Consider the following 72,089-nt stretch of genomic DNA (forward strand, 5'->3'; position numbering starts at 1 on the left):
GGCTTGACAAGAATAAAAAAACATCTCACAACCTCACACAATTCATAAATTTTTGGACCTTTGTAGTTGCAATTAGCCAAATAAAAAATGTATTTAATCATTATAGATTCCTCTGATATGAATTTGAGAGTTTTCTTCAAACCCTAGAATGAAACAAGTATTGAACTTTTATTAGGTTTATGATTTATGAAATTAATTTTTTTGTTGAAATTGTTAGTTGTTTTTTTTATGAAATTAGTAATACTTTTGCTTGAAAGTTGAAATTAGTGGTGAAATTGACTTGAAATTTGACATGTTAGTGTAAAATTGAGTATTTTTTAAGATACCACCAAACTCTAATGAATCAAGTGCTTAAGGATCATCCAAAAGATAATACTCCAACTCCAATCAAGCATTCCTTTCGGTTTCTAATGTAAATCAACAAAGTTCACAATCAATAAGTCCACAACCTACAACTACTCCAATTACAAATGTTGATTTGAAGAATCTTCCAAAAGACTCGAACGATAGACCAAGCCTTACAACTTATAATCCAAATCCAAGAGATGAATAAGAAGGGCATATTTGCTTCAAGAACCTTGTCAACTAAAAGGTCATACATTTCTATAAAAGAAAATAGGTAATAAAGAAAGACGTTTTGTTGTTGAAACACCTAGTTTTGTGATGTATCTTATTTCAGAATAACAATTTTCAGTTGGATCAAGTGAAGTCTCGGGTCCTTAGAGTTGAAGTTTGGACCTTACAGGAGTAAGGTTTATTGGACTAAGGAGTTGAATCTTGGACTGAAAGTCACTTTGGGTTTAATTAGATTTAGGCCTTGTTGGACGAGGTCTAACGCGACATGGTGAGCATGACATCGCGACGTAGTTTCGGTTTCAATCTAAGCCCATATTTATAGACTTTCTTCCATATTTAAAGGCTTGAACTCCGAAATTAGGTCATTTTTGCCAGCATCCATCTCAACAAGGGCCTTTTGGGAGCAAACCCTAGCCTCTATGTTATTATTTTCTAGTTCTTCAAGTGTTGGTGTATTAAAAGCTCTCAAGTGTTCAAGATTGGTGATTTGCTTTCTTCATCAACTCATGAGATATCTTTATTCCTTGTGGTTCTACATTATAAGTCTTAGACCTCTATTATGTTCAATTGGTGCATAGATTTAATATTTTCTTGACTTTTGGTCATCTTTAGGTCTTTTGGACCTTAAGTTCTTAGAGTTGAGCAACTCCAGAACTTTAGTTGGCATTGATGATGTCTCTGGACCTTAAGAAGAAAGGAAAATGTGTTTGTTGCATTCTTTTTTCAACCATGCTAGGAATTATGGATTTTGATGGAGTAAATCTTGTTAGGGTTTTAGATTTGGTTAGATCCACCCCTTTAAATGGATAAAGTTGGAAACTTTATCCATCAAGTCATTGAGAATAATAAAAGATGAAGTTATGAGCCTTGATTTGCAAGGGTTAAGTGCTTAATAAGTTAGTGTTTTATCAGGGAAACTGCGACACGACCAAGTGCTTGGTGCGATGCAGTGGTAAAAAGAGCCTTGCGATTGTTTTGTCATGACGTGTCTGTAACACCCTGTTTCGAGTCATTTCATAATTTGGGGTCGTGATATGAAGATCACGTATCATAAGGATTTGGGCTTTGGGGTGAGAGGATTAGACCCATTTGGATGTGGGTAATGTAGATTGTGTGATCCAAGAGTTCGGTTTGTGCATTGGAGTCAAATGGTAAAATAGGAAAAGTGGTGTTTCAAAATTCTTTTATGAATTAAGGATTTTACTCTGATGTGTTTTAAGTCAAAAATATTTAGATAGGGTTGTAGAGATCCTTAATACCTTTCTGTGGATATAAAGATCATCGAAAACAGAGTTGGAACGAAGATGTTATGACCGTTATAAGTTAGGAAGGTTTTAGACTTAGTTTAGTACGTTGGGCGTACAGGAAGTACACCGGGCGTACTGGGCATCCCTAGTACGCTGGGCTTACCAGGAGTACGCTGGGCATACGTGATCATAACCCAAATCCTCTTTTCGTGGTTTGAGCCGTATTTATGCCCCTTAACTTCCCCAAACCCATTCCATTCTCAACCTCCACCTCTCCAACACCCTTCCTTGAAACCTAACCCTAGTTTGAGCATTGTGAGCAAAAGAAGATGTTCTTGAGTGCCTTTGATTGTTCATGGTGCGTCTTATATAAGAAGGAGCTCATTAGAGAAGTGTTGGTTGCATTGGATCTTGTAGATCCAAACTTTGTTCACCTTGATCTTTTATCTATAGGTGACCAGTAGAGCTGATATTTGGAGCAGTGTCCTGTTCATTGATCTTTCAGATTGAGAGGTGATTCTCCTCACTATACTAAGGGGTCGAAGGCACCAATTCCGGCCCATAGGATTATGTTATGTAGAAAAACCAGGTGGTGGCACCTGGAAATTGCATGAAAGACCTGGATACGGCTCCCGAAAAATTATATGCAAGACCATGGTTTGAACCTTGGCAATTATATGTAGTATGCTAGTTGTCTTTGTGATACTTGCATGTAAGACCAATAGGTTTTTCCTAAAAGGTATTGCAATGGTCTTTGTTCATTCTATCATTCTAGTATGTCCTGTATGTATATCAGGAAAGTGTGATTAAGTTGCATTTATCACATGTAGTCGTTGTGATAAGACCTACACATCCAATTTTCTCATGTAAAGCTTTGAGGGGTGGAGAGTTTTGTTATATGCACGAATTGAGTGCACGTCTTCGATAAGTTTCGGAAATAGTAGATAAAGTAGTAAGAAAGATTTTATGGTAGTTATTGGCGGTGCTTAGTTGCACTTGGGTTAATAAGACATATTATATATGTAAGTCCCTAAAATGCCTGTGTATCAATCAGATCCGTTTGATGGTGCGGAATCCCATCAAACAGATGATGTCAGATAAAATAGAAGAGAAGGAGAAGAAAAATAATATGAATCTTGTTTTGATTGATTAGAATGAAGTTCCTTTACAAGATTCACACAGTTACACACATACGCTCCTTTCTCTCTCTCTCTGTCTCTGGCCGTAAAATCTTCTCACGTTTATCAATATCTACTCCTCAACCCTAACACCTATATATATACTAGAGAACATGGGCTAACTGAACATGGGCCGTAAATGGGTTTACGGTTGTAAACCTGTTTACGGCAGTAAACACAGCCGTAAACACGTATACGACCGTAAACACCTAGCTGTTTACGGTCCAAGACACAAAAATACATTTTTCTAGAAAAGTAAAGTATAAACCATATTTTTGACCCAACAATCTCCCCCCTTGGTTTATAGCTTTCTTTTCTTAAATGACCCAACAAGCTCCCCCTAAAAAGTAGTTGGCTTTTCTTGTTAATCTTTATTGTGAGATTTGCTTCAGCATTTATCTTCAAATTCTTCACAACTTCAAGATGTGCTTGATGAATCTTTAGTGAATCACTTCATCTTGAGCACTTGAGATTTTCTTCAAGATTTGAATCTTAACGCACATTGGGTGAGGAGGCTTCTTGTACTGATTCTTGAAAGATGGCGCTTTCAGCTTGAGAATCTTCAGAGAGAACATCAGAGAGAACAAATCTTCTGGATCACTTTAGCAGGTACAATGATAGCAGCAGACTGATTGAGGAGGCTTCAATGCAATCCGTCACATAATCTTCAATTTCTGCTTAACCTTGCTTCTGGGGTTGAAGGATTGAATGTTGAAAGAATAATCTTCATTTCTTGCTCCTTCGAATGAGAATTCTTCGATGCTCACGGACGAAGCCTTGGCTCAGAAATCTTCGACACAAACTCCATGAGTTTCATCTTCACCTGAAATCACTTTTCAAGACAAAACAAAACTAAAAGAAAATTTAAAGCAGAAACAAAACAAAAATAACACTATTTTTGGATTTTTAATTTTATGATTTTTCTTTGATTTTTGTTTTTTGATTTTTTTTAAAAATTTAATTCTCCCTTAATATTTAAATTAGATGAACACTATGAACAAACAAAAAAAATAGCTAACTTTAAGAGTGATTTAGGATCAAAGTTTTTAGACAACCTTTATCCGTTTATCAGTACCTCTCCTTTCATGAATAAATCTGGTCAATCGCCGGTATTGTGGTCCACTTAAACACGAGAGATTGTGAAAAATTAGGACATACTATAAGTGACAAGACAATGTGATCCTAAGTTCCTAGGTAATATTCCTTAAGGACCATTCAGCTGATGACGGCCAAAGATATTGTTGTCCACCTAAATTGAGCAGCGAGATCTACAGACAACCTAGTGATTGTTCACTTTTAAATGTACTAGAACGTGTTTCCCGCTTCCTGATATGCTCCAGCCATCAAGGACTTCCAGAATAATCCTTACACCGAGTGAGCAGACAATTATTAAGAGAGAAGATAGATTTAGAATGCATATGTTGTACATCCAGGTCGGATCGCTTCCAATCACGCAAAGGATGAAACATATGACTAACTGAAGTTTTAGAGGGATTGAGAAGAGAATGGTGCATATATTGTGTACCAGGTCGGATTTTGAGTCACGCAAAGGAGACAGTATATGGCTAACAGATGGAAAGAATTGCATAGATAGAAGATGCAGAGAAATAGAGTTGCATATGTTACAGTCCAGGTTGGATCTCCCAATCACGCAGAGGAGGCAACATATGACTAACAGACAGAAAGAAAGAAAATAACCTTCTACAGACCTAATTTATCGGATTTCCCCAGTCACCCCATCCAACCGGAATTAAGGATAGAATCCGCACATCGAGGAAAAGTGAATCCACAGTTCTAGATACGGGTTATTTAGTGTGACCGGTGGATTCTCATGTATATATCGCTGCTCAACCTATCCAAGCGTTGTATTGTCAGGCTAAACGGATCTAACTAGATCAATGTTTGTCAAGTCCTTGAATTTCTTAAGTTTTAACTCCTCCTAGTCAAGTCCATTTAAAATCTTTCGTGCCTACCAGCGCATCGAACACAGAGCTTAGACAATTCAGATCCAGTCCCTTACACAGATTCATATTGCCTGTTATCACATGATTATATCACTTCCCAAAACATCTCCTGCAAGCACAATCCATTAACACCATATTTTGATTTTCTGATTTTATAATGTTTTTGGATTTTATTTATTTTATTTATTTTTTATTTTATAATTTTTTTTAAATTAAAATTTTCTAATTTATGTTTTGTTTTTATTTGTCCCCCTAAATTTGTGCATAGGAGAGAAACAAAAGTAAATGCGCAAATTTAAACTATCCTAAAACAAAAATTAGTCTTTAAAGCGAATCAACTTAAGAAAAACTTAGGAGTATAGAGAAGAAAATTCAAACCGTAAGTCACCGATTGAATTTGCATCCAGAAGGTCTGAGAACATCACGCGTAATCTCAGAACAGATCCGAAAATTGTTCATATCATTAAGCACTAACCCCATTTGTGATCTCTTCCTTTCTTCCTTTCCCGCAAAAGGACACATACTCTCAAGCAAGTGTAACACCGAAAAATTTTAAATTTATTTTGTTCATTTTTATTTCATAAAAATGCACATTATTCTATATAAACACTTTTTATTTAAAAATCACCAACAAGGTTTTCAGAACATTATGAAATTCCAGGATCTGTATTCATCACTCTTTTCTCTTGTGTGTGTACAATCGAGCCGCCGCCTTCCTGCGATTCTAAAGAACCTGAAACACATAACACATAACACAGTAAGCACGAAGCTTAGTGAGTTCCCCAAAATACCACATACAACACATACGCCACTCAAGGCTACAATATGACCCTCCGGTCGGTGTGTCTCAGCAGAATCCTCCAGTTCCGTATCGCTGGACCCTCCGGTCCGGTCTGTATCGTTGGACCCTCCGGTCCGGTCTATATCGTTGGACCCTCCGGTCTGGTCTATAAACTCCGCATGGCATAAATCACAAAGACATGATGCATAGCATATCAAGTATAACATAATACTCAATGTAAGCACATAAGACCCTCTGGTCACACATAACCACCACTCAAGGTAACGTATAGTGAGAAGACTCACCTCGGGTAATTCTCGAAAATCTCGTTCTCGAAATACCGATCTAGCCGCTGCCTAATCACATAAATAAATAACTCTAAATCAGCAGTGGCTCTCAAAGGCTAGACAAGTCTCGTACGATGCTTCCCAGAAGGGTAAAAGACCATTCTACCCCTCTCCTGGCCCAATAGTCCACTGGTTGACTAAACCCTAAAAGTCAACGGAAGTCAACGGTCCAACTTTGACCAGACTCGTCGAGTCGGGCAATGACTCGGCGAGTCCACACACATAATCAGATTCCTCACAAGGTCTCACTCGACTCACTGAGTCACCCACCCAGCTCGTCGGGTCTCTACTGATCACGAAACTCGGGTAAACTCGATCCGACTCGTCGAGTCCTCCTATGGACTCGGCAAGTCTCCTCCATGACCAAACTCATCTTACCTTCTGAGGTCAGATCTGCTTCACCAACTTGTAGATCTATCCTTCTAGCACCCACAAATCACGTAAAGGTCCAAACTTTACGTCCATGCATCATGATTAGAGCCATAAATGAAGAAATAGCCATCTAAATGGAAACCTAGGCTCAAACTCTCCATGTGATTGCATAAAGCTGAACATAAGGGACTCTCTGGACCTCCCATGGTCCAGATCTAAGGCTTATTCCACAATGGGACCTCAAACATTCCATAAACCTCTAAAGAGAATGGTTAAGAAACCCTAGATTCATGAAATCAACATCAAACATGAGAAATGGTCTAATTTGTTACCTCAAAGTGAAGCTACATGCTTCATAACCTCAGTACATCAACCTCCTCTGGACCCTCTTGCTAGAATCTCATCTTCTCTTTAGAAATGACACACCAAAATGCTCAAGATGGCCTTCTTTACTCTCTAAGCTCTGATGGATGATTTAGGGTTTCTCCAGGGTAAGGATAGCCGCAATTGAAGACCCTAAGGCTCTTTAAATAGGTTCCAAACCCGGACAATTAGGGTTTTCCTCCACAACGCCGACTCGGCGAGTCCAATGCTCGACTTGTCGAGTCCTTTCATTTAAACACGTCTCCTGATCGCGCCCCTACTCGACGAGTTAATCCACCAACTCGCCGAGTCCCTTCGATGAAATCAAAATATATAAGTAATCATACCCAAGAATCTGGATGTTACGATTCTCCCCCACTTGAATTAGATTTCGTCCTCGAAATCGCTCCTTGACCCCACATAATTAGAATCCAATAACCTGTAAGATACCACCGAAAGATCTTATACCACACCAATATCACTAAAGAGGACACCTCCCGTACGAATTATCCTCATGCTACCTTCTACCAGAATCATCAACTCTGACAACTCACTGTTCCTCTGATTCTTCATAACGAAAACCATCGATCGGCTATCGATCATCCATACCACTCGCACCATGTGCTCCTCATCCCGCTCAAAGGAGTGAATGGATCACGCTACACAGGGAACCCATCCCCTGCACTATCATCGAAATCTCGTCTGAACAAAGACTCTCAAAACCTTGCCTTTGGACTCAGGGAAATGTTTATGTTTAATCAGAATCATCTATTGACGTATAGCAATCTCAAGCCTCAACTTCCTGCCAGATCTCCCTTTCCAACCCTGAGCACCAGGTTACCCACGACTTTCACTATTGAACCTCCCAAGAAGATCCATGCATGACCCACCACTTCCTTCTCACAACAAGTGTTTCAACCTATGGTGACACACAAGTCACCAATTCTCGCTATCCCCAGCGAACACTAAAATCCACACTCGAATGTCAGCTCACTCCTGACACTTGACATCTAAGGCTCAAGAATTTCGTGCAACTCACTGCATTATCCCATCCAAACACTGAACCTCTGGTCTCAATTCCAGATGGCAACTAACTTTTCAGAAAAGTACTCATTCTCTGAATCTGAAACCTCATATCACCTTCCCGGCGCACTACTAAAATCAAACTCATCTCAAGAGTTTGATCAATCCCTGGGTTGGACCACTTGCCCCAAGAACCACTCATTTCGAGACTGATGACTCACAACCCACATTTAACTCACTCATCTACAACAACCATGATTCCATCCAATATAACCACTCCAGACAAATGAGATAACCACAATCTTGTCACTGATTTAACCATCAGGCTCCCATATCTCATATATTTGGGCTACCCAAGCCAAACAACCTTTCCGCGTTATGCTCTGATCATAGAATAGTTTATCCCAACATTCTCTTACTGACTAGAGAGTACTACCACCCTCGCAGTATCTCAACCCTTCCTTGATTAGTGCATTCTACGGCTCCCCGTGGCATCACTACAACCTCTCTCTAATCCGTGAGTACTACGACTCCCCGTAGCATCACCCCAACCTCTCTAATCCGTGAATACTACGGCTCCCCGTAGCATCACTACAACCTATCTCCGATTCGTGAGTACTACAGCTCCCCGTAGCATCACCCCAACCTCCTTAATCCATGAATACTATGGCTCCCCGTAGCATCACTACAACCTATCTCCGATCCGTGAGTACTACAGCTCCCCGTAGCATCACCCCAACCTCTTTGATCCGTGAATACTACGGCTCCCCGTAGCATCACTACAACCTATCTCCGATCCGTGAGTACTACATCTCCCCGTATCATCACCCCAACCTCTGCTCTAAGCCACTAAATTGCAGCTCCCCGCAGTCTTACCGCACCAGCCCTTACATCTTCATAATCTCATTTTCATGTAGATGTCACACCGCGATCATGAACTCATGCCCAGCGGACCGGCCATGCGTAGGTGTATACACCTACTCAAGCTATGCACTGCTATTTCTGACAACATCCGAACACACCTTTCCCTGCTGCAAACCACCTTCCCGAATAATCTCACCTGATGTCATTTGGCCATAGGGTTCTCACCGGAACCGTACTCACTTGATACCCACTATCTGCCTCCGACTCACAATTCCAAAATAATCCGAACTTAATGACAGCATATTCCAATACTTCAGAATACCATCACAACATCCCACGATGCCTTATCTCAAGCACTGATCTCACACTCACAACATCATACACAGATACTGCCTCCCTTCATTAGAATCTCGAAATCGATCTTCATCTTGCAACACTTGCAACCTCGAAGTATTCCCTTTCCAAATTGAGTACATGACATTGCCATTAACCCATAACTCGACTACAAGGACCCTGAAATTCACCCATTGCCGATCGGTACTCATACCATCTTACTTATACCGTCTCCGAAATTAACAAACAGACCAATTGTTGCTTTCCTGGTAAGGAGATCACATTCTGAACATATACTTGTCAACCTTTGCTGCTGCTCTCTGAACTCAAGGACTTAACTGTCTCGTCTTGTTTTACACACTGAAATTTTGACCCAAACAACCTCTCTGACCAACGGTCACCTGCCATAGAATCAATCATTCCTTCCTGATCATGCATGACAAGCATCATCTCACTTGCACCTCGCCCTATCCACCAATTTAGCTCTGAACCCATGAATCTGCCACATAATCACTATAACCAGTCCTCTAACTGCCTCTGTACAATTCTCAAATGCCTTCAGCAATTACCTGGTTCTCCCCCACTTAGGGTTCGAACCATCACCAATTGGCGCACTTTCAATCCATCCACAGACTGCTTCCATTAATAACATCGCATCTATTCTTTGATTGAGCTACACAACGCTTGATGATCTCCCCGATTAGAAACCTAGCAATACCAAATACTCCGAATCACAGACGAAGCCCTCATAACTTCTCCTCAAGACTTCCTTTAATCATTCAGGACCTCATATTGCCCCATAACTGGACATCCCAACTGCCCCGATTCACCCAAGACTCTCTGTTTCCACCATTGGCTCTATGGTATAAGAAATACTTCACCACAGACAAACCGCTCAAACACCTTGAAAAGATCACCACCAGTACTACCCCACGGCCTCCAATTTCTGGAACCAGAAACTCGATAGCTCATTCCCCTTCTCAAGAACGGAAACCACGTAACTCTCGCCATAGAAGGTGATGGGTCATCCATCAGCCGATGGCTTGACTCGAAACCCGCTTCTTCAACAACATCATCCCACTTAACCTTAAGTCGTGCAGTTTCCACTGGCACCTCACAAATAAAACCTCTTAAAACGAATCCCATTTCTCTTTCAAGCATACTCCCTCGAACTCATTCAAATTGGCCCTCAAGCCGCATACTCTCTCATACCTGATCTCGGTATAATCAACATAATGGCATAACTGGTAGGACCAGTAACACTAATCATCGCAGCCATGGTACTCGAACCATGTTGCTATCTCTCTGCCTGCTATAAATCATGGTTATCGAACCATGTTATCTTTTCTCAATCCGCTACAAATCATGGTACTCGAACCATGACATCACTTCCCAACCTGCTTCCAAGCATGGTACTCAAACCATACAATACCCTCTTATCTGTCACTGATCATGGTACTCAAACCATACAATCCCCTCTCATCTACCACTAATCATGGTACTCAAACCATACGATCCCTCTCATCTGCTACTGATCATGGTACTCCAACCATACGATCTCTCTCTCATCTGCCACTGATCATGGTACTCAAACCATACGATCCCTCTCACCTGCTACTGATCATGGTACTCCAACCATACGATCTCTCTCTCATCTACCACTGATCATGGTACTCAAACCATACAATCCCTCTCACCTGCTGCTTAGAATCCCAGGAACTTTCCATGTATCGAGTATGGGTCCTCTGCTTTCAGTAGTACGGGCCCATACTACCTGCCACATCTACCCATACTTTCCACATAAATCATCCCAGGTCTCCTAAGTAGCTGCTCAACCTCCTCACTTACAAATTCCACCCTGCTGGCCGCTCTTCCTGCGAATATCTCCATTATCCGCCTACTTATCTAACAAAGATCACTTCCCAGGCTCTTCCTAGGTTCCCACACCTTCCTGCCATCAGCTGTTGAAGAACTCCTAGTGATGCTAGCCGTCTACCTCCTGAATATCGTCATATTAACTTAGTAGCCGACTCCCATCACCGAGAATTCCACAAAGCACGAAGCAAGCAGCATTCGGGCATCGAATAGTCCCTTATCAACACATATCACCACTCTCGGTTACAACCCCGCTTGCTACACTCATAATTAAAGACGTCACCGAGATCAAGCAACTCCACCCCTCGTGGGTATCCGACTACCTTCTCAGAAGGCTCCTCAAATGCTCATCTAGGTATCTCTCCTAGATTACTCCTCTGCTTAAATCCTTCTCTAAATAGGATTCCTGCTGGATACTCATAATCCGCACATACACAAAAGCAACACAGATAACAGTAACTCTTAGGCTAAGGCATAACAAATCAGGCCACTCTAGTGCTAAAATATGAAATACCTAGCCTACTCTCTAGCATATATAACATTTCACATATTACTCATAACACACAATGTAAGGGTATTTTTGGGAAATCACCGTTCGGGCGCTGGCTGATTGTACACACTGCTCGTTGTCTCTTTCCCTTATAAATTCTCTTACTCATTTTTTTAGAAAACCCATTTCTTTTGAAAACCTTTTTCTCAATCCTCAGATTGAGTCCAAAAATACCCGAAGGTGTATCCGAATCCCTCAAACCAAGGCTCTGATACCAACTTGTAACACCGAAAAATTTTAAATTTATTTTATTCATTTTTATTTCATAAAAATGCACATTATTCTATATAAACATTTTTTATTTAAAAATCATCAACAAGGTTTTCATAACATTATGAAATTCTAGGATCTGTATTCATCACTCTTTTCTCTTGTGTGTGTACAATCGAGCCGCCGCCTTCCCGCGATTCTGAAGAACCTGAAACACATAACACAGTAAGCACGAAGCTTAGTGAGTTTGTGACAACCGTCAATTTCCGGTCAATTCAAAGTCAACTGAAGTCAACAAGTTAAACCGTTCGACTCAATTTGCCCGTATGTACTAGTGTTTACGCTATGTAATTTCTAAACAACTCGCTATTCTAATGAGAGATCATAAATCGAAAAGTGCGTACATCTAGATCTCCTTAACCTAAGACTGTGGTACGTGGCGAGCCAAACCGATAAATCAATGTTGCATACTCATCGGGAGTGTGTAAGATCCTTAAACAAGGCTTAACAGGGTTTACGAACCTTGCATTGCGAAGCCGAACACTCAAAAAGGTCACAAATGAAACCTCTCTCAATCATTTTCACTCTATCTCTCTCTATTTTGAAATCTCTCCCAAATCTCTCTAAGTATGTGAAATCTCTCCCAAATATCTCTTTGTATGAGAAATCTCTCCATGAATGTCAAATCTCTCCCAAATCTCTCTAAGTATGTGAAATCTCTCCCAAATATCTCTTTGTATGAGAAATCTCTCCAAGAATGTCAAATCTCTCCCAAATCTCTCTAAGTATGTGAAATCTCTCCCAAATATCTCTTTGTATGAGAAATCTCTCCAAGAATGTCAAATCTCTCCCAAATCTCTCTAAGTATGTGAAATCTCTCCCAAATATCTCTTTGTATGAGAAATCTCTCCAAGAATGTCAAATCTCTCCCAAATCTCTCCAAGTATGTGAAATCTCTCCTAAATATCTCTCTGAATGCCAAATCTCTCAAAGTATATCAAATCTCTCCCAAATATGACAAATCTCTCCCAAATCTCTCTCAAAATCTCTCTCAACTTTCTATAATCACTCGGGGCATCCCAACCCTCGAATTTGGCGAAAACAACCCAAAAACGGAAGTCTACGCGAAAAACGGACTTAAGGAGCCGAAACTCCTCTTAGGAACCGAAACCCCTCTCAAGGAACCGAAACCCTTTCAGGAATCGAAACCTCAGCAGCCGAGACCGAGACCCTGAGAACCGAGACCTCCCGCGAGCCGATCCCTCCTGAGCCGAACCCGAAGGCTGCTCTCAGGCCGAACCTCGCTCAAGCCACCGAGACCGAGCCTCGCTCTCGGTTCCTTCTTCTGCACTTTCGGTCTTCCCTTCTACTCTCGGTCCCTTCCCCTCCTCTCGGTCCTTTTCTACTTGTCTCGGTTCCAAGCATCAGAGGCCGAACCTCCGGCCAAACTTCGGATTTTTGACGTTTTTCACCCATTTTCAATATTTTTAACATTTTAAGCTCGTTTTTCGAGATTTTAACGCGGGATTTTCACCCAAAATCATATTTTAACATAATGAACCCTAAATATTCATAATTTAATCATATTTTCATGAAGATCCTTATTTAAATAATAAAATATAGTGGGTGAATAATTAAGATGAAGTGTTGACTTTGCTTTACCTTATGACACAAGCAACCACCCCCACACCCACTCTATGACCAGCCACACCTCCCCACCTTACCTAGGTCACTTCAATGTCCTTTCCACTCAATTATCATCTTTCCCCACGTTCTTAGAGTTGGAACAACCCATCCTCTCTCCTCACTTCTCTCATTTGCTCTCATTTCACCAAGGATCCAACTCCACTTTTCTCTCAAACTTTCTCTATTAAATTCGAGATTCAAGGCTGATTATCAAGCTTTCTCACACTCTTGGTAAGTATAATTCATCATCTCCATGATTATTACACTTTCCTCATTCTCAAATCAATGATTCCTTACACAAACATCATCACATTCTTGTTAGATCTTCGAATCTACAAGTGATTCTTCAAGAGTTCTTGAGTTGAACACTTCTCTTCATCAACAATCATCTACTGAAATCACTCAAGGTGAGTTCATACCCTTATATTTTCATGTTTTATCAAGTTTTTAGGGGGGAGGGGGGGAATACAAGTTAAAACACCAAGAACATAACTAAACTTTTCTAACAGCCTTCATCAGAAAAGTTCAACTCCATTCACGGACTGTTTTGGACAACTTAAACATTTTTGTTTTCAAACCTGCTTTAGGTGTAAGTATTTCCAATTCTTAGCTTTAAAATGACTACTTGCACATCTCCATACAATTTTTCTACAATTTATGGCGATTTTTACAAAACTGCCTATCATTTCAAACACCAATCCGGACCAGTCTGTGATTATGGACTTTTTCACCCAAGTTGGAGGTCATTAAAAATCATGATAAAAATTATGAGTAAACTAGACACATTTTGGGAACTCTCAAAATTTACGGATTTAGTTTTTGACTTCGTATGATTTTTCTATGACTTTTCTAAAACAGCGCAGAAAGGCTAAATTTAGTTAACAGCATATAAATTTCATAAGACTTTGTATTATGTTGAGCAAAGTGTATAACAATGAGTTCTAAATATTGAATGTGTTTCCTTGTTAGTTTATCATCATAAACCGAAACTTAGTCATTCATGATAAGATTATTCATTCATTTAGAACACGTATATTAAGCTATAATAAGCATAGTTTTTGGATTCATAACACTAATGCATTTTCATAAAAGAGTTCTTATACATTACAAACGTTTTGGATAAACTATAATAGGTATAGTTTATCATTCTTCACATAACACACTCGTACAAAAAGGGTACATTCATACAAAAAGGATCTAAACTTACGCACACTACACGTAAACTTGTTAACTCAGATTGTGAGACTTTCTCTCCCTATACGTCCGAGTACGGGATCCAAATTCCTGTAAGTTATAACCAAAATCTCTTGTAGGGAGAGCGTGATAATTGTGTATAGATCTATATTGGGGTTGACATCCCACACCTCGCTGCTAGCTACAGCCAGACCGGCAGGTCTTCGGGTGACAAGAGTCATAGGATCAGGGCGTCTAAAAGACGTTGTGCAGGTTACCTCTAGTCATAGTATGGTTATAGCGACTCACATAGCGAGCTAAAAATACATAAAGTTTACGGGATTTTTATAAAACAAAAGGGGTTTTATGTCGATTTAAAATCACTTTTTATATCAATAATTACAAATATTGTTGTGTATTTTCAGCCTTGGTATTTAAGACTACACACCATTCATTACGGGAGTTTTCTCAAATCACAAAGGGTTTTACGCCAATTTGAAACCACTTTTATATCTTTAAGTATGGCAAATACTTGTTATCTCTTGGTCTTGGGATTTAGGACTACATATACATAATAAAGAAAATATTAGATTTTCTGGATACATACTCTATCGCTTTTACAAGGAAAACGGTTTACTTCTCTAACAAAATCTCTTATGAACTCACCAAACTTTGTGTTGACACTTTTTCAAAACTACTTGTATTCTCAGGAATTCAGTGAAACAGGAAATCAACCACGTTTTGAGGATGGGACGATAAATCGTCAAACAGTTCATTTTGTATCATAATGTAATTGATTGGAATCATGTAAACATATACTTTGGTGTAACTTTTTCAATTATATTTATGATGGTTGTATTTAATTTGAGCACTATTATACTCGTTGTTGTGATACTCTACATGAAGTCCTCCACCCTCGGACGTTTCCGCCATCCTTGGTATGGGGGTGTGACAGATTGGTATCAGAGCATTGTTTATAGTGAACCCAGTATATCGAACCACATAAGATATACAAACTATAAATGCATTGGGACTAAAGGCTCTAATTTAAAGTTTTTAAAACAACTATACTTTTAGAAATAAATAGTTTCTTATTAAAAGTATACATGCATGCATACATACTAAGGTCAACATCATTCTAGAACAAAACAAAAGTAATGATTGTTGGATATCACATGTAAGCTCGGGGATGTATGATCAGTCTTGGGAGTGGCATAGCCTGATCAACTATGCTGGTCCGAGGAGTGATTAGCACATGCCCAAGAATGGTTGTGATATGGCAACAAGTCTAAATACTTACCAACACTACCACAATGAGAACATTAGAACAGAACATGAGTTTAAAATACTATAGGAGTATTTTGTAATATCATAACTTATATGAAAACTAAACAGATCCTTAATAATAGGTCTATAGTCCTTAAGTGGATACCCTAAGGTATTATATAACTTAGAAATCATAGACTTAGAATTTGTGGTCACTGCCTTACTTCCTTTTCCTTGTTTGGATGTGGATCTAGGGTAGGATCACTTATTCGAAGGTCTATCATATCTTGTTATATGTAATTAGTATGCAGTATATCATTATAGAAGTAACTAATAAAGATCACCCCTATAAGTAATTAATTATAGAGTTACCGGACGACCCCTACTTTCCCAATCCGAACCCGAGAAATGGTGAATGGTTATGAGGAGAATCAGAAGCGGAACCGGAGGTAATCAATCCTCCATGCATATCAAGGGTTTCCGCAAACCGTTTCGACTACATCAAACCTGTGCCCCGTTGGGCAATCGTGATCGAGGGTTGAATGTCGATAGCAATGACAACAACCACCATGTGGAGACCAACGAGGGTGCTATGACCTCAACCATGGGGGACCGACTGACAGAGCCCTCCCGGCGAAGACCCGGCAGATCGCGAGCATCGGGGATTAAAGCAGGTAGACTACAACCTGAGTTCGGAAACTGCGCGCTACTACAGGCCCTACTGTCTCACGTACCCGAGACTCGGAAAGAGACTACTATTTCGGAGACCAACTCTCTGTTTAGGACCTTACCGCCACTCAGTCAGAGGCAAGAGAGTAACGGGGTAGACACACAACATTCAAAGAGAGGAGGATTGCAGCCAAGCATCGATTGACAGAGCTGCAAGGTGCATCGACTTTGCCTCAGGCATCGCAAGGGACAGATCGTCGTAAGTAGAGTTCATACCGCTCACAAGACCTTGTAAATTAGGTTCGTGAGTATGCGTTGGTGCTACTCTATTCTAGGCGTAAGCATGACACTGTGATTTAAGCGGTCATACTAAACGAGGGATCTAGTTGCTATCAAAACTTTTCCATGCACGGATGTGAGGTAAACCTACATCTAGGTCAAAAATTTTCGCTGAAACCAAAATTACTAGAATCATATTAACAAGAATGGAATAGGATATACCTAACATACTCGAAGGTCTATTTAGTTTTAGTTATATAACTAAGCATACTTCAATTGGTCATAATAAGGACCTAGCTTGGGTCAAGTATAAGGGTCCACTTGGATACAGAACTACTGAAATACATGAGTATACCATATAAAGAATCTCGCTATGAATTGTTTTTAGAACACCCTTAACGACCGAATTGCGTTACAAATCGATATAAGATAAACTTAGTTAGAAACTCGCGACGTATAGCCATTCTAAAAACTCATTATCATCTCACCCTTAAACATTTTGTTGAGAAGTTCCTTCTTCATAGATCTATGGGTGCGATCATATCAGCACTAATGCACCGGATCCCATCAGAACTCCTCAGCTAAGTGGAGTTGGACAAGCATGAACCCAAGATGAGTAAAGCTTAAAACATCTGTATGAACCCTACTTCTACCCCCTACCATAACTCCGTCTCGGGAACGTTAGCAGAAACACTAAGAATAGTACATCAATGTGCCTAAATTTATATATATGAATATAAATCGTAAGAATGCACTTGAGATAATTATCCCCACTAACGAAGTCGTTTTTCATCGTGGAACAAAGCTATGTCTTCACCAAGGGGAAATCAACCAACTAGAAAGGCGCCAACCCTACAAATAGATTCTACTACTTTTCAGGCTGCAGTCACGGCAGCCGTGGCAGTCGTCATGGCGCAGTTCAATGCTAACAACGCCAGCAGAAATGGAAGCGGTACTGACAATACAGATTGTGGTAACAATCAGGAACACCAACGGGTGTCTGCCAACGAAAATACCTCTGGCCACAAACCTACGAACAAGAAGAGAAAGTTTTGGAACATGAAAGAGCGCCACCAATCTCAAAGATCCACTAAAAGACAACAACCTATGGCCACCCCTACCATTACAACAGCAGTCACGACACATGCCTCGACACTAGCCACGGGGTCTGCCACCCAAACGTCGGCCAGACCATATAAGGGATCACTCCCGAAGTGTAACAAGTGTAACTACCATCACACAGGAGCTTGCTGAATTTTACAATGTAATAACTACAACAGGAAAGGATATACCTTCCGTTTCTATAAGGCCCCAACCCAGCATCTCCCTTCAATCACCAGCACCAGGGCAGACCCAATATGCTACTTATGCGGTGAAATGGGACACTTCAAGAGAGAGTGTCCAACCGAGAAGAATGACGGAGGAGCCAGAGGAGTGTAACAAACGAACCAGCAAGGGTAACAAGGAACCATATTAGGACTTTTGTAATGTTACCAACGACAAAAACGTTTAAGTACCATATGTTTGTAATGAATTTGGTATGCTTGCTAAAATCACAGTCTTTCTAAAAAAATAGTTAAAATACTTTATCGTTCAAATCAAACCAAAGACACTCGTATATGACTTTAGGATCATTACCTGTAAGTTGTGATGACTTTGTGCATACTTCGGGGTTAATTCTAATCAAAATACTAAAGACATAAAGCGAATAATTCCGTTTTGACATCCTGTTCCATGTCTAGAAGTGGGATTAAGGTAGAGCCACCCACTCGACGATTTCACCAACATCAACTTACATACGACGTTCATATACCGCTCGATCATAGGGAAACCTATCAGGGATCATGATATCAAGTATCATTACTGGCTATCGAAACACACCCACCACCAGTGCTAGACACTGTGTTATGAATCATCTACAATAATAATAACATCAAACAAAACGGAACACCCTGAAAAGAGACACCAGATGCTCTATCACTCTAATGAGCACTTCATACGAATACAACTTAACACATGTTGTACCTAAAGAGATACTGTTGTCACCATTTAATTTCAATTGGTATACCTCTCATCTTTCCAATTTAACGACTACGAAATGACCCTTCACCTAACCCACTGAATATCGGAACCTTTGTCTCCCATAAAGGCGTTCAGCAAGGACCTCCGAGTCATCCCTCGATGTGAAACCCCCCAAAACACGCACCAGGGGAGTGTTATACTTCCAGAAACCTTATCACAAGTATTTTCAGGAGATCTTCGGGAATGTCACGCATAACAGACAAGGTTCAAGCGCAGAAGATTGGGACGGATACGGTTAGTCTACCACTACTACGTGTATACGCGAGGATAATGTATAATTAAGATTCTACGAACATTGGATGTGTGCTTCTGCCCTAATTCCTATTCCATGTCTGATTGTGGAATTGGGGCAGAGTCACCCATCCAACTGTCTTGCCAATCTTAAGCACATACGACCTATATGCGCAAGTTAATGATAGATGGACCAGGTACGAGCCCTGCCATGAGCTTCGGGCCAAGGTTGCCCAGGAGGACGAGTGAATGTCCTACCATCCGAAAAGGTCTAGTCGCGAAAACCAAACCCACATGCTTCCTACCGAGCTACAAGAACGGTCAGGTCAACCCTGTCGAACTACTCAGCAATGAAATTAAGGAACCAAGCTTCTCACCTTGGAGAGCTCCGGTCTTATTCTTCAAATAGAAAGGCAAATTTCTCATAGTTCCATCGACCTCAGAGGCCCCGACAATATCTCCAGTAGAAACCTTTACTATCTACCTTGCATAGACGAATAGGCCGACTAACCGCAAGGAACGACGTACCCTTCAGGAATTGGACTTGAGGTCTGAATATCACCAGTCGCGAGTATTGGAGAAGGATGTCCGAGGACAATCCTCCAAATTCGATGCGGACGCTGCAACTCCGTAGTGATACCCCTCGAATAGGACCAACCCGCTCGCAGTATTCATAAGATATGGTCGTAGCCTGTAGTTATAATCAGAGTCTCCTGGAGGGAGAGCGAGAGTTTGTGTATAGATCTATACGGGGTGACCCCCCATGCCTTAGTTGTTCGCTACAGCTAGACTAGGCCAGTCTAGGGCGACAAAACCTTGATAAAAAACCGGCGTTTGAAAAAATGTCAAGACAGACAATTTAGTCATTATCATGCATCTTAACATTTCGGAGATCAAACCCTTCGATCGTGCCGATACAAAACAATTTATACGATAATGCAAGAATTATAACACTTTTATAAATCAGAAATATTGGATTTTTTGGGGAAACACTATTAATCATTACCTTTTTCTCATAACATATATAATACAAGGAATTTGGATCTTTCATTTATACATAATTTTACAATGAAAATCACACATACATTCATACTTAATCATTACATCCTTTCAGAAAATTTTACATAAAATATTAGATTTTTTTGGGTTACGCGCCCAATACAAAGTTTTTCAATCAAACATGCTTATGAACTCACCAACATTATATATGTTGACCGTTTTCAAAACAACGTGTATTCTCAGGTAATTGATAGGATGAAGAACCGTCAGGAGTATTTTGGGATTTCTTTTATGCAAATGTCTATTATCAAACAATTTATGCTTTCGACTTTGAATTGTAAAATAATGTACTTGATGTGAACAGTGTCAGTTGTAATATGTAATGTTGGTGACGATTGTGTTATGTTTAATGTATATTCATTGTGATGATATTTCAATTTATAGTCACACGAGCCCTCAAACGTTTCCGCCGTCTGGTTCGGAGGTGTGACAAGTATGAACCCCTCCTTAAGTGTATAACCCCATTGCAAGCTTGGTTTTGTCATTATAAGACTTTAGAGCCTTGTATGCACGTAAAGTTTGCAAATTTACGTGATAAACATGCCATGGGAAGTTGGATCTACAATATGGAACCTTAAGATGGCTTAATAAGCATCTGTTTGGATATGGACTGAAGGGACTCGGCGAGTTGGATGGTCAACTCGGCTAGTCTGATGAAGATTGTCGTGGACTTGGAGAGTCAGTAGGGTGACTCGGCGAGTCAGCTAGGGTTTTACCGACATCGTACACGCATGAACTCGCAAGTTGCAGGGAAAACTCGACGATTCAGTGGGGGGATTTCACGACTACTCGAGTTCTGGAAGGACTCGACGAGTCGGTGACTGCACTCGACGAGTCCGGTCAACATGGATTGTTGACCTTGACCATTGTCTTTGACTTTGACCAGGGGTTGACTAGTCTGCTTCTGGGGGCATTTTGGGAAAATCGGAAACTTATGAATATGGTTCTATGGTGAATATAGGTGGTGAAGTTTGTGGCGGTGATTCGAGAGTTTGAGCTAATCCTTTCGAGTCGACAGTAGAGAGGTGAGTTATCCTCACTATATCAACAAGGTCTAAGGTACCAAGACCGACCCCTTACGGATTTGTATCCGGATTATGGCATGATATGTTTGTTGATTACATCCTGGTAGTAAGGATGGTGACATGCTTATGCTTAGTGACCTGGTTAGGTTAGTGTCCTGGTTATAGGATGATGCTATGTTAGTGACCGGTTAGGTCTGTATATCGGTTAGTGGGATGTTGCTACGTTTAGTGATCTGTTAGATCGGTTTGACTGTTATATGATATGATCTAGCATATGATATTTATGTGCATATGTTTGTTGGATTGGGGGTTGGGTTGAGGCAGTCCTGCTTTGTGTTGTAGGCCAACATACCCGGTGAGCGGTCCGGATAGGCTGTAGGCCCTGTGTGGCGGTCCAGTCATGCCGAAGGCTCGAGAGCGGTCCAGATAGGCTGTAGGCCCTGCGAGGTGGTCCAGTCAGGCTGAAGGCTCATTATGCATGCTGTTTTGTCATCAAAAGTGATATCAAAGATTTCTTTAATTACATGACTTCTACAATTCAAAACTCTATATGCTTTAGACTTTGCTGAGTAACCTAGAAATATGGCTTTGTCTGCTTTTAGTTGAAACTTGGTGAGTTGATCATGCTTCTTCTTGATAAAACTGTAACACTCGTAAAATTCAAGCCAATTTAAAACTTTTTAAAACATTTAAAACCATTAAGTTATTACAATTTACTTTCTAAATAGTTTAAACATCAGAGTATCCCTAGAATCAATCATGAAAATGTAAGAAGGTGCACGATCACGCCTTCGCCTTCTTGCGATCATCAGAATACCTGAAACAACAATCGATAAATGTAAGCTCGAAGGCTTAGTGAGTTTCCCCAAAATACCAACACCATACAAACATAACCATATCATATAACCAATACAGAACAACATGCATAATGAGTCATCAGCCTGATTGGACCGCCTCACAGGCCTTCAGTCTATCTAGACTGCTCTCTGAGCCTTCGAGACGTCTGGACCGCCACGCAGGGCCTACAACCTATCCGGACCGCTCGCCTAGTATGTTGGCCTACAACACAAAGCAGGACCGCCTCAACCCAACCCCCAATCAAACAAACATGTGCACATAAATATCATACACTAGTTCATTTCATATAACAGTCAAACCGATCTAACAATCACCAATCATCGCAACATCCCAATAACCGGGATACATACCTAACCGGTCACTAACATAGTATCATCCTATAACCAAGACAATCATGTGCACATAGACATCATATAACACTATGTATATATATAACAGTCAAACCGATATAACAAATCACAGAGCATAGCAACAATCCTATAACCAGGATATCGACCTAACAGGTCACTAACATAGCATCGTCCTATATATGAGGATACCGACCCAACCGGGTCACTAAAGCATAGCATATCACCATCCTAACTACTAGGATGTAAATCAGTAAGCATAACATGCAATAATTCGAAAACAATCCATAAAGGGCCGACCTTGGTGCCTTAGACCTTGTTGATATAGTGAGGAGAACTCACCTGACACTGCTGAAGTCCCGCAGGTACACTCCAGCTGCTGATTGACAGATTTCCGAACTACCAACATCAAACAATACCCAATTAATAATTGGGTTCCAAGCCTAAAGTCCAACTCACACTCCAAAAGCCCAAAAGTCAAGTAATGGGCCAAGGCCCAACATATGGCCCAATTTCACATAATCTTACAGACCCAGTTATGGCCCATCTATGGCCCAATTTTCCAAATTGGGCCCAAGACTCTCACATGGGCCTTGTCTTAAACCTCATATGATTATTTAGTCCATTTGTTTATTCTTAGAAAGCCCATTAATAGTCCAATCGCCAAAGCCTGATAGAAAGGCCCAACACAAAGTCCAAGTGAAATTAAGGTTTCATATAAAATAACAATTAGGGTTAAGTGTTTCTCACTTAACCCATTAAAGACTTAATCCATTAAGTCCCTCACTTTACTAAACAAATCATATGGTGTGATTGGGCTTAATGCACGATTCCATTCCAATGGCCCAAATGTGGTTCCCAATAAGTCCAAGCCCATAATCCCAAAATTAGGGTTTTCACATGAAATGATGATTAAGGTTAAATGTTTCTTACTTAACCCATTAAGGACTTAATCCATTAAGTCCATTATTGCCTTAAGCTAGTTTTTCAATGATTATTAATTATTATCTTAGGTTTAATAATTAATTTCTCGTGTGTGTCCCAAACTATTTCTGCAATTAGGGTTTTTCAAACCCTAATTAGGGTTATCTAACCCAATACTAGCCCATTAGTCCATTGGTTGGGCTTTTAGGTCACATTGGGCCTTATTGGCCCATTAGGGTTTCTTTGGTCCCACATTGTCCAAACATCCCTTAAACGATGTCCGAACACAATCAAAGCACACGGCGGTCAGTGGCGGCAGGAGGCGGCAACCACCACCCTACGGTGGTGGTGACAGATTTTCTTTTCCATTATTCCATTTTGTTACAATTTACAACACCATCCAATTAACACACACACACACTCACACATACTAATAAACATACACACAAACATAGCCAGCTAATGGCGGCAGGCGGCTCACCACCTCACGGTGGTGGTGGTGGCCCAATAGAGATTCCGGCTAAGATAGCCACCCACACACGAAATTAACACCCTAAAGTAGCAGTGTACGCACATTCCTTCCCGGAAATAGACCCAACACCCACCTGAGGTGGGCAGCGACGGCAGCAGGAACATGAAAAGCGGGCAGCGGCGGTGGCCCTTGGCGGCATAACTCTCCCACGTCGGCGCACGCTTCGAACGATAGCTACAACGGCAGAGGAACGGACCCGACGGTGGTCCTCGTCTTCATCAGCAGCATCTGCGGCGGCAGGTGGAGGCTCCAATCATCTCTCCCGATCGTCCCCGACGTCCAGCAGTGGCAGTGGCAGTGGCTAATCGCGAGTGACAACAACGCCTACCATCGGTGTTATCGGTGGCATCTCCGAGGCGAAACAACATCAGCAGCGGAGAGATGCCCATTCGTGAGCTCATTGACGATCTGAGCGGCGATAGCAACTCCGTACGTGGGTTTTCCGGGTGGTCCTCGACGCCAACAACAGGTTGTTCACGGCGGTTGTGACTCGATGGCAGTGGGGGTGTTGCAGCATCGGAGATCGGAGGAATAAGAGGTGGTGGCGGCTGGAAGGAGTTGAATTGAAGTTGGCGGCTGCAAAACCCAATTAGGGTTAGGGTTTAATGGGTGACGGGTTTATATACCCTGATCCCATAAACTTCATTCCATAATAACACTTCTAGTACCTCCCCATCCCTATTCTCTCAATTTAAGTACTAAAATTACCATTTGGCCCTTGACTCCAGAATCCTTTTCAATATAAGTCCAAAAACTCCAAAACAACCCCTCCTCTACAAACTATTCTCAATTAAGATCCATAAATTACCATTTCTACCCTGGCTTCAAGAATCCTTCTCAGAATAAGTCCGATATTTACTCTTTAACCCTCGGAAATCAAAAGTATCCCATTTGGCACCCCGAAACCAACACTTTAATAATTATTATTCGATTTTAGGCTCAAATAATATAAAATAATGATAACAATTACTTCTCGGGGTTCCTGATTTATTATTTAATTAATCTCTTCAAAATGGGATGTTACAAAAACATCTACATCCAAAAACATGTAGGAACGAGATACATGCCTTACGACCATTCATTGCTTTATACATTGTCATGTTGAGACGACAATTGATAATGCTTCGATTTTGAGTGAAGCAAGTAGTCGAGGCAGCTTCGGTTCAAAGATAAAGATGAAGGTTTTCAAAGTTCAACATCGATCGAGCGGCTTCAACGAAAGTTCGGTTTCTTCTTTTAACTACACTGTTTTGCTGAGGAGTGTAGGGAGTAGATAAATTATGATCAATGCCTTTGTCCAAGATAAATTTCTCAATGGTGGAATTTGTGAATTCGGAGCCATTGTCACTTCAGATTCTTTGAACATGAAGCTTAACAAGAACTTCTATTCCTTTAATGAAAGTAATGAGTTCAGAGGTCGTTTTAAACTTAAGCCATAGGAAGAAGACCCAAGTAAACCTTATGTAGTCATCTACAATCACAAGAATATAGTTTTTGTGAAGTAAACTTTCCATAGTTGATGGTCCACATAGACCGATATGAAGAAGTTTTAGAGGTTCCGAAATCGATTTTTCAATAATCATAGGGTGACCTTTCTTGGATTGCTTCCTACATTTACGCGTAGCACAAAGATGATCGTTTTCAAATTTGAGAAGTGGAAGACCACAAACCATTTCATCAGAAACCAAATTATTCATGTTTCGGAAGTTGAGATAAGCGAGCCTCCGATGCCATAACCAACTTACATCAGGAATGACCTTTGAAAGAAGACAAAGTTGAGGCTTTCCGATGATCATATTTATGTCGAGATGATACATAATCTTGATTCAATTTGATTTGATGAGAAATTCTTTTCGGTCTTCTGTCATAACGTAGCTATGCTTTTTACAGAATTCAACTCGGTGGTTTGCATCGGTGAGTTGAGCGACGCTAATCATATTCTAATTGAGATCAGACACATACACCACATTGGAGACAGAAAAATTGCCATTGGTTAAGACGCCATAACCTCGAATTTGTGAACTTGAATTGTTGCCATAAGTTACGTAACCAACGTTAGGAGCGAGCTTCAGATCACACAAAAAGTCTTTTTGCCGAGTCATGTGAATAGAATAAGCACTATCACTATACCAGATTGTACCTTGTTCTTAAGCACAAAATGCCTGCAAAGTTTTGGAGTTTTTAGGATCCGAGTTAGATTTGGGGACTTTAGCATGGGCTTTGGACTTGGTTTGTGATTTCTAATCAATTGGCATGTCAAAAGACGTTTTCCGAGAGTCTTTTGGAAAGAAGCAAAATGACAGGGTCTTTACATTGATCAAAAAATCGTATTCAACAATTGATTGTTTGGGCACTGCTTTTCTCGGAGGGGAAAATATTCGAGGAGTTGTAGGAAGGTTTGTTTTCATAGGAGTTTCAATAGATTTTCTAGATTTAATTTTCGATTCAAATTTTTGGTTTGAAGAATTAGATGGCTTATGATAAACAGTGTTCTAAACAACTCTTTCTTTGTTTACATCATTCGTAGGCACATTTGAATTCGGAAAACGTGTTGGTTTGAAAATTATATCATCCGAGGTAGCAATAAACATAGAAGAGGAAACTGTCCTAGGAGAGCCAGTTTTCTTTGATGAGTTCTCAACAGCAACATTTTTCACAAAATTATTGATAGGCGTGTCTTTGACAACTGAACAAGCAAGATTGGAGTGCCTCTTAAGAATCTTAATAGTTGTGAAGGTGTTCTGAGTCCTGGTAGTTGGACAAACTGTTTGAGGCACTTTCTCTTCAGATTTTCCAAGAAACCTAGAGCATTTCCTAGACCTGGTTTCTTTCTCAAGGGCTTTCCTAGATTCGGTCTTTGGATGAACAATATCTTTCTTATTCAGCCAGGGTTTCTTCCGAGAGTTAGATGATGACTTGGAAGACTATCCAATATAAGGGTTGTTGAAGCAAGGCTTGAGTGGCACTAGAGTTGATTTTGCAACCACATTGGAGTTGGAAACATATGAGCCAGACGGATACCATCATCACTCTTAAGTTCTACTTAACTATCAAATTACAACCAAGACAAATTGAATTGGTCTGAGTCATGTCCATTTATCTGGGGAATGATTTCCTCAACAACACAATTATTTGGAGGACCGGAGTTTGGAATGGCAACTCCAGTACTACCAATGTTGATGATAGGTTCTGAAGATTGATTCTGGTTTAGGGATATCAGAGGCGAAAAATGTGTGGAATCAGGACATTTAATAGTGATAGGTGTGAACTCGGGAATTAGTGATTGAAATTTGTCTTATGTCTCATGAAGGGACGACAATGGTGTGAAAGGAGTATCCGAATATGTCTGATTCTGAACATCTCCCATGAACGTTAGGTTTTGCGGTTCCTTCAGGGGACGAACAACTGGTTTTGGAAACTCACTTCCAAGACCGGGTGCTTTGGACCCTGGATGACGAAAGTTGTGATTCATTCTTTCATTTGATTCAAGAACATTAATTGAGTTGTGTAAAGCATCGATTTTAGCATTCAGACGTTTATTATTAGTAACCAAAATGTTTCTTTTACTAAGTGTAATTACACATTTGTTTTTCAAGATAACACACTCATCCTTAGACATTACAATTTCTCTTTCTAACGACTCTATCTTAAGCTTGCGGTCTTCAAAACGTGATCTAAGTCTAGTCAACTCACTCTCCAACTTCTCACTAGTTAGCCTTAATCGTACTCTCCTGGGCCTCCCAGCTGTTCTTACGGGAATAGCCGTTATGTTAGGGTGAAACCTAATGCTTCTTGTACTTGTTGACATGACGGTTAACCTATTACATTTAAAAATGGATCATAAGTCAGTTGCTTTATTATACATTAATTTCAATATCATGTTATGTGATTTTTGTGTATTTTCCATTACAACTCTTGCTTGAATCACAAAATTTCCCCACATAAAAAAATATACTTTGCAAGCATTCGTTTAATACCAACATAATACATAATAGGCTTCATTATATCTTACATACGACGATTACATCCTTACTATATTTTTTTTCTAGGTTTTTGGGAAATTACGATTCTATCAACTATTACATAAATGACTAAAATGCCCAAAATTTGCGAGGAGTTACATACTCCTCCTATAAGATCTATTCCTAAAATCCTTATCACATATAACAGTAGCTGTATAACTTCCATAATTACTCCTAGATGTTCTTTTACCATTACATCAGACGTACTATACTATATACCCGTCCGTCACATTCACTGTTTGACTTTTTCCATTCATCCAAATTGCAAGTAAGTGTTCAATCCCATTGTGATCTCAACAAGTTGTATCCCGATTGCATCCAATATTCGGTTACTAGCCATAATTTCCCTTTCACTGGCTCCCACCCTGATAAGAGTCGCTTGAGTTTGAAGATCGACTTCCATCATGTGGGTATTCGGTTTCATCCTAGCAACAATCTTTGTGTCAAGTAACCCTCGCATATCCATCAATATATTTTGATGTTGGTTTAGTTGGGTCTCCAATCTTCCTGCCCTCCACGCTACGTGTGTAGTGTTGTTTCTCCCTCTTTGATTTCTTTTGCCTCCATCCCTTCTTGCTTCTCCGGTTTCAGTGTTCAGTCGAATAACAGAGCCAAAGATCCAGCTTAATCATCGGGCGGAGGATGCACTCCTGAGCTCTGCCCGTCCTCGTATCGGGTGGCGATTCTCCCACCCGAGATCCTACCCTCGGCAAATGCAACAATCCATTTAGGATCTCTCAAACTACTCCTCATGCTCTCAAATAGTCCATGACCGTGCTTCTGAATTCCCTTATGGCTAAGAGTGGTTTTACTGGCTGTTTGGTGGCTTTTCCTATTCTTCCTCAGGATACTCCCATAAGGACTCGGAGGTGTAGGTCTGGGAGGAGGTACCACCTCGACTTCCATAGGTTCACTGTCTTTTGCGGTCTCATTGTCTTCATCAGAATCAGATTTTTCCTTTTCCGCTTCCATTTCTTCACCTCTGACGAGTCTTCTATAGGTTCGTCTTCCTTTGAGGAGTCTTCCGTTGCGATTACTTGATTCCTCGTTTCTTAGTCGTGATAGTAGGGATCTCCGGCTAGATAAGGGGGCAAGCATGGGACTCCTTCCTTGTTTCTCCAAGTACCCATATATATAAAGAAAAGTTTAATCTTATTTTTCTTATGAAAAAATACATTTGTTTAAGAAATATTCACATATTTTACTTTATTTTACTTTAGATAAGGGGGCAAGCATGGGACTCCTTCCTTGTTTCTCCAAGTACCCATATATATATATATATATATATATATATATATATATATATATATATATATATATATATATATATAAAGAAAATTTTAATCTTATTTTTCTTATGAAAAAATACATTTGTTTAAGAAATATTCACATATTTTACTTTATGACCCTTAATTCTCAGAAATTTTAATGTATCAACTACTATACTTAAGTTAAATGGTGCATACAATCGGTCCATAATAAACTTAGGTGTGCAAGCTAGGTTAAGTTGTGGCATGACGTATATACTATAAAACTTTAGTTAAGTACTTGATCTAAAATTTTTGAGACTCAAGTTCATTTTATCAATTGCTATGCTTTGAGGTTAAGTAGTATTATTTCCTTACTTTACTTTGACATGTATTATTTCTTAATTTTATCCGTTGTGTATTTACCGATTTAGAGGACTAAACCATAGTCACATAGTTCGTGGTACGGTCCGGTACAATTACAGCAACATGTTTCATTTCGGGTACGAGGGGGTAGGTTCATTTCGGTACGTGTCCGGTACGGCGTACCATTGGTCCCGATACGGTGTACCTGTTTTTAGAACACATATTTAGCAACATATTTCATTTAGAAGTACAATTACAGCAACATGTTTCATTTAGAAATACAATTCCAACAATATATTTCATTTAGAAACAGAATTTCAGCAATGTATTTTAATAAACTCAATTCCAGCAACACTTTTCATGATTCCATAATTCAAAATACCAAAATACACATTGTAAAGATTACATGCTGGAAATTAAAACAAATTACATGTTGGAAATAAAAAGTTCAAAACAGCAACAGTTTTGTAATAACTCAAAAACCCAAACAGGAAGGGTAAAGCAACAAAAACCGAAATGTAACATGTCAATCAACCCGCTGCTTTTTTCCTTGTCCATTCTCCAAATCCTCTTCATCTAAGCACTCCCAAACCATGTCATCTAATCGTGAACTCGAGCCTTCAATGTAAGTGCTTTCGGGATTGATGTCCCACTTTTTGTTTGGGCCGGATTTGTATGATTCGTGGAAACGAGATAGGAGTCGAATATTTGAGTGAATGTAAACACATTTATCGGCTCTTTTTTCATTCAACCGGTTTCTTTTCACATTATGAATATAAGAATAAGTACTCCAATTCCTTTCCGCGGAAGAGCTACTAATAGGTTGTGAAAGTACCTTCTTTGCCAACAAGGCTAAATCCGGGGTTTCGGCTCCATAGGTTGACCACCAATCTATTGGATCCATTGTCAAAGCATCCGTTTGTGTTTCTGCCATAGAGTAGATACCTTTCTTCATATGAAATGTTACGAATTGCTCTCGTAACAATCGTCCCTCCTCTTCATTTTCAGAAAATCTATTGAAGGATTCCATGACACCTTGCATAACCTCTTTGTCAAGATTTGGTGGTTTCCTTTGCATACCACCAGGTGCCATTTTTTGAAGATATCGCCTATCATAAAAGTGTGGGTTTAATGCAAACCCCAAACAATGTAGTGGATACTCATCTTCTCCCACCTAGTTAAAATTATCTTCTCCACTTGTTCATAATAGCTAGCATAAGTACTTTTCTGCATTATGTCTTTGATTTCCCCCATCATGTTATCCATCCTCTCATAAATCTCACCCATTTTAGGGCCTTCACCATCACAAAACTTTATAAGAAGAAAGATGGGTTTAGTGATAGCCAAAATGCTTTCAACATCATCCCAAAACGAATCATCTTTAATTGTATCGCATACGTTTGCCCCATTAATTCTCGTATTTTCATCCCCACATTTAACCCAATCTCTCCAAGAATTAAGGACTATAGTTGTGGCAAGAGCCTCCCTACACTCCATAATTCTTTTTAAAAGAATATAGTGTGAAGCAAACCGAGTTCTAGCCACCTTTAGTAAATCTAGTTTTGAATTTTCACGAAACATCGACAAGGCATGAGTGTGGTTAATAAAGTATTTCACAATTGCTTTTCCTCTCTTATAGGTATCACTCATCCAATAAAATTCTTGTGCCATACCTTTAAAAATCAAGTTTAAACTATGAACACAACAAGGTGACCAAAAGATATGTTTGAATACCTTTTCGATCTCGCGTCCGGCAGCTTTGCAATTAGCCGCGTTGTCCGTCACCACTTGTAAGACATTACTTGGACCAACAACTTCAATTGCTCCTCTTAGAAACTTGGAAATCGCCACTCCCGTTTTCTCAACCCCCGAATAATCTTCCGCATACATAAACACCGCACCACGAGCATTGACGGCAACAACATTGAGAAGTGGCTTGTGTTTGACATTAGACCATCCATCCGAAATAATCGAAACACCTTGAGTGTACCAAGTGTCTTTTACCAGTATTAGTTCTTTATCAATATCTCTCACACACTCATCTAGCAAGACGGTTCTTGCTTTTTCACTAGATGGAGGTTTATATCCATCTGGTGACTTCTTGATGGCTTGTATCATCTCAATGAATTGAGGATTCCGCAAGACATTGAATGGGATACCATTAGCACACAAGCCTCTCATGATTTTGATGTCCACTATATTCCGCTCCATGACACCAAAAGCTTCCTCAAGTCGTCTTTTTGATGCTGAATTTTTTGAAATGATTGAATTTTTTAAAGTTCTTGATACACCTCCGCTCTCGGCTTCTTTCACCTTGTTCGAAATTCGTTGTAGCTTGGAAGGATCTTTAATCATAGCTGGACATCTTCTAATTTCTGCCGTCTTCCCAACTTGAGCACCAAAGAAATGTGTATGAATCCTAGTGTATGAACTTGTATATTTCACTTTGCAATGGTTACAAATCCATTGCTTTGATCCTCCAGCATTCTTACTAGTACCTGAACCAACCATAGTCACTTCTTCTAAAAAAGGTTTGCCAGCTTCTTTATCACTTTTTTTGCTTCCTAATGCGCCTACTGTCTCACCAATGTCACCAAAATTTTCCAGTGGTTCTGTTTCACTATCTGATACATGAATACTAGCATTGCCATTGCCAAAAGCCATTCTAATAACTAATAGAATAACAGTAGAAGAGAAGAGAAGAAAAGCAGAAATTTGGCAAGTGTATTAATGGAAGTCGATGAATCAAATCAATTTAATGTTACAGTGGAACATCTAATTGAAGAAGATGAAGTTTATTGTCACAGGGGCCTGATTTAATAAGCAAACATGGTACCTGGTATCGAGGAATCAAACCAATCACCGAAGCGTTTTTTTTTCCTGAGTCGATACTTTTTGGAATCGTCATCACAGTTCCCGCTCAATCCCCCAATCGCCCAATCGCTGACCCAATCGACCTAATTTCCGACCCAATCGACCAAATCGCCGACCCAATCGACGAATTGTTGCAATCCAATTCATCAGAAACGCGTCCCCAGCATCGTACCAATTGATTGCTCGGATCATCAATGAGCCGTACCTGAGACCGTTTCGCATGGCGTTCGGATCGACATTGTACCCCGTTTGGGTACGAAACGTTCAAAACGTGGTACGTGACCACATGAGCGACTCCTGTGACTATGGACTAAACCTTTATCAGAGAAGTCTTTCCTAGGCTATAGTTATATATCTTAAGAGAAATACCAATGGTGGCAGGAGAAATCAAAGAGGGAGAAAACAACACTACACACGTAGCTTGGAGGGAAAGAAGATTGGAGACCCAACTGACCCAACATCAAAATACATTGATGGAGATACGAGGGTGACTCGACACAGAGATTGCTGCCAGGATGCAACAGGATATCCACATGATGGAAGTCGATCTTTAAGCTCAAGCGACTCTTATCAAGGTGGGAGCCAGTGCAAGGGAAATTGTGGCTATTAACGGAATATTGGATGCGATCGGGATACAACTTGTTGAGATCACAAGGGTATTAAACACTTGCGATTTGGATGAATGGAAGAAGTCAAGCAGTGAATGGGACGGACGAGAATATAGTATAACCCCTCTGATGTAATTGTAGAAGAACACCTAGGAGAAATATGGAAGTTAAGTAGATAATGTTATGTATGATTAGGATTTTGGGAATAGATCTTATAGCATGAGTATGTAACTCCTTGCAAATTTTGGGATTTTTAGCCATTTGTGTAATAGTTGATAGAATCGTAATTTCCCAAAAACCTTGAATTAATTGTAGTAAGGATGTAATTGTTGTATGTAAGACATAATGAAGCGTATTATGTATCATGTTGGTATTAAACGAATGCTTGCAAAGTATAAGAACTATTCCCAAAATCATACATAACATTACCTGCTACAAATTATAAGATTTATTCCCAAAATCATGATCATACCAACATAATACATAACATGCTTCATTATATCTTACATATAACGATTACATCCTTACTACAATTTTTCTAGGTATTTGGGAAATTACGATTCTATCAACTATTACATAAATGGCTAAACAGCCCAAAATTTGCAAGGGGTTACATACTATTGCTATAAGATCTATTCCCAAAATCTTGATCATACATAACATTACCGGCTTAACTTCTAGAATTACTCTTGGGTGTTCTTCTACCATTACATCAGATGGACTATATAATATTCTCGTTCGTCCCATTCATTGCTTAATTTCTTTCATTAATCCAAATCTCAAGTAGGTGTTCAATGCCCTTATGATTTCAACAAGTTGTATCCCGACCACATCCAATATTCGTTAATAGCCACAATTTCCTCTTCATTGGGTCCCAGCTTGATAAGATTCGCTTGAGCTTGAAGATCGACTTCCATCATATGGGTATCCTGTTGCATCCTGGCAGCAATCTCTGTGTCGAGTCACCCTCGCATCTCCATCAATGTATTTTGATGTTGGGTCAGTTGGGTCTCCAATCTTTCCTCCCTTCAAGCTACATGTTTAGTGTTGTTTTCTCCATCTTTGATTTCTCCTGCCGCCATTGGTATTTCTCTTAAGATATACAACTATAGCCTAGGGAAGACTTCTCTGATAAAGGTTTAGTCCTCTAAATCGGTAAATACACAAAGGATAAGATTAAGAAATAATACGTGTCTAAGTAAAGTAAGGAAGTCGTACTATTTAACCTTAAAAACATAGCAATTGATAAAATGAACTTTAAGATTTAAACTTTAAGATAAAGTACTTAATTAAAGTTTTATATGATATATGTCGTGCCACAACTAAACCTAGCTTGCACACCTAATTTTATTATGGACCGATCATATGGACCATTTAACTTATGTATAGTAGTTGATACATTAAAATTTCTGAGAATTAAGGGCCATGAAGTAAAATATGTGAATATTTCTTAAACTTATGTATTTTTTATACGAAAATAAGATTAAATTTTTCTTTATTAATATTTAACAATATATATATATATATATATATATATATATATATGTGTGTGTGTGTGTGTGTGTGTGTGTGTGTGTGTATATATATATATATATATTTGGGTGCATGGAGAAACAAGGAAGGAGTCCCATGCTTGCCCCCTCATCTAGCCGGAGATCCCTGCTATCCCGACCGAGAGACGAGGAATCAACTAATCGCGATGGAAGACTCTTCAAAGGAAGAAGAACCTATGGAAAATTCGTCAGAAGGTGAAGAAATGGAAGCAGAAAAAGAGAAATCTGATTTTGATGAAGACATTGAACCTATTGAAGTCCAAGTGGTCCTTCCTCCCAGGACCTCACCTTCGAGTCCTTATAGGAGTATCTTAAGGAAGGCTGGGAAAACCCACCAAACAGCTAGGAAAACCACTCTTAACCATAGGGGAATTCAAAAGCATGGTCATAGACTATCTGAGAGCATGAGGAGGAGTTTAAGAGATCTTAATTGGATTGTGCGTTTGCCGAGGACAGGATCTTGGGTGGGAGAACCACCACTCGATACGAGGACGGGTAAAGGTCAGGAGTGCGTCCTCCGCCCGGTGATTACGTTGGATCTTTGGCTATGTTATTAGACTGAACATTGAAACTGGAGAAGCAAGCAAGGGTGACGACATGAGAAATCAAAGAGGGAGAAAACAACACTACACACCTATCTTGGAGGGCCGGAAGATTGGAGACCAAATTGACCCAACATCAAAATACATTGATGGAGATGTGAGGGTTACTCGACACAGAGATTGTTGCTAGGATACCCACATGATGGAAGTCGATCTTCAAGCTCAAGCGACTCTTATCAGGGTGGGAGCCAATGAAAGGGAGAATGTGGCTATTAATCAAATATTTGATGCGACCGGGATACAACTTGTTGAGATCACAAGGGCATTGAACTCCTACTTGCGATTTGGATGAATGGAAGAATTTAAGCAATGAATGGGACAAACGGGTATATAGTATTGGCTGTCTGATGTAATGGTAGAAGAACACCTAAGAGTAATTATGGAAGTTAAGCATGTAATGTTATGTGTGATTAGGATTTTGGGAATAGATCTTATAGTACGAGTCTGTAACTCCTTGCAAATTTTAGGCATTTTAGTCATTTATGTAATAGTTGATAGAATCGTAATTCCCAAAAACCTAGAAAAAAATATAGTAAGGATGTAATCGTTGTATGTAAGATATAATGATGCCTATTATGTATTATGTTGGTATTAAACGAATGCTTGCAAAGTATATTTTTTTATGTGGGGAAATTTTGTGATTCATGCAAGAGTTGCAATGGAAAATACACAAAAATCACATAACGTGATATTGAAATTAATGTATAATAAAGCAACTGACTAATGATCCACTGTTAAATGTAATAGGTTAACTGTCATGTCAACAAGAAGAAGAAGCACTAGGTTGCACCCTAACATAATGGCTATTCCTGAAAGAACAATTGGGAGGCCCATGAGAGTACGATCAAGGCCAACTAGTGAGAAGTTGGATAGTGAGTTGACTAGACTTATATCGCATTTTGTAGACTGCATGCTTAAGATAGAGTCGTTACAAAGAGAACTTGTAATGTCTAAGGATGATAGTGTTATCTTGAAAGACAAATGTGAAATTACGCTTAGTGAAGGAAACATTTTGGTTACTGATAATAAACGTCTGAATGCTAAAATCGATGCTTTACACAACTCAATTGATGTTCTTGAATCAAATGAAAGAATGACTCACAACTTTCGTCATCCAGGGTCCAAAGCACACGGTCTTGGAAGCGAGTTTCCGAAACCAGTTGTACGTCCCCTGAAGGAACCGCAAAACCTAACGTTCATGGGAGATGTTCCGAATCAGACATATTCGGATACCCCTGTCACACCATTGTCGTCCCTTCATGAGACATCAAACAAATTTCAATCACTAATTCCCGAGTTCACACCTGTCACTGTTAAATGTCCTGATTCCATGCATTTTTTTCCTCTGATATCCTTGAACTTGAATCAATCTTCAGAACCTATCATCAACACTGGTAGTACTCGAGTCGCCATTCCAAACTCCGGTCCTCCAAATAATTGTGTTGTTGAGGAAATCATTCCCCAAATAAATGGACACGACTCAAACCAATTCAATTCATTTTGGGCGTATTTTGATTGTGAAGTAGAACTTAAGAGTGATGATGACATTCTTATTCTAATTCATGTGTTTCCAAATCCAATGTGCTTGCTAAATCAACTCTAGTACCACTCAAACCCTTTTTTAACAACCCTTCTATTGGACAGTCTTCAAAGTCATCATCTAACTCTTGGAAGAAACCCTGGCTGAATAAGAAAGATATTATTCATCCAAAGACCGAAGCTAGGAAAACCCTTGAGAAAGAAACTAGGTCTGGTAAATGCTCTAGGTTTCTTAAAGATCTCAAATAATCACTCAAACACTCACAAAACTCAACGAACAAGGGGGAAAGCGATTATAGGGTTTTCTTTGGGCAATGGGGATAGTAAGGAGGCCAACCCTAATAGTTAATGGTCGTTATATAGGGTGTAATGTCTGCAAATTAGGGTTTTCATTTCCTGCGTCAACTCGTTGAGTTGAGGCTCTCAAACTCGTCGAGTTGGGTGCTTAATATTCGCGTGCGTCCAAAAAGATTCCTACACGATGAGTTGGAGCTCCCCAACTCGTCGAGTTCCAATCCAAACCCTAAAATGCTGAAAATTGAATAATACCTGAACCAAGCGTTACACCAGGAATACTATACTGTAGAAACATACCATAAAGGATCAAGTTGAAGACCTATAAGAATTACATCACGAGTTAGCTCAAATCTTTGTAACTGTCAAAATATATTACCAAGATGATTGTGATGAATAGAGTTAAGACATATTTCTGTAAGTGTTTGGAAAAGCAAAAAAGTGTGTTCTTATCAAAATGTGTGCATTAGGAACTAAGATAACTAACTTTCAGAGTTTCTAGCTCAAAAGGAAGAAACAAAAAAAATTGTATAAGCAAGTAGTTTCATCACTTACTTCTTCATAAAGATTCATTCGGCTTGCTTTGTTGGTCATTTTCATTAGACCAAAAAGATGAGCCGAACCATCTGTCTCTAAAGACTTCTTGATTTCCATGAATTCAAACCTTAGACGTTTAGATAGCAAAAAAACTAAACTTCAAACCTCCATAGATTTGCAATAAGTCTATTAAAAAACATTTGCAACAAAACTAATATAATTCTTGATAAATACATGCAATTTGTTAGTTTTTTGAAAACAACCACCTTAATTTCACATGCGTACCTTGAAGATCAATGAGGATATCACCTTTCCACTCAGATCTTTGAAATACATAACTCGAATCATTCTAGGTCGACAGTCGAACCCCTTCCTGATTTCAACCCACCTTTGATTGAAAGAGAATAATGCTGATGATGTGTCGAAGGAGACAAAAAACACGTTACCGAGGATTTTTTTGTTGTTGTTAATTAGGCAAAGGAGGTATTCTAACAGTTAATTGGAATAGTAATTTTGGAGACCGAAGTCGCAAGAGTGACCAAAGGTGAGGAAGATGGAAAGGCAAAAAGCAATGGTAGTGGTGACAGGTAACGATAGACATTCCGTTGACGCAATCGAACCCTAGGCGATGCTGGAGACGAGAGAAAATCATAGTCGTCGATGTCCGCATTTAGAGAGAGAGAGAGAGAGACATAGCATATGTGTTTCTTTCAAACATATGCTTTTACCAGAGAGAACGATCGAGAGAAGGAAGAAAGAGATGAAGAGTCGATGACAGTGGATAGAGAAAAAAGAGGCGGTTAGATGGGGATATTTCCAAGCAGTCAAAGGCGGTGGAGTCAAAGGTTTTTTCTATGGTGGAGTTGCTGGTTTTTTGTAATGGAGTCAGTGGCCAAACTCTAAAGCATTATAACCTTATCGGTGACCAAATTGCCAATTTGAAAAACTTTGGTGGCGAAAATCTAGATGAACAAAGTATATCATTACTAAGGTACATTGCAATTAACATTAGAGCATCTCTAATGGTTATACTATGTTATAACTTAAAATAAGTTACACATCATCATTCTTTTAATCTTGACCTCTAAATAAATGAAAAATCCAATGGTTAAGCTTATTTACATAACGTTTTTCATTAATTTTACTAATTTACTCTCATCTTTTTAAAATATTTTCTAAAACTTTCTCAATTAATTAGTCTATTTTCAAACACAAATTATATTTTAAAAACATTAAAATTAATATATTATCTTCATAAAATTTATATTTATAAATAAGATGTTATTAAATAGTTAATAGAAATAGTTAATTAGTAAAGAAATAAAAAATATTTAAAACTAAATTAAAATTAAAGAGGTAAATTAAAATATGGTTAAAGTATAAGGGGTAAAATGTATAAGTTGTGAAAACAAATTGATCATTCAATAATATATATTGAGTCAATAATATATATTGAGTGGTCAAAATAAAAAATTAAAAAAAAAAATACATAGTAAAATTTAAATAAAATAAAATAAAATAAAAAACTCTAATTATAAATGATCTTATATATAATGGTTTTCGAGAGTTATAGGTCAGGTTTAGGTGTTAACAAGTTGAAGATGGAGATCCGATCTCCAAAACATGAAAGCCCCAAACTGGCTCCCACATTAGTATAAAAAAAAAAACATCACGATTACAGACAATAACCCTTCATATTAACGAGTGTAGCGATTTTAAATAAAAGTTATCTCTTTAAATGGAAAAAGGATAATGCATGTTGTGTTGTGTTGAATCCTTGTCCCCTATCCCTTTTACAAGTTTTTCTTCATCCTTCTTTTCTAGCAACTAGCCAATATAGAATGTGTAAAATAAGTCTTAAAAGTCCTTAGAAAATTAACTCATGTTCTTTGACTGTTTTGACATTTTTTTTTTCTTAAACATCAACTTTAATGGTGTATCAATGTTTTAAATACCGTAAGATGTGATTTTACGGCAATGTCAAACCTTAAGTTTTTCTGAACCTTGGTGAGCCACGTTGTTTGTAAGCTGTGAATTTTCTATATAATTAACATTTTTACATGTATTTTCCAAGGTTCTAAAAAGTTCGTCATGACACACCATAGCTCCAAGGCTTGTACTTTCTGTCGAGCTTTGACAAAATACCTCCTTAAATCATATATGTATATAAAAATAAATAGTAGTAGAATATATATATTATATACAAAATTGTCGTCTTAAGTCACGTCTTACAAACGGCGTAGCTCGCCAAGGCTCGGAAAAGCTTTGAGGGTTGACATTGCCGTAAAATCATGCCTTACATTATTTAAAACCTTGGTATTTTCTACTATTACTCATTTTTATATACATATATGACTTAAGGTGGTATTTTTGTAAAGTTTGACGATAGGTACAAGCCTTGGAGCCATGACGCGCTATAACAAACTTTTTAAAACCTTGGGTGTACTCAATGATTCTATTTGCCAAATACAATGTCTATTAAAATTTAATTCTTGCATAACAGAACACCATATTCATACCAAATTTCATTCTTCATCAATCACGACAAAAAAACGTTAATGATTTTTAGGTTTGATTAAAGGTATTTTTGTTTAGATTATGGGATTTGAAGTTTTTGTTTTAATTTAACCTATTATAGGTTTTAGGTTTCTTAAAGATAAAAAGAAGGTAATGGAGAAGATGAAAAATATCGACACAATGGACATTTATTTAAATTTAACATAAAGTACATTCCATTATAGAAAGTAAATAAAAAAAGAAAATAATTATTTAACAATCAAATACAGAACACCTTGCCATGCCCCTTATTTTTTTGACGTCTCACAAAACACATTAATCTTAGTTTTCAGTTGCTCTAAGAAGAATTAGATGTATTTTATTATTATAATATGTATAGCAAAATATCATTTAAAACAAGATAAATCTAAAGTCATAAATAAATGATGAGCACAATGAATGAAGCTTAAACCTTATGATTTTAAGAAAACCCTCGTCTCCAAAAAAAAATAGAGGCTAAAGGATCAGAAGATCTGATTTTCAATCGAGTAATTGCTTGACACAAAATCATGAATAGTAAAATATAACTAAAAATTGAATTATTTTCTTGATTCGGTGACACGTCACATAAATCTATACTATAAAATACAAAAAAAAAACATTTCAATAATCGTTTACAAAAACATTTCAATTGCCAAAAATACGTTCAAATAACTTCTTTTAATATCGTTTTCAAATAGCTTCTTTTAAAATCATTAAATCATTTAATCTAAAACGGCACTGTTCACAATTATGATTTTTTTAGTGCAAGAGTCGGTTTAGGGTTTTGACAAGTTGGAGGTTTAAGAATGTGAAACACTAAAAATGGAAGGTGTTGGTGATGTAGGGAGGAGGAACAAAATGTAATCGTTAGAGAGGAATATGCATGGTGGCTATGGTTCAAATGAGTGTAGTGGTCAGTATTGTAGGAATCAAATAATTTTTGTTTGGTTTCAAAGAAAGATGTTTGTATGAGCTGCCAAGTCTTGAAAACTCATGTCACAAAAGCGTGGGAGGAATCAACGATAGTATAGCCGACAAATGGTATCGGTTAAATGGATAGTGAAAAGAATAATTTACCAAGCCTCCTCTACCCATTTCACCACGACCATTATCACCTCTTCCTCATCCAACTTCTTCACTTTCACGACTAGAGTTTCTAACAAAAGATGAACATAATCGATGTCAAAGACCTCACAACTTGTGAAAACATACTACAATTTACATTTTTTTTAAATGAACGTTACAAATATGCTCCCCACACTCATCTAAACCATTGCCACCATGTTCATCGCCAACAACGACGCTTTGTTGCACCTATGATGTTACACGTAACTTCCATTTCTAATGTTAGGTACTCGATCAACAAGCATACAATTAAAATATGTGAATACATTTAAAGAATATATGAAAGAATATAAGGATCAAGCTTAATTGAGAATATATATATATATAGGTACATGCAATTGGAATTATTTCGAGATAACGGGGACACTAACATAGTATTACACTTGGTTTGATATTTACACAATACACCAACTCTATATTTGAGACGAGACACCTTATGATGTTTTTTAAAGCAAGAGTATGGAGTCGGGTGTGTGTTTTGAGGAGTTGGAGTTATGAAAATGCAAAAATAGTTAAAATCGAATGCGATAAAGAAGCGATATAGTGTTGTTGTTGGGGATGAACAAGGTGAGGGTGTTGATCGATAATAAGGATCAATTGAATTTAATTTGTTTGATTTTATAGAGTCATTTTTTCTCAAATTACGAAGTCTTCAACATTGATTATGTCCATATGTCTTTGGAAACTATTGGGGTGAAGGAAGTGAATAACGCAAGGGAGGATTGTAACTGTATAAAGACTAGTTTGATTGTGGTAATATGGATAGATGAAATATCGATGGTGGGATCTATAGTCAATTTATTAGGACAAAGTATAATTATGTCTATTTCACTACCACTGATTTACTGTACCCATTACACTGCCACAATCTATCTCTATATTATTTTTTCGTACCTTACCTCATTCACTGCCTACACCGCCCATATTTCTTACAACTACGGACATAATCTATGCCAGAAACTTCCCAATGTATGCTAACATCTTTTTTTAAATCAAACGAATTTTATTAATCCCTACAATCACTCCATGTTCTCTTCAACAACAACATTTGTCGCACCTCTCTACCACCTTCCATAACTATTCACTCACATTCCATACCTCCAACTCGTCAAAACGCAAACTCAGACTCCCATACTCTTCCCCTAAGAAGTTGTCATAACTACAAACCAACCCTTAAAATTTAATAGTTTAATAATCTTATATACAAGTTACTTTATAGTTTGGTAAGTATTTTTAGAGTAACCATGTTTTTTTAAATAATTACTTATTCACTTGGTTATTTTCGGATACTAAAATCATGAAAGTTGATTTTCTAAAATAATTATTGAAATCACTTCAATTATTTGCGTTATCCCTAATTCTAGCAATATTTTCAACATCAGGCACACAATAAGGTGTCTTTCAATTAAATTAGTGTGCTCTCTAAGTAAAAAATATTCCCACATCTTGGACACATCGTATATGTGTCGTCAATTGTGCGTCTCCAATGCTTAATAAAGTGAGTTCGGTACACATAATGATATACACTATGATGTTTTACGAATTAAAACGACAAACTCGATAAGAAAACACGGTGAAACTTACTATTATCCTAATGATTACAAGTATAAACAAAATAGTAAAGTTAAATGTTCTAAATGCAAGTAATAATCCAAGACAAATTAATGAATTATAAATGCATAAAAACCTTACCGCAAGTAATTGGAAGATGTATAGCTTTGCATGTTGATGTTTATTGTATGGTTGTCTTGAAAAGAATCTCACTGGTTGAGATGCTTCCAGATGGAAAATTCTGTGGGAGGAGAGACTAACGTTTGGAAGAGATAGATCAAATTAATTAGAGTATGGTTTTTGGTTGAGTGATGAGGTTGAGGGATTAATTAACCGATGATTGTAATTTATATAAAGATAGCCATAAAATAAAAAGATGGCATATGATTCTTAAAAAAACAACACGGCGTGAGGAGCAAGTTTTGGAGTCGTAAAGGTAGCTACAAGTTCTTTTGTTTGTATGTGATTTGGGATGTGGAGATAATAAAGCGGTTAACAAATAAAAAAAGTTGGTGGCGTAGGTGTGTTCATTAGTGGTTCTTAGATGAGGGTTTGGTTTTAGTTTAACGAGGTGGTAGTAGGGATGCCAATTTATAACACGACACAATAAAAATACACGATACGAAACGAAATTGGGACGAAACTAAAATCTGAATTTGTGTTCGTGTTAGCTGTCAAAAACACGATGTCGTGTCGTGTCGTCTTCATGTTCAAAATTTGACACGAAATTAACACGATTTAGTAGTTCTTTATCGTGTTTTTCGTGTTATATTTGATAAAGTATTCATTAAATAAACTAGTTTTTAGTATATGTTATATTTGTCGTGTCGTGTTGTGTTTGTCATTTTTTAATTCGTTCATTTTCGTGTTAGTTAAAAGAAACACGACACCGTGTCGTGTCGTGTTCGTGTTACAAAAATCATTGTCGTGTCGTGCCGTGTTAGACAAACACGAAACGATAGCACGATTTGCCACCCCTAGGTGATAGTGTGATTGGTTGTGAGTTTAGGAAGGTTTTAGATGAAAAATTGGATATGACGGTGATATAAATGAGGTGTACGGTGGTCTTTCTCTGTGCTTAGGTTTAATTATGGATTTCTTTATTCAATCCATGTGGGACGTAAGGTTTTTCTACATGGAAATATGGTTTAATTATGGATATCTTTATTCGATCCTTGTGGGACCTAAGGTTTTTCTACATGGAATTAAAGAGAGTGATTGCCATACTAATAATAAATCGGAACACATCAGAAAAATCACATTATATTCCAAAACATCACTACTCGACCACTAAATCCTTGGAATTCGTGACTTCCTTGATACACATACGGGTGTTGTGCTTTCAGTATTACGGTCTCATACTACCTTCCACATATATTAGTATTTGTCTCGAAGGATCGCCATGAATTTTCCAGCCACAAAGCCCAAGCCACTAGGATACGCATACATCACATACCTATTCTCTCAAAAGTAGCTAACCATTCTTTACGCTAACTTTCTAATAACCATACATACTCATAAAACTTCCACTAAGCCTGCAACCACTTTGTGTGTGCTAATCATACATAACACTGGATTCGATAGACAGTCGAATAATTTATTATACGCACAACCATGATGCACACTTAGCAACAAAAGTAATAATGTCAGTTCCATATATCATTGCAAGAAATCCCTCTATGCTATCAGGCATCATACATCAGACAATTCTATCATGCAATTCCTGTAACGCCCCGATTCTCAGGTATGGGTTTAAATGAAAGTTATTTGGTTTTGAGACCTACTCGACGAGTGTGTTGCCCTACTCGTCGAGTAGCAGCGAGGTGGGATCGCGTATTTAGCGGCCTACTCGCCGAGTCCATAAAGGGACTCGACAAGTAGGAGCTGGCAGATGAAACCCTAAATCCTGGGGTTTTGTACCCTATTTAAAGAAGCATAAGCCCCCTTTAGCCTCTCTGCAGTCCATTGAGAAACCCTAACTCGTGTGGTGTTCATCCTTGTGTGTCTTAAGCTTTAGAGAGGAGTTTTTGGGAAGGGAGAGCTTGGAAGACAAGAGATTAGGAGCAAGGAAGGTGTGAGAATAAGAAATCTACCTCAGTGGGCATCATTTGAAGGTATCAAGTCGCCACCTTTACTTCATTTTCCTCCTAGACCTCGTTTGGTTGAGATTTAGGGCTTTTATGGCATATTTGAGATAATAATGTGGGATATGAGCTAGATCTGAAGTTGTAACTTCAGATTTGGACCTTTCTTGGGTTCTAGAGTTAGAAAGCTATGAACTTGGCCATGTATCAAATCTTCCTTGAGTATGAAACCCCATTGTAATCTTGGATTTGGCATTTAGAGCCTTTGTAGCCATGCATGCACGTAAAGTTTGCAACTTTACGTGAAATGCATGCCTTAGAAGCTTGGATCTGTAATTTGGAGCCACTGCATGGCTTAAAAACAGTATGTATGGCTTATGGACTAAAGGAACTCGGCGAGTCGCAAGGACGACTCGGCGAGTCATATGAAGATAGGCATGGACTCGACGAGTTGGATGAACAACTCGGCGAGCCCGATCAAGATTGCCATGGAACTCGACGAGTGGTATGAACAACTCGACGAGTCGGTTAAGTTTTCCCCAATTTATGTATGCATGTGTAACCGTCGAGTTGCAAGAAAGAAAACTCGACGAGTGGCCTTAGAGTTCGATCATAAACCAAAGGAACTCGACGAGTCACTCCGTGACTCGGCGAGTGGGCAAGTACTTCAAGGAACTCGATGAGTAGTCGAGGGTACTCGGCGAGTAGGGTCAACATGGACTGTTGACCTTGATTGAGGACTTTGACTTGGACCGGGGTCTGATTAGTTGGTTCTTGGGATACCTTGAAAGGTTGGGAACTTATGGGTATAATTATATTATGGTAATAGGTGGTGGAGCTTTTGACAGTGATCCGAGAGTTGGAGTTCATCTACCGAGTCGACATCTGCAAGGTGAGTTATCCTCACTATATCAATAGGGTCTACGACACCAAGGTCAACCCTTAAGTTGTTATTGTTATAATATGCTACATGTGGTTATGATCTGTTAGATCAGAATCAGGATAGATAATATATTATGCTCTTATGATCAGTAGGGATTGGTATGTTAGTGACCTGATAGATCGGCACTCTAGTTATGAGAGATTTCTATGATTGATGATCAGTGAGATAGATATGTTTGATGTTTGTATATGCAAGTATATGATAGTTATGCGCACATGGTTATTTGCTTGTTGGTTGGTTGAGGCGGTCATGCTTTGTGTTGAAAGCGAACATACCCTATGAGCGGTCCGGGGAGACTGTAGGCCTACGTGGCGGTCCAGTCATGCTGAAGGCTCAGCACAGATTCAGTTAGACTGTAGGCCTTACCGGGCGGTTCAGTCAGGCCGATGGCCCAGTATGCATATTGTTAATTGTCTGTTATTGATATGGTATTATCAGTGTGGTATTGGTATTTTAGGGGTAGCTCACTAAGCTCTCGGGCTTACAGCGTGGTATTGGTATTTTGGGGGTAGCTCACTATCCTCACTATATCAATAGGGTCTACGACACCAAGGACGGCCCCAACTTGTCTAGTTCCCGTCCAAACCCTAAAATGCTGAAAATTGAATAATACCTGAACCAAGCGTTACACCAGGAATACTGTAGAAACATACCATAAAGGATCTAGTTGAAGACCTGTAAGAATCACATAATAGGCTAGCTCAAATCTTTGTCACTGGCAAAATATATTATCAAGATGATTGTCATGAATAGAGTTAAGACAGATTTCTGTAAGTGAATTTGGAAAAGCAAAAAGTGTGTTCTAATTAAAATGACTACATTTGGAACTAAGATAACTAACTTTCAGAGTTTCTAGCTCAAAAGGAAGAAACAAAAGAAAATATTGTATAAGCAAGTAGTTTCATTACTTACCTCTTCATAATGATTCATTCGGCCATTTTTGTTGGTCATTTTCATTAGATCAAAAAGGTGAGCCGAACCATTTGTCTCTAAAGACTTCTTGATTTCCATGAATTCAAACCTTAGACGTTTAGATAGCAAAAAAATTAAACTTCGAACTTCCATAGATTTGCAATAAGTCTATTAAAAAACATTTGTAACAAAGCTAATATAATTCTTGATAAATACATGTAATTTCTTAGTTTTTTGAAGACAACCACCTGACTTTCAGATGCGTACCTTCAAGAACCTGTTTTTCTTTATTAATTTCATAGGACCAAATAATCATGCGTTTAAATCGCACTAACAAAATTAACTGCAAAAAGAAAAAAGACAATACGAAAACTGAACTTACATGGGAATAAAATTTCTTGATTACAACCGATTTTGCTTTGACTGCAAATGTACTCTTGAAGATCAATGAGGGTATCACCTTTCCACTCAGATCTTTGAAATACATAACTCGAATCATTCTAGGTCGACAGTCAAACCCCTTCCTGATTTCAACCCACCTTTTATTGAAAGAGAATAATGTTGGTGATGTGTCGAAGGAGACAAAAAACACGCTATAGAGGATTTTTTTTTGTTAATCGGGCAAAGGAGGTATTCTGACAGTTAATCAGAATAGTAATTTTGGTGATCGAAGTCGCAGGAGTGACTAAAGGTGAGGACATTCCCGCTGACGCAATCGAACCCTAGGCGATGCTGGAGACGAGAGAGAATCATGGTTGCTGGTGTCCGCATTTAGAGAGAGAGAGAGACACAACATATGTGTTTCTTTCAAACATATGCTTTTACCAGAGAGAACGATCGACAGAAAGAAGAAATGAAGAGTCGATGGTGGTGGATAGAGAAAAAAAAAGGAGTCTGTCACATGGGGATATTTCCAAGCAGTCAAAGGCGGTGGAGTCAAAGGTTTTTTTATGGTGGATATGTTGGTTTTTGTGTAATGGAGTCGGTGGCCAAACTCTAAAGCGTCATAACCTTACCAATGACCAAATTGCCAATTTGAAAAACTTTGGTGGCGAAAATCTAGATGAACAAAGTATATCATTACTGAGGTACATTGCAATTAACATTAGAGCATCTCTAATGGTTACTATGTTATAACTTAAAATAAGTTACATATCATCATTCTTTTAATCTTGACCTCTAAATAAATGAATAATCCAATGGTTAAACTTATTTACATAACTTTTTTCATGAATTTAACTAACTTGCCCTAATCTTTCTAAAATATTTTATAAGACTTTCTTAATTACTTAGTGTATTTTTAAACACAAATTTTATTTTAAAAACATTAAAAATAATATATTATCTTCATAAAAGTTATATTTATAAATAGGATGTTATTAAATAGTTAACATAAATAATTAATTAGTAACGAAATAAAAAATAATTAAAACTAAATTATAATTAAAGGGGTAAATTAAAATACGGTTAAAGTATAAAGGGTAAATCTAAAGTCATAAATAAATGATGAACACAATGAATGAAGCTTAAACTTTACGATTTTAAGAAAACCCTCCTCTCAAAAAAAATAGAGGCTAAAGGATTAGAAGATCTGATTTTCAATCGAGTAATTGCTTGACACAAAATCATAAATAGTAAAATATAACTAAAAATTGAATTATTTTCATGATTCGGTGACGCGTAACATAAATCTATACTATAAAATACAAAAAAACATTTCAATAATCGTTTACAAAAACATTTTAGTTGCCAAAAAAGTTCAAATAACTTCTTTTAATATCGTTTTCAAATAACTTCTTTTAATATCGTTAAATCATTTAATCTATAAGGGCATTGTTCACAATTATGATTTTTTTAGTGCAAGAGTCGGTTTAGGGTTTTGACAAGTTGGAGGTTTAAGAATGTGAAGCACTAAAAATGGAAGGTATCGGCGATGTAGGTAGGAGGAACAAAATGTAATCGCTAGAGAGGAATATGCATGGTGGCTATGGTTCAAATGAGTGTAGAGGTCAGTATTGCAGGAATCATATAATTTTTGTTTGGTTTCAAAGAAGATGTTTGTATGAGCAGCCAAGTCTTGAAAACTAATGTCACAAAAGCATGGGAGGAATCAATGATAGTATAGCCGCGAGATGGTATTGGTTAAATGGATAGTGGAAAGAATAATTTACCAAGCCTCCTTTACCCATTTCACCACAACCATCCATCTCTATACTATCACCTCTTCCTCATCCAACTTCTTCACTTTCACGACTTTAGAGTTTCTAAAAAAAGATGAGCATAATTGATGTCAAAGACCTCACAACTTGTGACAACATACTACAATTTACATTTTTTTTAAATAACTATTACAATTATGCTTTACAGGTACCTTCCATTTCTAATGTTAGGTACCCCATCAACAAGCATACAATTAAAATATGTGAATACAATTAAAGAATATATGAAAGAATATAAGGATCAAGCTTAATTGAGAATATATATAGGTGCATGCAATTGGAATTATTTCGAGATAATGGGGACAATAACATAGTATTACACTTGGTTTGATATTTACATAATACACCAACTCTATATTTGATATGAGACACCTTATCATGTTTTTTAAGCAAGAGTATGGAGTCGGGTGTGTGTTTTGATGAGTTGGAGTTATGAAAATGCAAAAACAGTTAAAAGCAAAGGCGATAAAGAGGTGACAAAGTGTTGTTGGGGACGAACAAGGTGAGGGTGGTTGGGATGAGTGTGATGATCAATTATAGGGATCAATTGAATTTAATTTGTTTGGTTTTAAAGAGTTCTTTTTTCTCAAATTACGAAGTCTTCGACATCGATTATGTCCGTATGTCTTTGGAAACTATTGGGGTGAAGGAAGTGAAAAACGCAAGGGAGGATGGTAATTGTATAAAGACTAGTTTGATTGAGGTAAAATGGGTAGATGAAATATCGATGGTGGGGATATATAGTCAATTTATTAGGACAAAGTATAATTATGTCTATTTCACTACCACCGATTTACTGTACCCATTACACTGCCACAATCTATCTCTATATTATTGTTTCGTGCCTTACCTCATTCACTGCCTACACCGCCCATATTTCTTACAACTACGGACATAATCTATGCCAGAAACTTCCCAATGTATGCTAACATCTTTTTTTAAATCAAACGAATTTTATTAATCCCTACAATCACTTCATGTTCTCTTCAACAACAACATTTGTCAACAACATTTGTCGCACCTCTCTACCACCTTCCATAACTATTCACTCACATTTCCATACCTCCAACTCGTCAAAACGCAAACTCAGACTCTCATACTCTTCCCCTAAGAAGCTGCCATAACTACAAACCAACCCTTTTAATAGTTTAATAATCTTATATACAAGTTACTTTATAGTTTGGTAAGTATTTTTAGAGTAACCATATTTTTTTAAATAATTACTTAATCACTTGGTTATTTTGGATATTAAAATCATGAAAGTTGATTTTCTAAAATAATTCTTGAAATCACTTAAATTATTTGCGTTATCCCTAATTCTAGCAATATTTTCAACATCAGGCACACAATAAGGTGTCTTTCAATTAAATTAGTGTGCTCTCTAAGTAAAAAATATTACCACATCTTGGACACATCGTATATGTGTCGTCAATTGTGCGTCTCCAATGCTTAATAAAGTGAGTTCGGTACACATAATGATATACACTATGATGTTTTACGAATTAAAACGACAAACTCGAAAAGAAAACACGGTGAAACTTAGTATTATCCTAATGATTACAAGTATAAACAAAATAGTAAAGTTCAATGTTCTAAATGAAAGTAATAATCCAAGACAAATTAATGAATTATAAATGCTTAAAAACCTTACCGCAAGTAATTGGAAGATGTATAGCTTTGCATGTTGATGTTTACTGTATGGTTGTCTTGAAAAGAATCTCACTGGTTGAGATGTTTCCAGATGGAAAATTCTGTGGGAGGAGAGACTAACGTTTGGAAGAGATAGATCAAATTAATTAGAGTATGGTTGCTGGTTGAATGCTGAGGTTGAGGGATTAATTAACTGATGATTGTAATTTATAGGTTGATTGGGGGGTTGACTTTTGATTTTTAACAATATGGGACATATGATTGAGAAGCTGTATGGTGGGTAAAAGTTATATATGTAATATGCGAATTATGAAAGATATATTGGTTGTCGTGGGATGGCAAGTAAATGGTGGTGGCTATTTTAATCGTATGGATATGGGTAAGAAAAGTGTAGTTGGTTTGATCATGAATAGAGGGTGTGTGAAAGCCGTGGGTAGCAAGTGTGGATAAAAACTATAGGATGTGTGTGTGTGTGTTTTTTTTGTTTTGTTTTTTTGAGGGGGGGAGGTATTGGTCGGTACTTTACTCACATAAAGATAGCCATAAAATAAAAAGATGGCATATGATTCTTGAAAAAAAACACGGCGTGAGGAGCAAGTTTTGGAGTCGTAAAGATAGCTACAAGTTCTTTTGTTTGTATGTGATTAGCCATGTGGAGATAATAAAGCGGTTAACAAATAAAAGAAGTTGGTGGCGTAGGTGTGTTCATTAGTGGTTCTTAGACGAGGGTTTGGTTTTAGTTTAACGAGGTGATAGTAAGGGTGACAATTTATAACATGGCATGATAAAAATACACCATACGAAACGAAATTGGGACAAAACTAAAATCTGAATTTGTGTTCGTGTTAGCTATAAAAAACACAATGTCATGCCGTGTCGTCTTCGTGTTTAAAATTTGACACGAAATTAACACGATTTAGCAGTTCTTTATCGTGTTTTTCGTGTTTATCTTGTTATATTTGATAAAGTACTCATTAAATAAACTAGTTTTTAGTATATGTTATATTTGTCATGTCATGTTGTGTTTGTCGTTTTTTAATTCGTTCGTTTTCGTGTTAGTTAAAAAAAACACAACATCGTGTCGTGTCGTGTTCGTGTTACCAAAAACATTGTCGTGTCGTGCCGTGTTAGACAGAAACACGAAACGATAGCACGATTTACCACCCCTAGGTGATAGTGTGATTGGTTGTGAGTTTAGGAAGGTTTTAGATGAAAAATAGGATATGACGGTGAGGTAAATGAGGCGTACGGTGGTCTTTCTCTGTGCTTAGGTTTAATTATGGATTTCTTTATTCAATCCATGTGGGACGTAAGGTTTTTCTACATGGAAATAAGGTTTAATTATGGATATCTTTATTCGATCCATGTGGGACCTAAGGTTTTTCTACATGGAAATAAAGAGAGTGATCGCCATACTAAAAATAAATCGGAACACATAAGAAAAATCACATTATATTCCAAAATATCACTACTCGACCACTAAATCCTCGGAATTCGTGACTTCCTTGATACACATACGGGTGTTGTGCTTTCAATATTACGGTCTTATACTACCTTCCATATCTATCAGTATTTGTCTCGAAGGATCGCCACAAATTTCCCAGCCACAAAGCCCAAGCAACTAGGATACGAATACATCACATACCTATTCTCTCAAAAGTAGCTAACCATTCTTTACGCTAACTTTCTAATAACCTTACTTACTCATAAAACTTCCACTAAGCCTGCAACCACTTTGTGTGTGCTAATAATACATAACACTGGATTCGATAGACAGTCGAATAATTTATTATACGCACAACCATGATGCACACTTAGCAACAAAAGTAATAATGTCAGTTCCATATAGCATAGCAAGAAATCCCTCTATGCTATCAGGCATCATACATCAGACAACTCTATCATGCAATTCCTGTAACGCCCCGATTCTCAGGTATGGGTTTAAATGAAAGTTATTTGGTTTTGAGACCTACTCGACGAGTGTGTTGCCCTACTCGTCGAGTAGCAGCGAGGTGGGATCGCGTATTTAGCGGCTTAATCGCCGAGTCCATAAAGGGACTCGACGAGTAGGAGCTGGCAGATGAAACCCTAAATCCTGGGGTTTTGCACCCTAACAATAAGCCCCCCTTAGCCTCTTTGCAGTCCATTGAGAAACCCTAACTTGTGTGGTGTTCATCTTTGTGTGTCTTCAGCTTTAGAGAGGAGTTTTTGGGAAGGGAGAGCTTGGAGGACAAGAGATTAGGAGCAAGGAAGGAGTGAGAATAAGAAATCTACCTCAGTGGGCATCATTTGAAGGTATCAAGTCGCCACCTTTACTTCATTATCCTCCTAGACCTCGTTTGGTTGAGATTTAGGGCTTTTATGGCATATTTGAGATAATAATGTGGGATATGAGCTAGATCTGAAGTTGTAACTTCAGATCTGGACCTTTCTTGGGTTCTAGAGTCAGAAAGCTATGAACTTGGCCATGTATCAAACCTTCCTTGAGTATGAAACCGCATTGTAATCTTGGATTTGGCATTTAGAGCCTTTGTAGTCATGCATGCACGTAAAGTTTGCAACTTTACGTGAAATGCATGCCTTAGAAGCTTGGATCTGTAATTTAGAGCCACTGCATGGCTTAAAAAGAGTCTGTATGACTTATGGACTGAAGGAACTCGGCGAGTCGCAAGGACGACTCAGCGAGTCATATGAAGATAGGCATGGACTCGACGAGTTGGATAAACAACTCGGCGAGCCCGATCAAGATTGCCATGGAACTCGACGAGTGGTATGAACAACTCGACGAGTCGGTTAAGTTTTCCCCAATTTATGTATGCATGTGTAATCGTCGAGTTGCAAGAAAGAAAACTCGACGAGTGGCCTTAGAGTTCGATCATAAACCAAAGGAACTCGACGAGTCACTCCGTGACTCGGCGAGTGGGCAAGTGCTTCAAGGAACTCGATGAGTTGCCGAGGGTACTCGGCGAGTAGGGTCAACATGGACTGTTGACCTTGTGAGGACTTTGACTTGGACTGGGGTCTGATTTGTTGGTTCTTGGGATACCTTGAAAGGTTGGGAACTTATGGGTATAATTAAACCTTATGATTTTAAGAAAACCCTCCTCTCCAAAAAAAAATAGAGGCTAAAGGTTCAGAAGATCTGATTTTCAATCGAGTAATTGTTTGATACAAAATCATGAAGGTGTCGGTGATGTAGGTAGGAGGAACAAAATTTAATCGTTAGAGACGAATATGCATGGTGGCTATGGTTCAAATGAGTGTAGTGGGTATTGCAGGAATCAAATAATTTTTGTTTGGTTTCAAAGAAGATGTTTGTATGAGCTGCCAAGTCTTGAAAACTCATGTCACAAAAGCGTGGGAGGAATCAATGATAGTATAGCCGACAAATGTTTTTGGCTAAATGGATAGTGGAAAGAATAATTTACCAAGCCTCCTCTACCCATTTCACCACGACCATCCCTCTCTATACTAACACGTCTTCCTCATCCAACTTCTTCACTTTCACGACTTTAGAGTTTCTAACAAAAGATGAGCATAATTGATGTCAAAGACCTCACAACTTGTGAAAACTTACTACAATTTACATTTTTTTTTAAATGACTATTACAATTATGCTCCCCACACTCATCTTAACCATTGCCACCATGTTCATCGCCAACAACGATGCTTTGTTGCACCTATGATGTTACACGTACCATCCATTTCTAATGTTAGGTACTCCATCAACAAGCATACAATTAAAATATGTGAATACAATTAAAGAATATAAGGATCAAGCTTAATTGAGAATATATATATATATATATATATATATATATATATATATATATATATATATATATATATAGGTACATGCAATTGGAATTATTTCGAAATAATTGGGACACTAACATAGTATTACACTTGGTTTGATATTTACACAATACACCAACTCTATATTTGATATGAGACACCTTATGATGTTTTTTTAAGCAAGAGCATGGAGTCGGGTGTGTGTTTTGAGGAGTTGGAGTTATGAAAATGCAAAAACAGTTAAAAGCAAAGGCGATAAAGAGGTGACAAAGTGTTGTTGTTGGGGATGAACAAGGTGAGGGTGGTTGGGATGATCAATTATAGGGATCAACTGAATTTAATTTGTTTGATTTTAAAGAGTTCTTTTTTCTCAAATTACGAAGTCTTCGACATTGATTATGTCCGTATGTCTTTGGAAACTATTGGGGTGAAGGAAGTGAAAAACGCAAGGGAAGATGGTAATTGTATAAAGACTAGTTTGATTGTGGTAAAATGGGTAGATGAAATATCGATGGTGGGGATATATAGTCAATATATTAGGACAAAGTATAATTATGTCTATTTCACTACCACGGATTTACTGTACCCATTACACTGCCACAATCTATCTCTATATTATTTTTTCGTGCCTTACCTCATTCACTGCCTACACCGCCCATATTTCTTACAACTACGGACATAATCTATGCCAGAAACTTCCCAATGTATGCTAACATTTTTTTTAAATCAAACAAATTTTATTAATCCCTACAATCACTCCATGTTCCGTTCAACAGCAACATTTGTCGCGCCTCTCTACCACCTTCCATAACTATTCACTCACATTTCCATACCTCCAACTCGTTAAAACGCAAACTCAGGCTCTCATACTCTTTCCCCTACGAAGCTGCCATAACTACAAACCAACCCTTAAAATTTAATAGTTTAATAATCTTATATACAAGTTACTTTATAGTTTGGTAAGTATTTTTAGAGTAACCATATTTTTTTAAAATAATTACTTAATCACTTGGTTATTTTCGGATCCTAAATTCATGAATAATTCTTGAAATCACTTAAATTATTTGCGTTATCCCTAATTCTAGCAATATTTTCAACATCTGGCGCACAATAAGGTGTCTTTCAATTAAATTAGTGTGCTCTCTAAGTAAAAAATATTACCACATCTTGGACACATCGTATATGTGTCGTCAGTTGTGCGTCTCCAATGCTTAATAAAGTGAGTTCGGTACACATAATGATATACACTCTGATGTTTTACGAATTAAAACAACAAACTCAGATAAGAAAACACAGTGAAACTTACTATTATCCTAATGATTACAAGTATAAACAAAATAGTAAAGTTCAATCTTCTAAATGCAAGTAATAATCCAAGACAAATTAATGAATTATAAATGCATGAAAACCTCACCGCAAGTAACTGGAAGATGTATAGCTTTACATGTGATGTTTATCGTATGGTTGTCTTAAAAAAAATCTAACTGGTTGAGATGCTTCCAGATGGAAAATTCTGTGGGAGGAGAGACTAACGTTTGGAAGAGATAAATCAAATTAACTAGAGTATGATTTTTGGTTGAATGCTGTGGTTGAGGGATTTATTAAGTGATGATTGTAATTTATAGGTTGAGTGGGGGGTTGGCTTTTGATTTTTAACAATATGGGACATATGATTGAGAAATTGTATGGTAGGTAAAAGTTATATATGTAATATGCGAATTATGAAAGATATATTGGTTGTCGTGGGATGGCAAGTAAATGGTGGTGGCTATTTTAATCGTATGGATATGGGTAAGAAAAGTGTGGATGGTTTGATCATGAATAGAGGGTGTGTGAAAGCCGTAGGGAGCAAGTGTGGATAAAAACGATAGGATTTGTGTGTGTTGTTTTTTTTTTTTTTTTTTTTTTTTGGTGGGGGGGGGGGGGGGGGGGGGGGGAGATGGGTCGGTACTTTACTCACATAAAGATAGCCATAAAATAAAAAGGTGGCATCCTTTTTTTTTGGAATGATTCTTGAAAAACACGGCGTGAGGAGCAAGTTTTGGAGTAATAAACATAGCTACGTACAAGTTCTTTTGTTTGTATGTGATTAGCCATGTGGAGATAATAAAACGGTTAATAAATAAAAAAAGTTGGTGGCGTAGGTGTGTTCATTAGTGTTTCTTAGATGAGGGTTTGGTTTTAGTTTAATGAGGTGATAGTGTGATTGGTTGTGAGTTTAGGAAGGTTTTAGATGAAAAATAGGATATGATTGTGAGATAAATGAGGTGTAAGGTGGTCTTTCTCTGTGCTTAGGTTTAATTATGGATTTTTTTATTCAATCCATGTGGGACATAAGGTTTTTCTACATGGAAAAAAAAGAGTGATCGTCATACTGAAAATAAACTGGAACACATCAGAAAAATCACATTATATTTCAAAACATCACTACTGGACCACTAAATCCTCGGAATTCGTGACTTCCTCGATATGCATACAGGTGTTGTGCTTTTAGTACTACGATCTCATATTACCTTCCACATATATTAGTATTTGTCTCGAAGGATCGCCATGAATTTCCGAGTCCCAAAGCCCAAGCAACTAGGATACGTATACATCATATACCCACTCTCTCAAGAGCAGCTAACCATTCATTACACTGACTTTCTAATAACCATACATACTCATAAAACTTCTACTAAGCCTGCAACCACATTGTGTATGCTAATCATACATAACACTTGATTCGATAGATAGTCGAATAATTTATTATACCCTAAGCCCACAACCAGATAGGAACAAAAAATAAGGCTGAATCAAACATTCTGGAGTTACAAAACCTTAGTTATTTACAACCATGATGCACACACTTAGCAACAAAGTAATAATGTCAGTTCCATATAGCATATCAAGAAATCCATCTATGCTATCGGACATCATAAATCATGACAAATTCTATCATGCAATTCCTCAAGATCCCTAGCCTATAAACTAGCATCCATTTCTAACATATTATCAACACACATAAACATGCTTACATGGAACTGGGTGTTACAATTATGAAATGAATATTTTTGACATAAGTATATATATATATATATATATATATATATATATATATATATATATATATACTTTAATAAATGAAAATCTTTTTGCCACATGGCATACTCTCATTGATTTTGCCACTTGTTATTTTGTGGTTATTTTCAATTAAACTTTTTCTACATGGCATTTTGTGGTTGTTTTCATTTTTATTAAATTTCATATAATAATTGATTAAATGTATTAATTGCAATAAATGTAATAATAAATGCATATTAATTTCATTAATTGACTTTTCTTCTAATTCTAATTTTTTAAAATTAAAACCTCATTAGTTTCCTTTGTTTATTTATCTAAATTATATGTTTAAATTTAAAGGAGAAAAACACTTTAGTTTTAATAATTCAAAATTTTTCTAATTTTTTTTATAAATTTAAACTTCTTAATTTTTTAGAATATCATATATTTTTTTTAAATGAACCCATGTAATACATGGGTCTTACACCTAGTATATATATATATATATATATATATATATATATATATATATATATATAAGAAAAAAAAAACAAAAAAGAACACCGATAATTTGAAGATCAAATCTGGAACGAGGCATTCGAAATTAAGTAGTCATTTTTCAAAACTAAAAATTAATATTTAATTTAAAAAGCTTATTTATAATGGTTAGTTTTCTCAATTTACCTAAAAAAGGTGGTGTGGGTTAGTTTAGTGTTGCTTGTAATCTTGCATTGGATATTTATTTCAATAGTGTAATTGGATGGTGGAGATTAGGAAGGATAATCATAAAGGAAGAAAAGTCACGGCTGTAGGGGTTACGGTTTTTGGTAGGCTACAGGTGAAAAAAATAAAAAGGTTGTGCATGGAGAATGTCTACTTAGAGGTGCTTTCGATGAGTGTAAGAATTGCTCAGTTAAATTATGTATGTATACTTCAATTAGCTTGGTGGTCAAATTTTTCAATGGAATTACGCTGTGAGTGTCATGGGATTAATGAGGGTTAGGAAAGTCTGGGTTTCTTATAGTCTTCGAAGGATGTTTGCATGTAACTTTTAATGTGGGACAATTTGTATGGGTGGTGAAGAGTTTTAGGTTTGTGACAGTGTGGGTAGTGGTATGAAAAAGTAGGGCTTATTTCGATTATGGTAACTACAAAAATGAAGAAAACATGAACATATAAGTTGTAAATTTTTTTCTTCAGTAACAACTTGAATCACATTAATCAAAGCATTAGGAGCCAAATATGATCAAAACACTAAGACATGGTAATTATGTGTAACAATAGCTTTTTTTTCTCATTATTTTGTTCCTTTCATCCAACATGCTCGCATTTCACTTTGGAATCATTTCTTCATTTATTATCGTCATTTAGCTTCGATTCTCATCTTGAATTTCTTCTTCAAAATCCTTTAATCATTTTCCACCTGAATTCCCATCTTTTTACATCGTTCTCATCCGTCACACAAATGCTTCAAACAAACATCAAAGTATAATCATTTCCAAGTAAAATAAGAAATTTTGTAGTTATATATATTCAAATTGTTTTTGGATCCAAGTTCTCCAGCTCATTTACAAACCCCAGAAGGTATAAAGCTTCCATCTTTCCTCATAGAAGTTTTGATCAAGGTTTATGGAGCTTTGGACCTTTTTAGGTCCAAAGGATGGACCTTTATGATGAAACCTAGTGTTTGAGCTTAGGGTTGTCACCCTCAGAGCTAAAAAGGTCCCATAAGCAGTAAAGTCTCCATCTTGAACGTCTTAATGAGTTCATGCATGAGATCTAGCCCTCTTTATGGAAGAAGAATGTCATTTTGGGAGTTTAGGCTTGTTTGGGTCAAGTGAAGTCACCAAGTCAGTGACTTTATGGTTTAAGACGTGGAAAAGGACCAGGATCTGTAATTGTAGCTTCTGAAGTGGTGTATTAAGCACTTAATGAGAAAAGGGCTTAACAGGGGGTTATGCTTAGCGTACGTGCAGGTACACCCAACGTACTCACCATTTACCTAGTACGCTTAACGTATGTGAGTGTACGCCCCACGTACTCTGTCAGTTTGGGCTTCGAGTTATTGGGCCTCGGATTGGGCCATGCATTGGACTTTGGGCCTTAATGGGCCAGCAGAAGTCCGATAATATGGGCCAAGGAAATGTTTGGTCTTAGGGTAATGAAACATCCCAAAAATACGACCCGGAAATTTTATTTTTAATATAACAAAAATCATAGAACTGAGTATCACATAATAAAACCATATGTTGCGTATCTCAAAACCATACTAAAATACTGTGAGAAAAACTGTGTCACAACTGTATCAAAACATATTTAAGAAACTGAATCAACTCCCAGGACAAAAACTGAAGTTGTGGTGTGTGCGATGCCATCATCCCGAGCTCTTCCCTTTACTTGCGGAAGTACCTGAAACCAAAACTGAAACCGTAAGCACGAAGCTTAGTGAGCTCCCCAAACTAGCACATACCACACAACAACAAATAAAGTACATACTGGGCCTTGCCCACTGCATCAGACCGAAGTCCGGAACTAGCTGCATCGGACCGAAGTCCGAAACTGACTGCATCGGACCGAAGTTCGGAACTAGCTGCATCGGACCGAAGTCTGGAACTGACTGGGACCTTGTCCCCTGCATCGGACCGGAGTCCGGAACTAGCTGCAGCGGACCGAAATCCGGAACTGTCTGAACATAGCATAACATAAACACGTATTTGCTAACATAACACATATATTGCATCAGACTGAAGTCCGGAACACATAACACAAAACACGCTTGAATCACAAAGACATCAAGCACTCTAACTACTGCATCGGACCGAAGTCCGGAACTACTGCTAACTAAACGGGTCGGCATTGTGGCCGTAGACCCGCTCCTACTGGAAGGAAACTCACCTCGTGAACTGGCTGCTGAGTGTATGGCTCTGGAAGCTATCTGTTGCTGCTCCGGTATCTCCCCGGCTACAATTCCATAAACACACTCAATCAAATACTAATCACTGTATTGGGGTAAAATGACTCTTTTACCCCTAGTCAAAGTCAACTCTCCCGGTCAAAGTCAACCTACAGTTGACCTGACTCGCCGAGTTAGGCCGCCAACTCGCTGAGTCCCTATTCTCAATTCTCAACCCTACTTGCTGCTACTCGTCGAGTATGGCATCAACTCGACGAGTTCCCTTTCGATTCTAAAACTCAGGATAGCTGCATCCGACTCGCCGAGTCGTATGAACAACTTGACGAGTTGTTCTTGAGCTAAGAAGATTGCGTTGGACTCGCCGAGTTGTATGAACAACTCGTCGAGTCCCTCCATTACTGAGTCTGACCTCCAACTCACTGAGTCCGATCTAATACTCACTGGTCCCCACTCGGCATCACTCAAAAGGGGAAAAATCGGGGACTCACGACTCGACTCGCCGAGTCGTCCTTTCGACTCGCCGAGTCGCATGCATGCAGCTACTCTAAACTCGACTCTGCTTGAATCCAGCGCATAAAACTTATAGATCTGGGTTCCCTTAGCTCGATTAACACGTAAAGATTCTATCTTTATGTGCCCATATGCACCCATGAAGATTAAAAGGCTCAAAAAGCACAATAAAGGCTAGATCTAGGGTTCTCAAGCAAGGAAACTTCGAAAAGGCACTAGATCAGGGCTCTAACACTCCTAGATGAACAGATCTAGGGATATCTCGACCCAACAAGGCATCCATAAAACTATAAAGCTTGGAAAATACATTAAACTAGCCTTAGAGGTGTTCTAATGGAGGTTTTAAGCACAAAACAGGATAATTCCGAGACATACCTCAATGAACTCTGACTTTGGCCTTGGATCTTTGCTCTACACTTCCTCTTTTTGGTCCTTTCTTCTTTTTCTTCTTCAATCCTTCAAGAATCCACACAAAAACACTTAGATCATACAAGGGATGGTTTAGGGTTTCTCACAAGCTCTCTGAGGGTGAAGGAGGCGAGTTTGGGGGCACATAACATTGCTTAAATAGTGAGCAAACCCGGGGATTTAGGGTTTCTTCCTGGCAGGCGGACTCGCCGAGTCCTGAATATGGACTCGCCGAGTCGCCGACTTACACGTGCTCGAAATCCCGTCCCTACTCGACGAGTCGGGCTATAGACTCGCCGAGTCCCTCTTGAAAACTTCAAAATAAATACCATGGAAGCAACATACCAGAGACGGGTCGTTACAATTCTCCCTCACTTGACTCAGACTTCGTCCTCGAAGTCTGCTACGGCTATTTCTGCAAATAACTCCGGGTAGTGCTCTCTCATCTCCTCCTCAACCTCCCACGTCCACTCAGACCCCTTCCGATGCTGCCACTGCACCTTCACTAACTGAATTACCTTGTTCCTCAAGGTCTTTGTCTTCCGGTCGAGAATCGCGACCGGCCTCTCAATATAATTCAGGCTGCTATCAACCTGAATATCTTCTAAGGGAACAACTGCTGACTCATCCACCAAACACTTCCTCAACTGAGACACATGGAAAGTGTTGTGGATCTGGCTAAGCTCTGCTGGAAGATCCAACCGATAAGCAACCCGACCCACTCAGGCCAAAACCCTGAAAGGACCAATGAACCTGGGGCCCAGCTTGCCCCTCTTCCGAAACCTGATGACACCCTTCCAAGTTGAGACCTTCAGAAGGACCATATCACCCACCTGGAACTCCAAGTCTGAACGCCTCCGGTCGGCGTAGCTCTTCTGCCGACTCTGCGCAGTCTGCAGTCTACTACGAACCTGCTGAATCAACTCGGTCATCTTGAGCACCACCTCTGTGCTCCCAATGACTCGCTGACCGACCTCGCCCCAATAAATCGGGGTCCTGCACTTCCTCCCATAAAGCATCTCAAAGGGAGGTCGATCAATGCTCGCATGATAACTGTTGTTATACGAAAATTCCGCTAACGGAAGATACGTATCCTAACTGCCACCGAAGTCTAGGACACATGCCCGGAGCATGTCCTCGAGAGTCTGAATCGTCCTCTCGCTCTGCCCATCCGTCTGAGGGTGGAAAGCGGTGCTGAAATGGAGACGAGTACCCATCTCGTCGTGAAACCGCTTCCAGAATCTGGATGTAAAACGGACGTCTCGGTCTGACACCACCGATACCGGCACTCCATGACGTGCCACTACCTCCCGCACATAGATATCGGCTAACTTTTCTGCCGATATGCTCTCCTGGATCGGTATGAAATGCACACTCTTCGTCAACCGATCCACTATTACCCAAATCGAATCTACCCCACGTGCGGTCCTGGAAAGCTTGGTGATAAAATCCATGGTGATGTCCTCCCATTTCCACACGGGAATGTCTAACGGTTGCATCTTGCCGTGAGGCCTATGGTGTTCTTCCTTGACCTTCCTGCAGGTCAGGCACCTCTCTACATACCAGGCGACATCCCGCTTCATGCAGGGCCACCAGTAATCGGGTCGAAGATCTCTATACATCTTCGTCGCCCCTGGGTGGATAGAAAATTGAGACTTATGAGCCTCGTCCATCAACACCTGCCGTACTCCGTCCCAGTACGGTACCCACACTCTCCCATGAAGGGTCAACAATCCTCGACTATCATAATCAAACGAAACTACTCGGCCCACTATCCTCTCACACTTCTGCCTCTCCTCCTTGAGGCCCTCAACCTGAGCCTCCCTGATCTGTTCCAACAACGGAGTAATCACTGTCATCCTCAGACATAAGTCTCTGATAGGGGCTGATGTCACCTTGCGGCTTAGGGCGTCGGCCACTACGTTGGCCTTCCCTGGATGGTAAAGGATTTCACAATCATAATCCTTCAGCACATCCAACCACCTCCTCTGTCTCATGTTTAGATTCGGCTGATCCATAAGGTACCTCAAACTCTTGTGATCCGTGTAGATGGTACAATGGACCCCATAAAGGTAATGTCTCCAAATCTTGAGGGCAAACACAACCGCCCCCAGCTCTAAATCATGGGTAGGATAGTTAGCCTCGTGAGGCTTCAACTGTCTTGAAGCGTAAGCTATCACATGGCCTCGCTGCATCAATACTGCTCCATACCTGTGATTGAGGCATCACAGTAGACTACAAAATCCTCTACTCCCTCTGGCAGGGTAAGGATCGGAGCCTCGCACAACCTCCGCCTGAGGGTCTCAAATGCTGCCTGCTGCTCAGGCCCCCAACGAAACACCACCGACTTCTTGGTCAGTCGGGTGAGCGGCACTGCTATCTTGGAGAAATCCTGAATGAATCTCCGGTAATACCCTGCCAACCCTAGGAAGCTCCGAATCTCGGATGGAGACTTCGGGACCTCCCACCGCATCATGGCCTTTATCTTGGCCGAATCTACTAAAATACCCTTCTGGTTGACGAGTTGACCAAGGAACTGCACCTCGCGCAACCAGAACTCGTACTTGGAGAACTTTGCGAAAAGTCTCTCCCTCCTCAAAACTTCTAGCACCTCCCTCAGGTGCTCTTCGTGCTGCTCCTGCGTATTGGAATACACCAAGATATCATCTATGAATACTATCACAGACCGGTCTAGCATCGGCCTACACACACGATTCATGAGGTCCATGAACGCGGCTGGAGTGTTGGTGAGCCCAAATGGCATCACCACAAACTCATAATGACCATACCTGGTCCTGAAAGCAGTCTTCTGCACATCCTCATCTCTGACTCGCATCTGATGATACCCGGAACGTAAATCGATATTGGAAAACCAAGACGCTCCCTGAAGTTGGTCAAACAAATCATCTATCCTCGGGAGTGGGTAACGGTTCTTCACCATTACCTTATTCAACTCCCGGTAATCTATACACATACGGTGCGACCCGTCCTTTTTCTTCACAAACAAAATCGGAGCTCCCCAAGGCGAACTACTCGGTCTGATGAAACCTTTGTCTAGCAGCTCCTGCAACTGCATAGAAAACTCCTGCATCTCAGGGGGAGCTAACCGATACGGTGCCTTAGCTATCGGCGCCGCACCCGAAATCAGGTCAATCCCGAACTCGACCTGTCTCTCTGGAGGTATTCCAGGCAAATCCTCTGGGAATACATCAGGGTAGTCTCGCACTACCGGAACATCATCTACTGCCTCTTTACCCTTCTCCCGGGCATCCAAAACATAAGTTATATATCCGGCACAACCCTGCTGAAAATAGCGCCTCGCTCTCGCGGCTGAACAAAAAGCTGGTCTGCGCTGTGGCCTCTCGCCCTGAATCACTAACTCTCCCCCACTGGGAGTGCGAACCCTCACTAGTTGCAGCTCACAATCAATCACTGCCCCATTGGGACTCAACCAATCCATGCCTACTATAACCTTATTCCCTCGCAGTGGAATAGGGACCAAGTCCACCGAAAACTGCTCGTCGAACAACTGAAGAGAACATCCTCTATGCACTCTGGCGACCCTCATGGTCCTGTCATCTGCTATCTCAACCTCTAGTGGACAATCCAGCTCCCCTAGAGCTCTACTAAATCTCTTGCTAAGCGCTAGCGATACAAACGATCGGGTAGCCCCCGAATCAAATAATACTGTAGCAGAAATGTCGTTCACAGAGAACGACCCTATACAGAACATATAACCATAAGCAATAATCAACCAATAATAATATAGAGATGAAGGGAAGATACATACCCGTCACCACATCAGGAGTCGCTCATGCCTCATCTGTTGTCATCTGTAAAGCTCTACTCTTCGCCACTGGCGCCTCGGCTCGGCCCTGCCGTCCATCTGTAATCCTCAAAGTAGCAGGGGCAGGTGCAGCCACCTTCCCTGCTGCAGCTAAACTCGGACACTAGGACTTTTTATGTCCCCTCTGATTGCACTGAAAGCAAATCAGATCTGATGCTGCAATGGCGGTAGCAGGGGCCGTTCAATCCCTGCTCAAATGCCCAGTCCGACCGCATTTGTAGCAGCCGGAACTCCCTGCCTTGCACACCCCATCGTGCAATCTCTCACACTTGCCACATCGACCGTGGCTCTGCTGACTCCTGGATCTGTGATCTGAAACCTTGGGCTTTTTGCCCGAACTACCTGTACCCGAAACCGCCTCCGGTTTCCACTTCTTCTCCATCTCAAGGTCAATCTCCCTCTCCCGAGCCCTAGCAATCATGTCATCCAGCGTTTTACAGCTGGACCGGCTCACAAACTGGAAGATATCGCTCTGCAACATCTCATGATAACGGGCCTTCTTCATTTCCTCATCGGCGGCATACTGAGGAACGAGAAGAGCCCTCTCCCTGAACTTGGCGGTGATCTCCGCCACGGTCTCTGTAGTCTGGGTGAGGTCCTGAAACTCTCTGGCTAACTGCTGCACCTCAATAACCGGTGCAAACTCCGCCCTAAACCTGGTAGAGAAATCAGCCCAGGTCATGGCATCTAGCGCTGCATCATCTCCAATGGTATGTCCGACCTCTTCCCACCAATCACGTGCCCTGTCCTTCAGAAGACAGGATGCCAATCTAACCTTGTCCCCCTCGGAACACCTGCTCGTGCGGAAAGCGTTGGCGACATCCGCCAACCATCTAGTACTCGCTATGGGGTCCCGCGCCCCGTGGTAATCTGGAGCTCCACATGCCCTGAACTCCCTGAACGTAAGTGTGCGCGACCCCATCATGGCCGCCACCTTGGCACGGAAGGTGCCCAACCTCTGATCCATCAGCTCTAGGATACCCTCCTTGATCGAACCGAAGATCACAGGAGTTTGCTCTAGTATGATACGAGTAATCTCTGAAGAAAGAAACTCTCTGGTCTGCTCAACCATACGCTCGGCCCCCGAGCCTGATCCTGATCCCTCCCCGGCACCGACACTACCGTCTGCTAGCCTCGAACGCAAAACCACCATTCTGAAACACATCAAGGCAACATCAGAAAACTGAAATATCTCAAGGGATCATTGATACTACTACTAGCTTCCTGGTCTTGCCTCAGCCTTCCTTGATTCGAGTAAGGATCCTCTGCTTTCAGTAGTACGGGCCCATACTACCTTCCACATCTATCCGTACTTTCCTCAAGAACTGTCTTGACTCCACCAAGTCACTACTACTACTGATCTCTGCTACTCTCATCCTAGGCTTGCCCTAGGGAAATCTTTGACTCCACTCAAACCAGTCCTCAGCTGCCGAAGGCCTCCCTGTAATGCTAATTAGCCATCACCTGAATACCATCACATGTGATGAGGCTCAGATAATCCTTCGAGTAAAAGACTCGTCCCTACAACGGTTGGACTCAAACAAGAGTTGCGCAATAGGGCCAAATCCAACACTCTGAGATTATTCAACCCTGATCACATGTGATGTGTCGTATTCACCTAACGGCTAACTCCCATCACCAAGAGTCCTACAAAGCACAAAGCAAGCAACATTCGGACACAGGAAACTACTCAAGCATATCTATTCTCATAACGAGAAACTGTACTAGCATACAATGCTAAGCTCATACTATCAGCCATAACCTAAATAGGCTATCCTACTACTGTCTACTCAATACTAGCATGAAATTCTTATCAAGCTGAAACACATAAAGTAGGCACATAAGGCATCCTACTAGATCCTTAGTCCTATACTAGCATGTTGTTCTACTGAAACTGGAACTGGAACTAAAACTGAAACTGAAACTTGTATGGGTAATTTGGGAGTACTTACTTGAGCCCGGCTGATCGCATGCACCACACCCTTATCTCGTTTAAAAATTCTTTTCTTTCTAAGTGCTTTTCAAAATTTCTTTCGAAAACATTTTCCTTTTGAAAATCTTTTTATCTTTCCCTTAGTTTGAGTTCAGATACACCCAGAAGTGTATCCAAATCCCTCAAACCAAGGCTCTGATACCAACTTGAAACATCCCAAAAATACGACCTGAAAATTTTATTTTTAATATAACAAAAATCATAGAACCGAGTATCACATAATAAAACCATACGTTGCGTATCTCAAAACCATACTAAAATACTATGTGAAAAACTGTGTCACAACTGTATCAAAACATATCTAAGAAACTGAATCAACTCGCAGGACAAAAACTGAAGTTGTGGTGTGTGCGATGCCATCATCCCGAGCTCTTCCCTTTACTTACGGAAGTACCTGTAACTAAAACTGAAACCGTAAGCACGAAGCTTAGTGAGCTCCCCCAAACTACCACATACCACACAACAACAAATAAAGCACATAGTGGGCCTTACCCACTGCATCAGACCGAAGTCCGGAACTAGCTGCATCGGACCGAAGTCCGTAACTGATTGTATCGGACCGAAGTCCGGAACTGACTGCATCGGACCGAAGTCCGGAACTAGCTGCATCGGACCGAAGTCTGGAACTAGCTGCATCGGACCGAAGTCCGGAACTGACTGGGACCTTGTCCCCTGCATCGGACCGGATTCCAGAACTAGCTGCATCGGACCGAAATCCGTAACTGTCTGAACATAGCATAACATAAACACGTATTTGCTAACATAACACATATATTGCATGGGACTGAAGTCCGGAACACATAACACAAAACATGCTTGAATCACAAAGACATCAAGCACTCTAACTACTGCATCGAATCGAAATTCGGAACTACTGCTAACTAAACGGGCTGACATTGTGGCCGTAGACCCGCTCCTACTGGAAGGAAACTCACCTCGTGAACTGGCTGCTGTGTGTATGGCTCTGGAAGCTATCTGCTGCTGCTCCGGTATCTCCCCGGCTACAATTCCATAAACACACTCAATCAAATACTAATCACTGTATTGGGGTAAAATGACTCTTTTACCCCTGGTCAAAGTCAACTCTCCCGGTCAAAGTCAACCTACAGTTGACCTGACTCGCCGAGTTGGGCCACCAACTCGCCGAGTCCCTATTCTCACTTCTCAACCCTACTCGCTGCTACTCGTCGAGTATGGCATCAACTCGACGAGTTCCCTTTCGATTCTAAAACTCAGGCTATCTACATCCGACTCGCCGAGTCGTATGAACAACTCGATGAGTTGTTCTTGAGCTAAGAAGATTGCCTTGGACTCGCTGAGTTGTATGAGCAACTCGCCGAGTCCCTCCATTACTGAGTCTGACCTCCAACTCACTGAGTCCACTCTAATACTCACTGGTCCCCACTCGGCATCACTCAAAAGGGGAAAAATCAGGGACTCGCGACTCGACTCGCCGAGTCGTCCTTCCGACTCGCCGAGTCGCATGCATGCAGCTACTCTAAACTCGATTCTGCTTGAATCCAGCGCATAAAACTTATAGATCTGGGTTCCCTTAGCTCGATTAACACGTAAAGATTCTATCTTTATGTGCCCATATGCACCCATGAAGATTAAAAGGCTCAAAAAGCACAATAAAGGCTAGATCTAGGGTTCTCAAGCAAGGAAACTTCGAAAAGGCACTAGATCAGGGCTCTAACACTCCTAGATGAACAGATCTAGGGATATCTCGACCCAACAAGGCATCCATACAACTATAAAGCTTGGAAAATACATTAAACTAGCCTTAGAGGTGTTCTAATGGAGGTTTTAAGCACAAAACATGATAATTCCGAGACATACCTCAATGAACTCTGACTTTGGCCTTGGATCTTTGCTCTACACTTCCTCTTTTTGGTCCTTTCTTCTTTTTCTTCTTTAATCCTTCAACAATCCACACAAAAACACTTAGATCATACAAGGGATGGTTTAGGGTTTCTCACAAGCTCTCTGAGGGTGAAGGAGGCGAGTTTGGGGGCACATAACATTGCTTAAATAGCGAGCAAACCCGGGGATTTAGGGTTTCTTCCTGGCAGGCGGACTCGCCGAGTCCTGAATATGGACTCGCCGAGTCGCCGACTTACACATGCTTGAAATCCCGTCCCTACTCGACGAGTCGGGCTATAGACTCGCCGAGTCCCTCTTGAAAACTTCAAAATAAATACCATTGAAGCAACATACCAGATACGGGTCGTTACAGGTAAGGACCATTATAGGGATTGGGCCCGATTTAGCAAATTGGGCCATTAGTGGGCTTGGGAAGCTTACCTAGTATTGGCCCTTAGTTTTGGACCTTTGATATGGACCAAGTTGGACTAGGGGGTAGAATGGTCATTTTACCATAAGAAGGATTATTGTATTGGATTAAGTGATGTTTGGTATTTGTAGTTAGGGAAGCCGAAGGGTCAGCAGTTCAGGAAGTACCAGTCAGTAGCCAGAGGAGTATCAACAGGGTTCAACAGTGCGAGGTGAGTCTCCCCACTGTGTGAATGGGTCTAAGGCCACAATGTCGGCCCATATAGTTTATGAGTAGGAATACCCGGGGTTAGCCCTAGGAACTGTATGCTAGTATGTTATTCCGGACCAAGGTCCGATGCTGGATGGGTGCCCAAGGAAGGGTTTGTTAACACGTTGCCGTGCACGTATTAAGCAAATAAATTTATCACTGTTGGTTGCATTAAAAAGATAGCATAAGGGAGCAAGGTCGAATCCTCAGGGACACAACCTAAAAGTCAATGCCTTTTTTGCATCAGGCACATCTAGTCAAGAAATAGAATATAAAAGGGGGTTTTAATTAAAAACTAAAAACTAAAAATGCAATGATATTAAACTAAACGAAAATCAATAATAAAACGGTTTCAGTTCTGCTGCGACTTTCCTAATCATGTAACTGATCTAGATCTGATTATTCGGAATGCGTTCTATCTAAGCTGGTACTAAGAAAAACTAAAAAGCTCTAGTAATTTCTCTTTTACCTAAATTAGTTAATCAAAGCAAGCTCTTCAATTAACCCTAACTTTTTATTGTCTAATCAAACAAGCTCTTAATTAAGATCAGAAAAGTTGCATTATAATCTCTGTAAAATTCCCAGCAATACCCAGTACTTCTCACAAGCTTGGAAGCGTAAAGATATGATTTTTCAGTTTATAATAAAGTCAAATCCCAAACATGGAACCGATTTATTACTTGTTACTTATTACCAGTTAATTAGAACAATTACAGATTCTATTGACTGATTAACAGGAATGATAACAACCCTAGCTAGGTGATCAGACTAACAAGAATCAAAATCAAACATTCATTAAGAACAAAACTGAAGAATCTAGATAGAAACACAAATCAAAAATCAAATCTGAAAACTAATCACATGAGAAGTACTAATCTATGCAGAACTGAAAACTAAAGTTTAGCCAGACATGGCCAAAAACGAAATCAAACTAGATAAAATAAACATCACTGATCAATCTAGATAAACTAAATGTGTTAGATGATTCGTAGTCTTCAGATCTCCAAAAGTCGCTGAAAGAACTCAAAAATCACCTTCTAAAGTGGTTTTCTTCGTCTGGAATCATCCAACCCTTACAACTGATTATGAGGGTTGTATTTATACTCAAGTTGGAAGCTTCCGGAACAAGAAACGGATAATATGTGAGCGTATGTATTGAGGTTGTGATCGCAGGTTTTGAAATAAACGCGTCTCGTGCCTTTTTAACGAAGTAGGATGCTATTTTGACACTTTTTGGCCAACCTGCAATCGCATGTACACAACCTGCAATCGCAGGTATTGAGTTTTCACTCCCAGATGAATTTTGGGCACTAAAAAACCTTGAATCCATGTTGCGACCTAACTTGCGATCGCAAAAAGTCCCCATGAGTTCACATAAAGGAAACCTATTATCGCATGTTGTGCCTAAGATGTCTAAAATTTTTTCTACTTTCCAGATCATTTTGAATCACATCAATCGGAGTTACGGTTCTCGAGATATGGTCAAAATACTGACAGGGGGTCAAAGCTGCTAGCAACATCCTTTAACTTTAGATTGCATATTCTATCTTTGTGTGATCAATTCGATCGAATGTTTCTTGACCAAAACATCTTCCAAACATTCCTCATAATCCTTCATAAGTCCCAAGCTCCATTATAAGCTCCAAACACGCATCCAACTGCTCCCAAAGCACTGCTTCACTCGAACTATCTGGAATTGACATAAAAACATGAGCAACGGGAATTCTAACAAAATACATGATCTGATTTAAATAAATGAAATGAAAAGGTACAAAATATGATACTAAATAATAATGAAAACTACCCTAAAAGATTCATAAAATGGCATCTAACAAGATTATATGTATGTGATTCCGGACCAAGGTCCGACATCGGGCGGGTGCCTGGGGAATGTTTGTATGTTAGTTTACACTTGTTGTCTGTGTGATACTTGTATGTGCCTGGTAGGAAGATGAGTGTCAGCGAAGGAACGTATCTCATCACTAGCAGAATATGGACGGGGTTCCATATCTCATTAGTAGCCGAGCAGGGGCGAGGCCCGAGATAGGAGAGAGGTGAGTGTGGGCGGGGGACCGTATCTCACTATCAGCATGAGCGTGGACGGGGTTCCATGACTCATCAATAGCAGGACAGGGGCGAGGCACTAGTTAGCCGAGGCCTTAGATCAATAGTATAGTAGAGTATATTAGCTACTTGTTATATGTTATGTTATATGTTTGTATGTGTTTAGCGGGCAAGGCCCAGAGACAGGCGGGGCCTAAGAGAAACAGATTTGTATACCGAGCGGGGCTCGAAGCCAGGCGGGGCCTGGAGTCAGGCGGGGCTTGATGCCAGATTTGTCCAGAGCCGGGCGGGGCCCGATGTAGCGGGGGAGGCCCAATGTAGCGGGCGAGGCCCAATACTTGTAGTATGTGATTGTGTATGGTATGCGGTAGGTTGGGGAACTCACTAAGCTTCATGCTTACGGTTTTCAGTTTTGGTTTTAGGTACTTCGGGTAGCAGAGGGAAGAGCTTGGGGTGATCGCATGGCACACACACCAAAGGAGTTTTAGCCTGGGAT

At 39.3% G+C, this 72,089-nt stretch overlaps 1 protein-coding gene and 1 long non-coding RNA gene across 2 annotated transcripts; both read right to left on the reverse strand.

Annotated features, from left to right (window-relative positions):
- Positions 1-21,793: 21,793 nt before the first annotated feature.
- LOC122198149 (uncharacterized) lies at positions 21,794-24,536 on the reverse strand. The gene is made up of 3 exons (XR_006192024.1): positions 23,888-24,536; positions 22,701-22,757; positions 21,794-21,970 (listed from the first exon to the last, which is right to left on the reverse strand). It is a non-coding gene; the product is annotated as an uncharacterized LOC122198149 (long non-coding RNA).
- Positions 24,537-30,577: 6,041 nt separating this feature from the next.
- On the reverse strand, positions 30,578-32,113 carry LOC111889425 (uncharacterized). The gene has a single exon (XM_023885573.2). It carries the CDS (start codon positions 32,111-32,113, stop codon positions 30,578-30,580), a length of 1,536 nt encoding a protein of 511 aa, XP_023741341.2.
- Between the last annotated feature and the right edge of the window lie 39,976 nt (positions 32,114-72,089).

This window comes from Lactuca sativa, chromosome 5 (genome assembly GCF_002870075.4).
Source record: "Lactuca sativa cultivar Salinas chromosome 5, Lsat_Salinas_v11, whole genome shotgun sequence".
NCBI classification, from domain to species: Eukaryota; Viridiplantae; Streptophyta; class Magnoliopsida; order Asterales; family Asteraceae; genus Lactuca; species Lactuca sativa.

Excerpts from the sequence above, each read along its gene's own strand:
- LOC111889425 (XM_023885573.2), bottom strand. The coding sequence starts at position 32,113 with ATGGCTTTTGGCAATGGCAATGCTAGTATTCATGTATCAGATAGTGAA.